Raw genomic sequence first — 71085 nt, 5'->3', positions numbered from 1 at the left:
AGCTATCCACTGTTCAAATTATGAATCACATGTGATTTTGACTTTTTTGTTTGCTTCAAAATATCATACCATAAATGATTCACTCCCTCTTATGACGCTTGCATGTTTCACCAAAATCCTTGATGTGCAGTTTTCTTTTTAAGTAAATTTTATATACACTGACAGTATCTACACCACACATTTGTAAAATTTGAATTTTAAATTTAAATTCAAATTATGTATCATGTATCTATTGATGAAAATGTATACACTGTCAGTATATAGAAAATTAATTCTTTTATTTTTTCCCTTTATGCCTTGCATCTTCGCTTTCTTCCTCTTTGGCGGCATCCTCGGAGGGTAGAGTAGCAATAGCCATAACCTTTACACCAGATAAATGATTCCTCATTATTAGAGACAATTATTCCACAGTTCTTGAGAGTAAAGAGCTACGAGAACAAAGCCTAAATACAGCAGTTCCTAAAAGGTTTTGAGAAAGGTATATGTAATAATACACAGTTGTCTTTGTTGATTACTCTTTGAACCCAGTCCTCTAATAACATGTACCCTCTTCTCCAATAGTTTTCATCATCGGATAAAGAATACTGGATGATCCACCAACTTCCGAAGATCGAAACTAATATTTGAGGGTACAATTTGCTGATTGTCTAGTGAGATGCCTATAGTTTGATGATGATAAAATCGAGCCTAATATGCGAATAGGCTGGGCTAGCTTGGACCATGCCAAGATGATCTAGATATGGCGCAAAAGTCCTCCAATTTTCTGTCCTTTCTAATTTCTACCCTAATAATATTCCTATGATTTTCAAAAAAAAACCCCTAGGAAAAAGGCTTAGGTATCATCACTTTGAGGTTTACGAATATTAACTTGCCACTCTCAGACTCAAGAATCTAAAACTTCAAACTAATGAGCTTAAAAGCCTGGTTGACTCTTTGAAAAATTTCTAGCAAATTTGTAAAGATGACTGAAAGTTAGTCCTGGATCCATTTGGAAGCCAAATTTCTGGCTGATCTTTAGGTGACAGGATGGATGATTTTGAGAACCCTTTCTTCATTAAGGGTGTTAGCTTCTTGGGTCTAGTTTCTGTCAATATGTTTAGTATTCAAAGATGATTTTTCAGTATCAAGTTATCAATGTCATAGGCACATTAATTTGAAGGAGTAAATTAATTTTAGAATAAGCACAAACAAATTTACAATCTCTTTTGGATTTACCTAATGAATTACACATGTGGTGATCACCCCATGTTACAACATCCAATCTTTCACAAAAGACTTATTCACGAGATGAAATTTAACACACACCATTGGTTTTCCCACCACTTATATGTACTTTTTTTTGAATCCTGTCATGTTTATCTTGCTTCCAATGTATTGAAGTCGTTGGTAGATGCAACGAGCCCTCATGATCATGTCTAGACTCGTGATGCTGATCTTCATCACTTGACTTAACTTCTACGGTAAATGAAATCTTTGGAACAGCATCTGTTGTTTCATCGAGCTCTAGCAATGCACCATTTATATGTGAAACTAACTTCTCAACAAGTTGTCTTCCCAAATCCTCACGAACCACAACCCTGAGGACAGCCATGTGTTCAACATTTGCAGGCATGGTGTAAGCTGGAACAATCCATCCATGGTGTCTCAAGGCTTTTGATAATTCAAAGGCCAAGCTTTTGTTTGTGTCTTTGAATCCGAAGGCAACAAGTGGTAGTCCTCTTTCTTTTGAGATAATGTCAAAACGACCTGTTTGTTTTAGACCATCTACAAGAAGTTTCGCATTTTCCATGCAGTTTCTTATCACTCTTTTGTAGCCCTGCACCAATTTGTCAAAATGTGTGAAATTTTGAGTTCATGTTTTATCAACAGAATTTCAAGAAAGGATTTCATTTATTTATGTAATCAATATTTACTTTTGAGGGACTTAATGGGCACTTTAAAAAGTTGAGATACTATATAGCAAGATGTCATTTACCTTGTAATAATAAAGTATCAAATTCAAAATTATGATGATAATCCATCGCCTGATGTTTTTGGCAATACCATTTTTACAGAATTAAGACACAAATTTTGATGTTTCTCAAAACAAACAAAGGAAAATTTTCCTTGATTATCAAAAATGCAAAATTTTGCAGAGCTTATTCCAACTTAGCTCCTTTAGTTTTATGCATATAAGTGAGTTTGAGATAGGCACAGTTGGCCTTAGGTGCGGTTCGTGCAGTTATTTTATTTTATTTTTCATGATTTGGTGTGCATTCGCATAATTTTATTGTATTTCACGACCATTTAATAAAGTTATGCGAGTATAAATCAAATCAAAAAATACAATAAAGTTATGTAAATATATATATATCAAATCATAAAAAAAAGGTATAATAACCGCACCAATTGCATCTAAGGACAATTGTACTCATCTCAAACCTTATTATATAAGTAACCAATAAGGTGGAGTAACAAAAAATGTTCAGTGCCTAGTTTACCTCAAACCCCATGCGCAGGAATTGATAATATTGCGCCACAATCTGACTGGATCCTGCAAATCCCAAGTTATTCAGTTAGGAGAGGTTTACTAGATTTAAGAGTTGAAAGAAGAACCAAAACAATTGGTCGTTTAAAACCATATGTGTATAAGGTGGAAATAATGCATTAATTATGTGGTCGCTAGAATATTGACATCTCGAATAAATCTTTGTTAATCGCAGTCTACTTTTTTATTGATCGCGCACTTTCGTCATTTGTTTTATCATACAATCTAATACGTAAAAATGATATGATAAAAATGACAGTGAGAGTACGATTAGCATTTTTCCGTGCTTAATTATTGTGATTTATCTTTGACTCATCTATCTTAATCATGTCTCTCTAGTACGTACATGTACCTTTGGAGAAATTGAGGGTGAAGGTTGGTTGATCAGTTCCAAGATAATTTATGTGGAAAACAAGTTCTTCTGGCAAGTCCTCATTGCTCCTCCAAATAACCCAACCAATCCCAGCATAGACAAGGCCATACTTGTGTCCACTTACATTGATGCTTTTAACCAATGGCAGCCTAAAATCCCATTCCAATTCTGGGTATATAAATGGTGCCACAAACCCCCCACTAGCTGCATCTACATGAATTGGCGTATCCCATCTGCAAGAAAAGTCATCAGAAAAGGAAAAGAAATTTAAAAGAAAAATATTTTGTCAAACACATGCTAAGTTATAAGCAGCAAAATATATGGTTAATTATTTGTTACTACCCTGTCCTCTTGTTCTTTTCTGCTAAGAGATCATTCAAAAGCTTGACATCTTCAAATTCTCCTGTCAAGGTGGATCCAAGAATGGCTGCTACACAAATTGTATTTTCATCCACCATCTCTACTGCTTTCTTTGGATCCATCACATAATAACCTTCACTTAGTTTTACTTCTTTCAACTCCACCTCAAAGTATCTTGCAAATTTTTCCCAGCAAACCTGTCCAAAAGCATGATCTTATACACTAAAATACTAAAGAAAAATACATACTACTATATAAATATAATTGACATCCACAATAATTATTGAATTCCAATCAAAATGTCTACGGATGCTCGGTCGAAAAAATCGACTTTTAATAAATGGTATATGACAATAAAAAAAATTAGTGATATCTATCTGCAAATCCAATCAATGATATATTCAAAATATTCTTATAATTTGAAATATAAATGTGCTTGTGATAATTTTTTTACCAAAAAAAAAAAAAAACTCCCATTTTTTAGTCCAATCCAACCTATAATCTTCTGCTGAAAACATAATGAGATACTTGAATGATACCTGCACATTTGCTCCAGTAACAATATTAGGCTTATCAAAAGGCTTTCCTTCTGCTTTCCTTTTGTTCTGCCATTTTTTCTTGAACGCCAGTCCTGCCAACATAATTGCTTCTGATGACCCAACTGTTCCAACTCCAATTGCTTGTTTGTTTGAAGCCAACGGAGCATTTAGAAGGTTTGCAATTATGTTCACACACCGATTCTGCAAAACGTAGTTCATGCTGACTAAGAATTTGGAGAGATTCAAATTAATCCCACCCCTTCTGTACTAGGAAAAAAAATTAAGCAAAAAAGGAATTCGGAAAGAATAACAAAGTACAAAATTTAAATAAAAGAAAAAAAAATTGAATAGCAAATACACTCAATTGACCCAAAAAGGCTATATTTACTCTTTTCACAAAATCACTTAAAAAGGAATTTTGGTGTACCCTCAATAACATTTGCGCATAAATTTCACACAAAAATTCCAATTTAACTCTAATAATCCAAAAGAATAATTTAAAAATATTTTTGATTTTTTAAAAAATATATATATGTCTAACTTTGACAAAGAAAATATGGACCAACTTACATGTATCTATGGTGACCAACTTTGCAAGGCCCCAAAAAGAAATTCAAAAAAAAAAAAAAAAAAAAAAGAGGTGTGCCCATGACAAGTTTAGCTATTTTATGTGCTTCTATATACATATATCTTTTTGTTATCAACTTACATGCCATGTATAATATGATGAATAATTTACCTGTAGCTCTGTGGTAATTGGGTATTCGTCCATGTCTACATAGTTCTTGTTCATAGATTCTATCATTAACTTGTCACATTCTGGTTCCATCCAAGTTGTAACAAACGAGGCTAAATTAAGCCTTGGATTCCCATCTAATTGGAGCTCATCATGGATAATCTGATAAGCAACTTCTTTTGGAATAGTGTTTTCAGGCATTCTATACCTGAAAACAGATAAAACGTACGGCACTTTCATTAGTGCCAATGAAATAGCAACAACAACAATCATTTACTTTGTTCCTTACCAAAAAAAAAAATAAAAAGAAAAAATAAAAGAGAGAAGACAAAATTAAGCAAGAGCAAGTAATTCAAAATTAATAAATAAGTAACGCTCAACAAACAAAACTGGTACTAAATACTCTCAAGAGGTAAAATACAACCTTCCAATAGATGATATTAATGTAAAAAAAAAAAAAAACCCATAAAAATAGAGCAAAATACATATAACATAATTGTTGAAATAGAACCTTGGCATGGGATCTTGAACATATCTAGAGGCAAAGACCGAGCTAATTGCACTAGATGATATTTCTTCTGCTGTTTGAACAACTGATAGCACCATTTTGGACTTTTTTCTTTTCCCTCTAAAAGTTTGAGATGAACTGTTAAGAATTTGCAATGATCCCAATTATATGAAGATAAGGCCAGCAACCACATGATATTGCCAAAAAATTTGTTGTTTACTCTTTGCTTAATTTGTGGGCAATTGCTAAGCAATTGCTTCACCTTTCTGTTTGATGTGATGTTCATATTCTTTGCTTGAAGGTGCATGTAGCTTTGCTTGGCCACCACCAATTGAAGGTGATAATTCTTTTACTCAATCACAATCCAACTCAAACAGAAAAGGAGAAAGGGAAAAAGTCCATTTAATTTCTGGAAGTTGCTGATGCTTTTAAAACTTGATGATCAGATTAAACTAATTTAACTTTTTCATTCTAAATTTTTAATAAAGCTACTGATTGTTACTATGAGTAACTGATCAAGTAGCTGAAGTGAAACTTCTGATGAAGTCCTTTTGTATACATTCTTTTGAGAGAATTAATTGAGGTACTTAAGGACTTTATATCAACAATGTTCATCAAATAAATAGCTTTTCTTCTTCTTCTTCTTCTTCTTCTTTTTTCTTGTAATAAGTTCATCACCTAGACACGATAATATATATCAATACTAGCATATATTATAACTCGCATGATTACAATTAGCTTACAAACGGTGAGATAAACAGTGACATGTAGTTAGATTAAGCAAATAAATATGGGACTTTGAACCCAAACAAGAAAAAAAAAAAAAGCAGAAGAAAAATTCAAAATTCTCAGCATATGGTACAGAAAGCTTAAACACATAAGAACACTCTATGTTTATATTGTTATTTTTAAGAGTTTATATATATATATATATATATATATATATATATATATATATATATATATATATATACACTGTAACGATTTAATGTATATGAGGTAAAATGGTAATTGGAAAATGTGTTTACAAAAAATATAAAAATTTTTCTACAAAAAATTATAATCCAAACAAGGCCTGAGCTTTTAACACATAGATTCTATTTAAACAAAATGACGAGAAATTAATGGGTAAAAACCCATCTTCTAGCTTAGCAAAAAAAAGAATAAAAAACCCCACAATTGAGTTTTCCTTTTGTGTTCTATGCTTAAAGTATGCCTAAGGTTCTGTATAATTGACAAAGATTTGCTTGAACTTTCAAAAAGAATTTCATGCTTCTTTTAATTTCCCTAAAACCCTTTGCATTTTCCAAAGCTGCTATCCATTATTTTGGTAAAAGTTATTTGTTTTATTAAAGAGTAGTAATATACAATTCAAATTGTCAAATTCCACCAACAAAGCCTACATGAATCACGTGCAAGTTGATTTACCATCTATTGTGTTTCGGCTATGTAACGTGCAAAAATCAGATTTTGGGCTGTTTATCATTATTTTTCAAAGTTTGCTGTCATACTTTTTATTTTTATAATTAATCTGGTTACGAGTTTTTTCCAAAGTTACTATTCATAATGAATATTTTAATTATCAACTTACTAATACTACTCATTTGTTATTGTTTTGAAGTTGTTGGATTTTAATTCTTCGGCTCCATAAAAGTTTATGTGACTGTTCAATTTTCTTTTTCATGGTTGTGTGTTTATTTATCCCTGACTTCTTCAGATGAATTTCACTATCAAGCTATAGATACTAATTAAATAACACCCTGATTATTAAAGTCCAGTTTGTTGTGCTGGTTTTTCTATCTATGAAATGACGGATTCCTTTAATTATCTCTCATAATTTTTAGGGGGGTCTATTTGTAATTAGTGTCCTATTATATTTGTTCTTAGTCAATGTTTGAAAGCTACATCAATCTTTTCTTCTTGAATTTTCTGCAATAACAGATTCAGAAGTGATGATCATTGGCGGCATCCATTGAGCCCCTAACATACAATTTGGTTTGAAATTAACTGATCGAATCCTGGATTTTAATTAAATGACTGATCGAATTAGTTGCAAAAGTTGATTTGTCTAATTATGACTTTTAAACAACTAATACAACTATGTTCATTGTTTAAGCAAATAGAACATGACATAAGAAATATCCAAATCCATGCCAAGAAATTGTACATTCTTCTGGTCAAACATTCTATCTTTCCTGCTTCCTCTTGATTGATGGGCAAGGAAAAGCAATTACTTCATCCATGTCTGTCCGATTTGATTTGTCGGATGGCATGAAATATTCTTTGCTTAAAGGTGCAAGGAAAAGCAGATAGGCATTAAAGTTTCCGGTATGTATGTGTTTATTTAATTTAATTATGCATGGCCTGGAAACCATTTCAATGGATACCCAAAAAACCAACTAAAAAATGATAAAAATTAAATGAATTAAAATGAGCAACTTTTTGTTCTTTGTTATATTTCAAGAAGTTAGTCTTAATTGCAAGAATTGTACCTTAGATATATTGTATTATTATCCCATTATCTCTATGTTTATATATATATATATATATATATATATTCTTTTATTAGAGTAAAAAGGATACCAAGACACATCCAAATATAGTAGTAATAAGTTAGAAGTTTGATTACTTTGATACAAATTCTGACATGATATTTTTGTTTTTGTGGATAATGACAAACTGCTGTTAGTATTATTAAGGCACTTTATGGGTGGAAAAGATTCAAAAAGACTAAAATATTGTGAAGTGGTAAAGGATAGCCAATGGGGTGTTTTTTTTTTTATCTTCTCCTTTTTTTTATCAACTTAAATTTATACAAAACAAAAGTTTTTCAATCAAGTGATTCAATGATTTATAGTTGTGAAACAATTAGTGACAATGAAATTGAGCAAAATAAAAAGTTCATAAACATAGAAGCATGAGGTAAAACAAATCAAAAGAAGGAACGAAGGAACGAAGTTGCAACTTGTGACATATCATAATGGGGAGAAAATTTTGGAGAGAAGAAAACCTAATTAGTTCATGCACTTTAATCTTCAAGATATTGAAGAATTTGCCGTGCTAATGGATGACAAAAGTTAGCAATTATTCTTGTTATTATATTATAATTTGTCATACTAGACTTTTAACATTAATTTAAGAATTAATCCGGTGGTGGTTTAAATCAGACCCTCCATCTCAACGTGGCTTTTCTATTGCGGAAAAAAAATGTAGCCGCCAGCGTTCTATTGAGGAAAAATGGTGGCTTTTCCAAAGCGTTTTAGTCAAATTAAGGTTTTAGTAATTGTATTGAAATTAAGTTGTGGTAGTTTTATTATTTACAAATTAATATTTTATTAAAATTTTTTTTCTATTGTAAGACTTGTTTACTAGGTCATCTACAAATAGGAGTGTTATTATTATCATTAATTGAGAAGTGTGATATTTGATAGCTTTATTATTACGTGTAATTAATAATATATTATGGATTTATTCCTCTTTTTTTCACATGCATATACTTATACGTGTGTAAATTGGCTCCTTATTATGTATATTAACTTTATGAAATACTATATGTCCTATATATTTTTGGTGAAATTTTTTGAATTCTACATATATGATCCTTCCTTCAGTACAATTTCACCAAGCTCATTTATATTCATTTGAGAAGAAAGACATTTATTCTTTGTTTTTTTTTTTGTTTTATCAGCAACAATACATTTATATAATTTACTCTATTTTAATTTAAAGGAGAGGAGAACATAAAGAGGCTGTGACAGGACATTTATTCACTACCAAGTTTTTGGAAATTGTACCGTTTCACTCTCAAGGTTCCAAAGTTTCCGCTTCTTTCCCACCGTTCCTGTCTTTGCAGCTGTATTAATCATGACGCAATGATGTAACGCTTTTGCTATCTACTTGTCTTAAAGACGTGACTGACATCAGTGCCTTAACGAAATGGACATTAGTGCATATCTCGGGAGTTGTTTGTTGGTTTTGTTTTGTCTGCTGCTAGTATTTTTTTTTTTTTAATTATAACAAGTATATCTTGGAAGTTGGTTTGCTTGGACTTGAAAATTATATCAAAAGCTTCAATTAACTCAAATAAACTAAATCAATTGTTACCTTTTTTTTTTAATCATTGGATCTTGTAAGTCCCACAGACAACCAAGAGGGGGGGGTGAATTGGTTGATTAAAATCTTAACCAAGTTTATGCATTTTTTTTTTAATGAAAATTTACCTTCCTTTTTAGTAATGATCAACCAAGTAGATTAGAAGACAATAGCAATATTAATCAGAGAAGCAAGTACAGATAAGCAATGAAGATTTTATTAAACAGAAATATAAAATAGAGAAACAAACCAAGTGTCTACCAAGCTTTACCCAAACTTGAAGACCAAACACTAGGAAGAGCAACTTCTCTTTGATGAACGAAGATCAACTAGATGTACAATGGAGGGAGCTCTTCCTCCTTGCCCTAAGCCTCACTTAGTCAAGCTAGGAAGTTTTACAATCACTCAGAAAACCCTCAACAAAGCTACACTAAAGATCCTTTCAACCACAAAAGAAATGCTCAACAGAAATTCACACCACTTTAATACAAATCTGCTTTGGAGACTATTTTCTAGCTAAAATATCTCTTGAGAACTTGTAAACAAAGTGAGCAAAAGTTCCTACTTCGTTCAGACCAGTTTGATTTTAAAGGGATCCAGAAATGGGCTTCATCAATGCTTCCAACGGATAGAAGGCAGCTGAAGAGTCAACTAGCCGTTGGGGCTGTCGGACGTCCGACGATCGAATCATCGTCCGAACCAATCGTCCGATGATAGCCAAGTTGAGGTTCGGACGTCCGATAAGTTCTTTGTCGTCCGACAGCACAGCGTCCGACCTTGGGCCGAGAGCTAGCAAGTTATCTTGGAATTTTTCGGACGTCCGATGCGGTTGATTAGCGTCCGATGGCAAGCGTCCGATCCTTCCGGACGTCCGATGCTTCCATGTGAGCGTCCGACGGTGCTTCCTTCCTGATGTTCTTTATCTTTTCGGACGTCCGACAGTTTCCTTTCGGCCGTCCGACCTGATTGTCCTGTTTTTGCTTCTCATTTTGGTTGTTTTACATTTCATGACATATTTGAACCTGATTCTTGGATAGACAAAAAACACTTGTATTTGAGAAAGGTTAGACAAATATTTCAAAGTATCAAGAATAACAAACTCGACATACTTAAAAGACAATATCTTTGATCGAAAACAAAACAATGACTAAATTCATTCATATTATTCCAATCTTGTTTGCCACATCCAAAGCAACGTAGTCAGGAGATAAACGAACATATGCTTTCTTTGTTCCAACAGACCTGATCAAAGTGTTCACTTTCTTGGTCTGTGTAAACAAACTTTTGTGATCATCAAAACCAAGAATAACATTCTCCCCCTTTTTGATGATGACAAAACAAAAGTTTGAAATGAAATTGATGATTGAAATGAAAACTCCCCCTGTCTTAGTGAATCCTAAAATTTAAAAATTTTGAAAACCTCCCCCTCACTTGGCTGCTCATCCGAGTTAAACAATTAAACATTAAACAATTAAGCATATCAGCCAATCCAAATTTAAACAATCAATCCAACATATCCTAACATCACTAATCATCAATCACCAATCATCACTCAATCCAATCATTATACCATCTCCCCCTTTTTGTCATCCCAAAAGGGCAACAAATCACATCAACATCAACATCCCTTTTTGTCATCCACACAGTCACAAATTTACACAAGTTCACAAATCAACATCCTGGTGACACCATCCAACACATCCATCAAAACAGTACTTAAAATAGACAATCATATTCAATAGACAATCATACAATCCACAAATTCATTACATTCACACAAGCAGAATAGACAATCATTCATCAAAATATTTAGACATTCATCAAAATAGTACTTAAACATCCACCAGATCATACCAAAAGAAACTTAAAATATCCATTACAATACATATTCATTGTTGAATACCACAAACACATAAAAGAGACAAACAGAATGCAAATGTCCTAAATGATGAACTAAGTGGATCCAGGAGTCCTCCGAGAGAGCTGATATTGAGAGAGGTCTTCCTCATCAGTTTCTTCATCATCTTCAGTAGGTTCTTCAATTGGTGCCTTGCCTTTGTCTGATGTGGAAGGGCCATGAGGAGTCACAGGAGTTGATGGATTCGGGTCTGGAACTGATGAACCTGGATCAGTGGTTCGAGGTTCTTTGTCATGTGAGACTTCCTCAACCACAGGTGGAGGAAAAAGAAGGTTCTTTTTATCAAGAAAGGCAGCTTGTTGCTCAGAAGACATGGTGAGCATTAGGCCATGTTCTAGAAGAAGAACATGCTGTTTGAGTTCATGAAGAAGCTCAATTACCTCATTACTGGAAGAGGAAGATGCTTTAGTGGTAGACTTCCTAGGGTGAATGGGTGTGAGTGTGAAGAATCATGTACAGTCTTAGATCTTTGTTCACTAGATGATGCCCCCTTATATGCCCACAGATTATCTTTAAAAATAAGATTTTTCCTTTCAAAATATGCTCTGGTAAAAGCATAAGAAGATGCTTCTTTGGGACAAACACCTAGAATTGGAACTTTGTAAAATTCAAAAATCTTTTGAAGAAACTTCCCATAGGATAGTTTTCTTCGAGAGTCAGTAGCATAGCGAAGTAAAAACTTGCACATGACAAAGCCAAAATCAATCCGAATTTTTTCTCGAAAACAGTAAAAAAGATACAGCTCCATTTTGTTTGCATCAGTTCTATGGCCATCAGTGGGCACAAGCAAGTTTGAAATGATAGAAAAGGCAATCAAATTCACAGGAGCCAAATCATTTAACTTAGCATCAGCAGGTGAAGAAAAACTTCTTTTGAAATAAGTTAACATTTTTGTCCCATCAAAATGATTTGCAGCAGTAGGAAGCTCTTCATAAGAAAAGAAATTAGCAACCTTATCTTTGCACAAACGTTCAATGGTAGTCTTTAAAATGGAATTCACAGTATCAGAATCAAAGATTAGGTCTACCCCATTTACCCTAGACATGATCTCAGTTTGGTCAGTTCCTTTCCTAAGGTTAGCAAAAAATTGATGCAGCATATCAGGATAGTAGACATTGGGCATGGAAATGAGATGCGACCATTTCTGGAAATCAAATAGACTTAGAATGGATTCTAAACCTATGGAACGAAATTCAGAGGGGTTTACAGTTCTTTGAGGGATGACACCCTTCTGAGATATCCAGGCGTATTTGTCTTTCGCAGCATCATCAAAGAATGGAGGGAGAGGGACTGATTTAGGAGGCGGTTGAGAAGAGGTCCCCTGTCCAGATTCTGGTTGAGAAGTGGGTTGTGGAGTAGGTCGTGACATTTGACCCTTGATAGCTCCCCTTTTGAAGCGTTTGGATGTCCGTTTGACAGTAGGAAGATTCTCATCCTCATCCCTGAGTGGATGCTTGCGTCCGGCAGTAACTTTTCCTCCCCTTAGATTCACCATTGTTCTAAATGTGTGGAATGGAGGATGCAAATGATGCACACAACAGTAGGGAAGTGAATCGCACAGAGATTTTGGGACAAAAACACCTTGAACGAGATTTGACAGAGCGGTTATGCAAGAGTAGGGTTGTGAGGAAAATTTGGGGATTTGCGAAGTGTTACTCAGTTTGGTGAAATGATCAGGAGAAATGAAACGCAAACGATGGGGAAATGTTTTGGTTGAGTCAATTTGGGAATGGTAGCTACAGAATGGTACGAATTTGAGAGTGAGAGAAGAGAGGGTTTTCGTCCGAGAGGAGATAGAATAGGAAGAGACTGAAGCAAATAAGGAAGAAAGTTATTTTAAAAAAAATGAGCCGTTGCACTGTCGGACGGCCGAACGAAGTTGTGCGTCCGACAGCTGCGTCCGAACAGGTGCAATCTGGAAAATGGCTGAAGAACATCATCGGACGTCCGTTCATCCTCTTTCGGACGTCCGAAGGCAATGAAAAATTTATGATGATTTTTCGAACATTCCTAATTTTGATCTTAGATGAATGAATTGATCTAATGGCAAAGCTTTTGTAAAAATATCAGCAAATTGATCTTTAGAACTAACATAATTTACACAAATTTCACCTTTTTGAACAAGATCACGAATAAAGTGGTGCTTTATTTCAATATGCTTTGTCCTAGAATGCTGAATAGGATTTTTGGTCAAATTTATAGCACTAGTATTATCACAGAATACAGGCATGCAGTCATACAACAATCCATAGTCATTCAGGGTATGCTTCATCCATAAAAGTTGAGCACAACATGCACTAGCGGCAATATATTCTGCTTCGGTTGTAGACAATGAGATTGCATTTTGTTTCTTGCTAAACCAAGAGACTAAAGAATTTCCAAGAAAGTGACAAGATCCACTAGTACTCTTTCTATCTACACGACACCCTCCAAAATCAGCATCCGAATAACCATATAGTGCAAACTCACTGGATTTAGCATACCAAAGACCATAGTCTAATGTACCTTTCAAATACCTAAAAATTCTTTTTACAGCATTCAAATGTGATTCTTTTGGACATGATTGAAATCTAGCACACAAGCAAACTGCAAACATAATATCAGGTCTACTTGCAGTTAAATAGAGTAAGCTTCCGATCATACCTCTATAATGCTTTTCATCCACATGATTACCTTCTTCATCTTTGTCAAGCTTTGTAGAAGTGCACATTGGAGTTCCAACTTGCTTTGAGTCCTCCATGCCAAACCTTTTCAGTAATTCCTTGGTATACTTTGCTTGATTGATAAAGATTCCCTCAAGAGTTTGATGTATTTGAAGTCCAAGGAAGAAATTTAATTCTCCCATCATACTCATTTCAAATTCATTTTGCATAGTGGTGGAAAACTCCTTACATAGATACTCATTAGTAGCACCAAAGATAATATCATCAACATATATTTGCACAATGAGAAGGTCATTCAACACATGCTTAGTAAAAAGTGTGGTGTCCACAATACCTCTTTTGAAACCTTTTTCAATCAAGAACCCACTTAATCTTTCATACCAAGCTCTTGGAGCCTGTTTTAAACCATATAAAGCTTTAGAAAGTTTAAACACATGACTTGGAAATTTTGTATTTTCAAAACCTGGGGGTTGATCCACATACACTTCTTGATCAATAAAACCATATAAAAAGGCACTTTTAACATCCATTTGAAACAATTTGAAACCTTTGAAGCAAGCAAAAGCAAGAAGCATTCTAATAGATTCTAATCTTGCTACGGGAGCAAATGTTTCATCAAAATCTATTCCTTCTTCTTGTGCATATCCTTTAGCAACTAATCTGGCTTTATTTCTTACAACAACACCTTTATCATCCAACTTATTTCTAAAAATCCACTTTGTGCCAATGATAGGTTGATTTTGAGGTCTATCAACAAGTGTCCAAACTTCATTTCTCTCAAATTGATTAAGTTCCTCTTGCATAGCCAAAATCCAATTTTCATCCTTTAAAGCATCATTGATATTTTTGGGTTCAAAAAGAGAAACTAAAGCAAAATTATCAATCAATTTTCTAGATGAGGAACGAGTGTTTACCTTCTCGGATGGATCACCAATTATAAGCTCTTTTGGATGATTTTGGTTGAATTTCCAAGCCTTGGGAAGATCTTTGAGTGGATCATCATTTTTGTCTTCATCTTCCTCTTCTTGATCATTATGAACTTCATTTTCCATTTCAGTTGCTGCTGGTTCAGAACTTCCTTCATTTCCAATTGATAGCTTTTCCATTCCTTCTCGAACACCTACATCATCATCCTCACACAAACTTTTGGAATTATCATCATTGGCTTCATCAAATGTTATATGTATAGCTTCTTCAATCACAAGTGTCCTTCTATTAAAAACTCTATATCCTCTTTTATTCTCACAATACCCCAAAAATATTCCTTCATCAGATTTTTTGTCAAACTTACCAAGATGTTCCTTTAGATTCAAAATAAAACATTTACAACCAAATACTTTGAAATAACCAACCGTAGGTTTCTTATCAAAAATCAGCTCATAAGGTGTTTTCTTTAAAATAGGTCTCAAGAGTATTCTATTCATCACATAACATGCAGTGTTTACCGCTTCCGCCCAAAGATATTTAGGCAACCTACATTCATTCAACATAGTTCTAGCAGCCTCTTGGAGAGTCCTGTTTTTCCTTTCTACAACACCATTTTGCTGTGGAGTCCTTGCAATAGAAAACTCATGTGTTATACCATTATGATCACAAAATTCTGGAAAACCACAATACTTGAATTCCGTCCCATTATCACTTCTAATCCTAACAATTTCTAACCCAAGCAGATTTTGCACTTTAGCAAACATTGAAGTAAAATTCTTGAAGGCATCATCTTTATGAGCAAGAAATATCACCCAAGTGTATCTGGAATAATCATCAACAATTACAAAATAATATTTTTTACCTCCCAAGCTAGTGATTTGAGTGGGACCAAATAAATCAAGATGCAAGAGTTCCAAAGGTTTTGAAGTAGATACACACATTTTTGGTTTAAAAGAAATTTTAGTTTGCTTCCCAAATTGACATGCATCACATATTTTGTCATTATCAAAACTAATTTTTGGCAAGCCTCTAACCAACTCCTTTTTCGAAATTTCCTTTAGTAAATCCATGTTAAAATGACAAAGTCTTCTATGCCACAACCAAGAATCTTCATTTGAAGCTTTAAGACATTTTAAGCTAGAAGAATCAACTTTATCAAGAATCACAATATATATGTCATTAAACCTCTTACCTTTGAACACAACATTATATTTGGAATCAAGTACAATGCATTCATGCTTTTTAAATAACACATACAAGTCTTTATCACACAGTTGACTAACACTAAGCAAGTTATAACCTAAGTTATCAACCAAGAGCACATTATGAACAAAAGTTTCACCATCCTTACCAACATCACCTATTCCAATTGTCTTAACTTTCACATCATCACCAAATGTTACCTTTCCACTTGATTTTGATTTCAGCTTTATGAACAAGGAAGGATCACCGGTCATGTGCCTTGAGCAGCCGCTATCAATAAACCATTTTGACTTGTTTGATCCTTTATCCTGAAAAGATAACGTGTTTGGTACCCTTTTTAATTTTTGGGTCCATAATAGTTAGCATTGTATCTAACTAACCACATGCACTTCATCCCTTTGTTCAGATTTCTTTTCACATAGCAATTACTTTTCAAATGCCCTCTTTGACAACAAAAAACACACATAATGGAAGAGTTCTTAACATGTACTGGTTTGACATATCTTAATTCACCTCTTCTATATGTTGTGAAACCATGTGCAATTTTGTTGTATGCAAATGTTCTTTGAAAAGTAGTAGGATGTGTAGATAACATGTTCCTTTTGTTAAACTCCTGCTTTCTTGCTTTCAAATTCTCATCCAAGCTGTCCATCCTTTTTTTCAAATCACCATGTCTTTCCTTCAGCATTTCACAAATATTTGTCTTTCTATCAAGCTCATCTTGAACATTACATCCAGCTCTTACTAGACTTTCATTGTCGGTCTTTAGTTTTTTATTTTGTTAAAAAAGACTTGCATTTTCTTGAATGAGAAAAGCCATTTTCTGTTTTAACTGCTTGTTTTTATCATAGGATTCCTTCAAGGCATTATGCAGTTTTTCAACAAAAGATTCAAGATCATCATCTTCATCATTATCACTTTCAGATTGAGAGTGTGTGGAGGTTACCTCATTATTTCCAATAGCCATGAAAGCCATTTGAGCAGATTCTTCTTCTTCTTCAACTTCCCCTTCGGAGTTGCATTCATTCCAAATAATCTGAAAATTGTTGAATCTTGGCTTTCGATCAGCTTTTCCATCTTTCATCTTCTTCATGGGGCATTCGTTTGCATAATGTCCAATCTGTCCACATTCGAAGCATTTGTCCAACTGTTTTTTGTTGAAATCTTGTTTACCTTTATACTTTGCGATAGATGGCTGATTCTGGAATTGATTGCTAGGTCCTCCCCTTCTAAACTTTCTTTTATTCAGGATTCTTTTGAAGCCTCTGGTGATGAGAGCAAGATCATTATCATCACCATCCGAGTCTTCATCATCCAGATGAGCAGAATCATCTTCACCTTGAGTAGTCTTTAGAGCAATGTTTCTCTTTGCTCTAGCATCCTCTTCCTCCTGCACTTTAGATTTCAGTTTCAACTCATAAGTGGTTAGTGAGTTAATGATAGATTCAATAGGCACAGAACTTAAATCCTTGGCCTCCTCTATTGCTGTCACTTTATTTTCCCATTCTTTGCCCAAGGCATTGAGAATTTTCCTGTTCTTCTCTCCCAAGGTGTACTCTTTGCCCAACGCCTCGAGATCTTTGATCAAGTCAGTGAACTTGCAATACATTTTGTCAATATCCTCAAGAGGTTCAATTTTAAATGATTCATATTTCGTGACCAAGATGGCCTTTTTCTGTTCTTTCACATTGTCACCACCCTCATGGATTTCTCTTAGTTTATCCCACATTTCTTTAGCCGATTTGCAGCCTTTTACTCTGATTGATTCATTTGAATCTAGGGCACTATAAATAACATTCATGGCCTTGGCATTCAATGTGAGGTTAGTCCTATCTTGAGCATTCATTTCAACTCTTGTTTTTGGCCGAAGCAACCCTGTATCTGCATCAAGAAAGTTAGCTTCATGCGGTCCTTCACTCACAATAAACCATAGTTCAATATCGATAGATTGCAAAAAGATAATCATTCGTTCTTTCCAGCTAACATAGTTAGAGCCACTGAACATGGGAGGCCTAGTAACAGATTGCCCCTCAACAAACATAGCATGACTGGTTGTCATCTTTACTCCAAGCCGTTAGAGCTTAATCTCAAGGAGACCAAGCTCTGATACCAATTGTAAGTCCCACAGACAACCAAGAGGGGGGGTGAATTGGTTGATTAAAATCTTAACCAAGTTTATGCATTTTTTTTAATGAAAATTTACCTTCCTTTTTAGTAATGATCAACCAAGTAGATTAGAAGACAATAGCAATATTAATCAGAGAAGCAAGTACAGATAAGCAATGAAGATTTTATTAAACAGAAATATAAAATAGAGAAACAAACCAAGTGTCTACCAAGTTTTACCCAAACTTGAAGACCAAACACTAGGAAGAGCAACTTCTCTTTGATGAACGAAGATCAACTAGATGTACAATGGAGGGAGCTCTTCCTCCTTGCCCTAAGCCTCACTTAGTCAAGCTAGGAAGTTTTACAATCACTCAGAAAACCCTCAACAAAACTACACTAAAGATCCTTTCAACCACAAAAGAAATGCTCAACAGAAATTCACACCACTTTAATACAAATCTGCTTTGGAGACTATTTTCTAGCTAAAATATCTCTTGAGAACTTGTAAACAAAGTGAGCAAAAGTTCCTACTTCGTTCAGACCAGTTTGATTTTAAAGGGATCCAGAAATGGGCTTCATCAATGCTTCCAACGGATAGAAGGCAGCTGAAGAGTCAACTAGCCGTTGGGGCTGTCGGACGTCCGACGATCGAATCATCGTCCGAACCAATCGTCCGATGATAGCCAAGTTGAGGTTCGGACGTCCGATAAGTTCTTTGTCGTCCGACAGCACAGCGTCCGACCTTGGGCCGAGAGCTAGCAAGTTATCTTGGAATTTTTCGGACGTCCGATGCGGTTGATTAGCGTCCGATCCTTCCGGACGTCCGATGCTTCCATGTGAGCGTCCGACGGTGCTTCCTTCCTGATGTTCTTTATCTTTTCGGACGTCCGACAGTTTCCTTTCGGCCGTCCGACCTGATTGTCCTGTTTTTGCTTCTCATTTTGGTTGTTTTACATTTCATGACATATTTGAACCTGATTCTTGGATAGACAAAAAACACTTGTATTTGAGGAAGATTAGACAAATATTTCAAAGTACCAAGAATAACAAACTCGACATACTTAAAAGACAATATCTTTGATCGAAAACAAAACAATGACTAAATTCATTCATATTATTCCAATCTTGTTTGCCACATCCAAAGCAACGTAGTCAGGAGATAAACGAACATATGCTTTCTTTGTTCCAACAGACCTGATCAAAGTGTTCACTTTCTTGGTCTGTGTAAACAAACTTTTGTGATCATCAAAACCAAGAATAACAGATCTTGATCCAATGACCAAGCAGTGCCCTTTTGCAATTCTTTTGTGCACTAAATTAGGGGTTCAAACCGTGTATAATGCATCACAAAAGAAGCACAGTATTTCTCTTTTTTAAAAAATTCAAAATACAGTACATAAGTCTCCTTATTCTCCCCGTTAGAATAGAAATGGGAGAAGAAGAAGGAATAAATTAGATGATTGCTGTTGCATGAAAAAAAAGAGAGAAGAAATTGTTGCCTTTTTTTTTGGTGTTGCTTTAGGATAATGAAAGCAGGAATTTCTCGACAAGGAATTGGAGGCTATTGTATTAGCGGACAAGGGGCACGGACGGTTTTAGCCATTTTCAACAGCGCGTAACTTTGATTGCACACGGCGTAACTTTAATTGCACAACGTGCAACCGTCCCCAATGGTTTTGGCAATTTTCAACAGCGCGTGACTTTATTTGCATAACGTGTAATTTTAATACAAAATTTTGTGCGATTATTTTGATGACCGCTCCTACCCCGTTTCCTGTATTAGCTTGCCATTTCCACTAGATATTTTCACCTCCCAAATATATAGGGAGTAATAACTTAGAAGTTTAAATTATTATTGACTTCAGTGCCAATAGTTATGGACCCATACTGCCCTAAACACCTTTATTCAAAACCAATGACTATAAAAAGAAAGATATTCCAGATGAAATTCATGGTGTAAAAGCATATTTTGGAAATTATTCCCTTTCACTTTCAAAGTTCCAAAGCTTGCCTGCTTCCGCTTCTTTCTCACCTTTCCCGTCTTTGCGGCTACATTAGTCATCACGCAATGCTGTAACGCTTTTCCATCTACTTGTCTTAGAGTCGTGACATCGGTTGCCTTGACGAAATGAACTTGAATGAATATCGCGGTAAGTTGTTGGCTTCTCGTAGTTCGTACTCATTTAAATAAAGGCAAAAATTTGCGTAGAGTTCATCTTGTAGATTTAGTGGTCTAAATTTTATCACATGTTCAACACTTGAATTCATAAGATATGTGACAAATTTTGAGCAACTACGTTTAGATAAATGGGTCTACCCAAGTGTTTGCCTTTAATAAATATGTCGGAATTTGGTTAGTTTGCTAGTTTCTACCCTTTTGTTTTATCCTAATGGACATATCTTGGGAGGGTTTTTTTTTTTTTTTTTTTTTTTTTTTTTTTTTTTTTTTTGGGCTGCACACTTTGGCAGTTGGTTTGCTCAGGTTTGGAAATTGTTCCAAAACCTTCAATTAACTTCCCAAAAAAAAAAAAATAGGGTAATACATAACAAATTTTAATTTAGTTGGTAACACGCCTCACATGTAATTAATTGTAAGTTTCGGGGTCAAAAGTAAGTAAGGTTCCATTACTGATTCGCTTTTAAAATAAAAATAAAAAATACTTTAAAAAAAATAAAAACTAATGGATGCCACTACTGGTTTTCTTTTGAAATAAAAGTTTTTTTTTTCTTTTGATAATGTCTTTTGAAACTAATATATGCCTTTCTGTGTTGCTAGGTCTAAGTTGTATAACCATGCAGAAAAAGAGAGACAAGGGATGAGGCTATTGGTTGTCATCTCTAGTAGATATTTCCACCTACCAACATTTTTGCTTGATAGTAACTTAAACTAGTGGAAAGACAAGAATGTGTTTGCAATTTAGAAAAAAATTTATTACTTATAGTTTATCGGTTATTAATTTCTCAGAAATTAGAGATCTTAAATTTTAATCCTCAAGTCTGCTCTTCGTTTTTTAAATCCAGCCCCTCCATTGCTAAAAAAGTTTTTTTTTTTAAAAAAAGCCCAGCTGCTTGAACGCGACTTAAATTTGGTCATAAGTTGAAGTTAAAAATCTTAATTAAACTAACAAAAAAATTTGGTAAAACTCAAGAAAAATTTATAATTACACATTTGAAAAACTCAAGAAAAATTTATACAATTGCAGTAAATTTAGATAGGAGATTATTTGAAATAATATTTTGAAAACAGTGTAACACTTTCTTTTTACGTGATATGTTAATAAATGATTGAAAAGATTAAAAAAAAGTTACTAAAAAAATATGTTTATTATATAATCAAATAAAATTCAGCAGATAAACCACCATCCAAAGTTCCCAAATCCACGTACATTTATAATCCCAAAGAAGAAAAACAAACTACTACTATAATTGTTTAAATGGGTCCCGCTTTACTCAAGAGCCCCAATTCCCAAGTCCCCAATGATTTTTCGATAGGGAAAGACAAGTAGATTCTAATTTCCGATTAAAACGACTCTGTTTATCCAGGATTCTCCTGTCTCCCTTCCTTCCCTTCTTATTTCTCCTTCAGATTCTCTCTGCACAGAACCTGTAATAAAAAGTGTATCAATCAATCATCAAAATCTTTCCTGAATTTGTCTTCTTCAATGGGTACTCAAGAAGATGAGAGGCTGCTCTTGGAAGAGGGACTTGTTCAGGTTTTGCTCCTCTCCATCTGTCCACATGTACATACATTATTGCTTTATAATTGAGAAGAAAAGGGCTGTCTTGGAATAAGTCAGCTGATTGTAATTTCAGTTGTAATTCATGCATGGTCGATTTCTTGGCCACAAATAGTGTCTGGGTTCGATTTGGATTGCTCCAATTCGCACTGTGATTGCAATTTTAGATTTGTGCTGTGGAATTTTCAGATTTTTTCCCTCTTTCCTGGAATGTTTTAGGTTGTATAAAGAATGGATTTTGAAGAGTTTTTTAAGTATTAAGGAATTGAGGTTGAGCAGATGAAGCAATAGCTTTAGCTTTCACGCAAGTTCCTGTCTCTTTTTTTTTTTTTCTTTTTTTCTTTTTGGGATAATTTTTGAACTACTTTTGCTTGACTTTGCATTTGGGAAAAGAATATGGTTTTGGATAACAGTATTTGGGATTTGGTACAGCTATATGACGGACAAAATAAAATTTCGGACTTAAACTTTTCAATTTATTTAAAATAATTGTGGAAAAAGATTGATCGTATATGATTTATTCTAGTTAAAGGAATTTTCTGTCTCTTAGTTTGATAAGGCTTCTAAATCATGAAGAAGTGGTAACCTGGAAAAGAAGCTGTAAGTCAATTATAGGATTGTTACTTGTATCAGTAAAATCCCAACAGCTACATCTTCTAGGGCTGCAAAATACTTAGTGGATGATTAACTATTTTTGGTGAATAGCTGAGTTTAATATGTTTGGTGAGTGTGGATGATCATACAACTTGCAGTGATGCAAAATTTGACAAAGTTCGGTGAATGACATTTTGATTAGTACCCTTTAGATAAGTAGCTTGAAATGCCTCATTAGTGATGCTGCTGCTCTAGGGATATAGACCTTTAGAGGAGCTGTCTTTGCTCTTCTAAGTCATGAGATTTAGAACTAGTTTATCTACTTCAAGATATAATTGCGCATGCTGTTACTGTATGTGAATTTGCACACGCTTCATAACTTCCTGTTCTTGGGCATCGTTCCTTGTGGGCTTCTAGTAGATGTTAAAACTTGTTTATGTTTTTGGGCAAAATATTTGATCTATGTCTGTTTTATTTGGTGCTCTGTGTTTAAAGTTCCCGACTGAACTACTGAATGTGACTTTTTTGTGGCTAATTATATAGCAATTTAATCTAATCTTCATATGACTTCTGCAAAGTGTTGTTTACTTACGGTGCTTGGCTGATAAACTTTGGTCTTGCATAAGCTTTATCTCTGGATGTCTTTTGGACATTCTTGATTACGACCTTTTACTTGTTAAGCTTCAGTTGGTTGTAAAATTATCTAATGCTTTCATATTTTTTAACCTTTGGCCATCAATGCTCTGACTTGAGTGTCTAACCTGCATACAAAATGTTAGTTGGACATCTGAAACATTCTTTCTGTTATTATGTGCATGTGCTAATCCACAATCAGTGATATTTTAGAGGGTTTCAGCTAATCATGTGCTGTAATATCATAGAATTTTCTTGTTATGAGGAATATATTGTTTTAATGAGAATTATATGAGAAATATATGCAGGTAGGAACAGATAGACTAACTTTATCATCAGAAGTGTGCCTCTCTATCTGTATCTCATGGGAGTTGATGTGCAAAAAATCTTACTTTGAACTTGTATTACCATATGTATTGGTCTTCTCCCTTTTCAGAATGAAAGCAATGGACTATATACTCGAGATGGTTCAGTAGACATCAATGGAAAACCTGTTCTAAAAAGCAACACAGGAAACTGGAGAGCATGTCCATTCATTCTTGGTAGTTCTTCGCTCTTCTCTCATCTTTTTTTCGTATTTTTTGACTGTCAAACATTCTAAGTCAACAAGTGAAATGGTAACAGGTACTGAATGTTGTGAACGCTTGGCCTACTATGGGATTTCTACTAATCTTGTTACTTATCTCACCAAAAAGATGCATGAAGGAAATGTTTCAGCCGCAACAAATGTCACAACTTGGCAGGGCACTTGCTATTTAACTCCGCTTATTGGGGCAGTAGTAGCAGATGCATATTGGGGAAGATACTGGACAATTGCTACCTTCTCCACTATTTATTTCATTGTAACATTCTTTAAGTTCATTTCATTTCCTTCTCCTGCTTTTATAAAGGGTTGGATATAGTACATGTTCGAGATCATTATTGATAATTGCTTTCATCATTGCTTCTTATCCATATTGCCAAGGTTTTACGATTTTACGAAGGATGTTTGGACTTCTACAAAATATGTATTTACTTTAATTAGGTGTTTTACGTGCATTGTTCAAATTGTTGGGAATTATCCACTTTCAGAACCTCACTACATCACTGAAGTCAACAGTTCTTGGTCAAATAGGATAAGGTGGTTGGAGAAACTGTCATAAGTTCTTGAAATAGTGATGGAAATTCAAGAGAATAATTAATCGCTTTATGGAATCTGAATCCAAGCAAGAGTAGGAGATAAGTTGAAAAGAAATTCCTAAGGAAGAAAAATTGTAGCAGTAGTTTATTTCATCTACATGGAAATTCAGGAGAATAATTAATTGCTTTATGGAATCTGAATCCAAGCAAGAGTAGGAGAAGAAAAGAAATTCCTAAGGAAGAAAAATTGCAGCAGTAGTTTATTTCATCAACTCCAGTAAGGGATTCTTATCTTTGTCCACTTTTATGACTTCCCAATGATTATCACTTTGTCCTTCAGTCTGCAATAAATCATGCCTACAATTTACATAGTGCTCAGCACTTTTTTTTAAGTGGGATTTCCTTGGTCCTGTTGCATCATATCTAGCATTTCCATATTATTTGGCATAGCAGTCATTTGATTTAGCCATGCCATAGATAGTAACTGGGCTCTTTTATTGGCTTTTTGCTCATCATGTTCTTTACTGGTGCAGCAAGCTTTATGTGCTTTAAGCTTGGTGTGTTTTTCATTTACTTTATTGATTGCTCATACTATCTTTCTGTAATCGTTATCTACAGGGAATGTGCACATTGTCTCTCTCAGCGTCAGTTCCTGCCTTTCGGCCTGCTGAATGTGTGGATTCTGTATGCCCTTCAGCTACTCCTGCTCAGCATGCCATATTTTTTATTGGCCTATATTTGATAGCACTTGGAACTGGTGGGATCAAACCATGTGTTTCATCATTTGGTGCTGATCAATTTGATGATACAGATCCAAAGGAGAGGGCCAAGAAGGGGTCCTTTTTTAATTGGTTTTATTTCTCAATCAACATAGGGGCTTTTGTTTCAAGTAGCTTGATTGTCTGGATTCAAGATAATGCTGGGTGGGGCCTTGGTTTTGGCATTCCTGCTGTGTTTATGGCCATTGCTATTGTGAGTTTCTTTTCTGGCACTCCTCTTTATAGGTTTCAGAAACCTGGAGGAAGCCCAATCACAAGGATGTGCCAGGTTTTGGTGGCTTCATGTCGTAAGTGGAGTTTGCCTGTTCCGGAGGATAGTAATCTTCTGTATGAGACACAAGATGAATTCTCGGCAATTGAAGGAAGTAGAAAGCTGTTTCACACTGATGAATTAAAGTGAGATTCCAAATCATAACCCTTCTTGTTCAATCAGATTTAAGTTATCTTGTTACTTCCTTGTTTACATCGCTGACTGTGTTTTGGCAAGTTTTTTTATGCTACATTTACATTGACTGTTTTGTTGTACTTTCTATTTTTTTCTTTTGGGGTGGGGAGAGAGGGGGGGGGGGGGGAGTTTGGTAATGCCAGTGAAATATTCTACATGGAGTCCTCTTGTTGCATTCACTTTTTCACTTAGTAATCTGGTGTTGCAAGTGACTCAATTCACCTCCTCTTCCCTAGGCTTGCATCTTTAGATTCTTAAAACGATTGTGTAGATTTTCTTGGATTACATTGCTCAAATCAAGTAAATTGCACCAAACACCGTTGTTATTGCATTTTGAATTGTGGATAGTTGTTTACAACATAGACTGTTTTATTCCAACTCAGAGAAAAATTAAAGACACCATTGAGAAAAGATTTAGCAATTTGGTGGTCCATGGAAATGCGCTATTTGAGAGATTTGCAAAATTATGCTACATTAATAAACATTTTCCTGGTCAATGCAAGTTCAGTTGTTCTACATTGACCAACTTAGTTTCTCACTAGAGATCTGTCAAAAAGTGGAGTAGAATTTGATCCCATTTTCTTTGCTTTCCAATGGGTCTATCTTCATCATGTGCTATTTGTTCTGCAGATGCCTTGATAAAGCTGCTGTAATATCAGAAGCTGAGATCAAAACTGGTGATTTGTCCAATCCTTGGAAGGTTTGCACAGTTACTCAGGTTGAGGAACTGAAGATCTTAATCCGGATGTTTCCCATCTGGGCAACAGGAATAGTGTTTTCTGCTGTTTATGCTCAAATGTCAACCATGTTTGTGGAGCAGGGGACGATGATGGATACTTCGATCGGTTCCTTTACAATTCCTGCAGCTTCTCTTTCAACATTTGATGTTATCAGTGTTATCTTTTGGGTTCCAGTCTATGACAGGATCCTGGTCCCCATTGCTAGAAAGTTTACTGGCAAGCAAAAGGGATTTACAGTACTGCAACGGATGGGAATTGGTCTTTTTGTTTCTGTTTTCTGCATGGTTGCTGCCGCTGTGGTGGAGATTAAGCGACTGCAACTCGCAAGAGACCTTGGACTTGTTGATGAAGCTGTTGCAGTCCCACTTAATATCTTTTGGCAAGTACCTCAATATTTCTTATTGGGGGCTGCTGAAGTTTTTTTCTTCATTGGTCAGCTTGAGTTCTTCTATGACCAATCGCCAGATGCCATGCGAAGTTTGTGCGCAGCCTTGTCACTTCTGACAACTTGTTTGGGAAATTACTTGAGCGCTCTCATTCTGACCGTAGTTACAACCATAACCACTAGAGGAGGAAAGTTTGGATGGATTCCAGATAACTTGAATGAGGGCCATCTTGATTATTTCTTCTGGCTCTTGGCTGGTCTAAGCTTCTTGAACATGGTCATCTATATCTTTTGTGCCAAAGCATACAAGTCAAAGAAAGCTACTTAAGGAATCTGGAAGGTGATCCACATTGCCAATTCTGTAAAAAGGTTTCCACGGATGGATTCGGTTCGTGGTTTTACTCTTAATCGCCACGTTGTTCCAGTATTGCTATAACAAGAACATAAAGGACCTTTTGTACCATATACTAGAAGAACAATTTGCTCAAACTAGGTAATTATACTCTTCTTGATGTATCCAGACAAAACAAGTCAAATGGCTTTTATTGGTGTACTGTCTATTTACTTCTGCATTGGCTGTAATGGGATTTGTGGTTGGTGGTGGTTATTATGTTTGAAATTGGTCTAGCAAACTTTGAATAGACTTGGTCATGATCATGTTGAAGGATCTGGAGTTCTGCACTTGTTTCTCTACCATGAGCTCTGGCACTTATGATCTCTATATATGAAGCGTTAGCACCAGTTTGGCAAGTGAAAACAGACTCCCATTTAAAAGCCTGATCAAACTTCCTTCACATCAGTAGTTAGAGCAAGGACTAGGCGCTAGGCAAGTAATATTAATGAAAGACCTTGAAGCTGTTTGCTTCGAGCAGAGTAGATCCTGAAGCTGAATGTCATTGAGACTACTCAAATTTGATGGCTCCACTAAAACCAAAAAAATAAAAAATAAAAAATAAAACTATTACTACAATGCAGAATGTTCTTTACTACGACAATTTTTTGAGGTGAAGGGATGCTATTGATTAATGAATAAGCTACTAAATTTTTTGGAGTCACAAAAACGGTAGGTGTAATCTTCTTTCCAAAAGAAAAAAAAAGAAAGAAAGAAAGAAAAAAGCAAAAGCAGCAGCAGCAGCTATATACTCTAGGACTGATAAACATGAATAGGAGAAAGCTCGTGAGAAGTAAAATTCGCAACGAACGAGAATGGGTAAGAAATTACATGCAACCAGATGGTTTATAATGAAGTTCTTGGAACTTTAGTATAGGAGTCAAATCCAAATGAAACACAGGTTTAATTTAATAAAATATAAGACAAAGCCCCTTAAGATTACTAGCATTAATCATTTTCCCAGTGTTTTTTTCACTCCATTTTTATTAGCTTTTTTGCATAAGTTATAAAAAAGAAAAAGTTTTTGACAAGTTTTTAAGAAGGTTATAGTATAATACCCTCTTTCTTTCTAGTGTAAGTAGTGGAAGGATTTGCGGCAGGGACAGTCATCAGTATGACCGTCCCTACACGGTTAAGGGTCAAGATTTGCCCTCAAAATTTTGTGCGGCTGAGATTACACCATGTAACTCGATTTTCGCGCCAAATATGAGACCCACCACTATCTGTTGTGAAAATACATCCTGTAAAAAAAAAGTTACACGATGTACAAAGAAAGTTACGGCCAGTTGATAATGACCAAAATTGGCAGGGACGGTTGCAGGTGCAACAGTCCGTGCCCCGAGTCCGTAGTGGAAGTGTTTGAATCCGAAACCTCTCGCTTACACTCCCTCTCCTAAATCACCTAATCCGTCCCTTCCTTTTTTTGAACAATATAGTACCCCGTTGAGAAGCAGTATCATGATTCTTTTCTTTTTATCTATTAAACATTTACTGGGCTGGTTGTTTTTCATGTAAGCCACAAGGCATTCTTCATTGCACTTCTTTCTGGAGAATGAACAAACTCACTCACTCACAAAGACAGACCACACACATTCTTGAAGGAGAAAAGAGGAGCAGATACTTGGAAGTGGTTCGAACTTATGAGGCCATTGAGTCCTTGATTTTGTTTGCCTATCCGCTCAGAAATTTCTTGTTCTACAACCTCACAATTTTCACATTCAAAGTTTTCTTTGTTCCTTCTCGAACAAAAGGAACCTATGCTAGAGAATTGGGAATTCGGTAATTTGCTCAAATACACCCAGCGAAAATACTGGCTTGAAAACTAAACAAGGAAAGAAAAAGTAACTAGTAATAATCCTCAAACAGCCTGTAGAACCAGCTGGATCAACAAGAGTCTAGCACAAACAGACACATGCACTGAAACCTAACCGACCAGTTTTAGTGAGATACCCACCTCAAGAATTGTAAATACCTGTTTCACAATTCAACAAGGACAGGCTAACGCTCCACAATATTATCATTCTCGGTTGAAGTAAAGAGCACTTTATCTAATGCAAGCTCAAAAATGAAAACAACGTAAAAACAGGATACCAAAATCGAAAGACTCCCACAAACACGTCTCTTTTGCAAACCAACATTCAAAGCAACTAAAACAACGTAACAGGGCTCTGGGCAACAGGTTACAGGATCACTGATCCAAAAATACCATTTTCTACTATTGCCACAAACACTAGACATGCCAAAGTCAATGTCAACAGGTCCACAATTGTTGACATTTACCACAACGCAACATCATCATCATCATAGACAATATAATAGCTGTCCATTATTCACCGCAAACACTTTAATAGTAGCCATAGAACTAATAGTAGCCATGTTCTATGGAAAATACTGCAGACTTGACGCAATCCCACACCATACATCCTACATAGAACTACTAAATGTAAGTTTCTCTCTCAAGAAAGTACATGGAATATGCTTCCAAAACCAACTGCCCAAGGAGCAAGCTCCTCCAATGCTTCTTGAGTATCTTTAGTACTTAATTCTTCCAGCAAGCAAGTTGATTATCAAACAGTGCAACCTTCGTATCACCTCCCAGTAGAAACGTGGGAGGGACTGGTAAATTCTTTTCACCTGATACTTCATATCTGTCCATTAATCAAAACATGCAAAACACATTAAGCTAACTAATGTTCAAAACAGCAAAGATTAGCATCAACAACAATTAGTAATGTTAATAGTATCTGCAAAAGATGGAACATGAGTGATAGGAAAAAGAAATGCCAATTGACCTTTATATAACTCCTTGAAATCTTTCAGGCACTAGCACCATATCCGGATGAACCTGCGCGAGCCCTTGCGCACTGGTGCAGGCTTGGTGCTGCCTCCCTGCACCAGCATTTAAGAAGTTAATTGATTGCTATTCAGAATCATCGTAAACTTCTCCTTCATCAGACAGCTCATCAAAAGCTCGAACATCAAGCTGGTATCGCAAGATCCCTCCAATTCCTCCAAAACCTCTACAAAACTGAGATCCCTCTTGTGACTTGTTGGTGACGAACTCCAGAGTGCAGCCAAACCGTTTATACTCGTTAGCAAACCACTCAAGCAAGGAGAGCTTATCCTCAACCTCCAGGTCAGAATTACTAGCTGGGTCCCTAAAGTTGTTCTGATCAGCCTCTTGCTCCTTATTAAAGTGCTTAACAAGAACTTCACCTGTGGAAATATTCTTTAGAGTATATCTAATCACATCCAGGTTTTCCCACACAATGAGAGTCTCAACAGCACCCATCTCAAGAACTTTTAATGTGTCATCCACACCAAACACGTACTTCCCAGTATCCTGACTTATCTCCTCAAAATATTTGCCTATCAAACGCTTCTCCTGGATAAACTTGACATTGGATAAGATTTCAGATGACAACTCAATTGCCTGATTAAAACCATTTTCACCGCCATAAGAGACGTCCACCACATTCAAAATTTTTGCCTGAAGACGGGGATCAAACATGTCAGACTGACTAAGTTCGGTCTTAAAGTCGGCTGATCCAGCAAGAATTAGTCCTGAGACATTGGGTTGACTTGTTGACGGATTTATATAGAACTGAGTAGCAAGTTCTGCAGTCTTCCTGACATAGTTATGGCGCTTCTCCATTCGAAGACGAGCAAACCGGAGAGCTGACTGCCCTCCTCTTCCATGCTTCTTGGGGAGGTCAACGCTAAACTTGTGAAGGACCTCCCTTGTATTGCCACTCAAAGTTCCAAAGAGTGTCCCATTACCATCCATAACAATGAAGCCAAACTTGTCATCAGATTCTAGAAGTTCATTCAGCGCTTCTGTATGGAACTTGTTGTCACAGAGATACAAAGACGCATTGATAGGTCTAAAAGGCTCAAAATCAATGGTGACCTTCTTCTCCTTCCCATCATCAGTCACGATAGTTCCAGTGTAAAGCACAAGCCCATTGGGTGGTACTTTATTGTAAAGCTTTAGTCTTTGCTGAGCAGATGTAATCGCAGCCAGAACAGATTGTCGGTTCACCCTACTTTTAATGTTAGATGCAGTTCCGAATTCATCTCCAAGCATCTTAGTGACTCGTGATATTTGATCACGTGGAGGCATAATAAGAGAAATCATGCTCGTTCCATTACCTCGAGCTGCCTCAAGTGCTTTTATGAGTTTCTTAATCTTCCATATCTCAATATTCTTATCAGTTTCATGAGCATCAGCCATTGCAGATTGAATCAGTAAGCTGCAAATACAACAAAAAACATACATCAGAACAGGATATTTCTCACTTGATTAAGTATCAAAACAAAACAGAAATCAGCTATATGAAATGGTATTTGAAGAGTTTCTTTACGATATGAAAAGAAGCCATCCCATAGGTCACATCTGAAGTCTGAAATGCAATCATGCTCTGAACACCATAGAATCTCATGTCTCAAACAGTGAAAAGGATAAGAAGCAAGAGGTTCACTTTTATATTTTTTGTCTGTCATAATTGGCAAGAAAAGCTACGAGGAATTTGTGAAAAAAAAAAAAGAGAAGGGATTGAATGATTTAACAACTTCCCCCTCAGAGATTCTGGATGGTCCAAAATTTCCTCACAGATGTTGAGGAGCAAAATCAAAAGACATAAATCCAAAATCTTTTTATTTTTTTCTTGAACGCACGACGGGGAAAGAACTCAATAAAGCATCTCCTCCTTTCCTTCTCCCGCAAAACTTCAAAATGTTCACTTTTTATTTCTTTCCTAATATCCTAAACTAAGCTAGGCCAATCAACCTAAACAAACACGATTGCCCACAAGCATATACAAAATCTTACTTAAAAAAAAAAGAGACAGAAAAAGAACAAGACATATAACTCCAAATTTTCCTGGCAAACAATTTAACGCTTGATTTACGAAGATAGAGAACCTATCCAAACAAATTCGCATACAAAACATACACAAATCAACAAATAAGCAACAATCAAGCTCTAAAATCGTCAACAAAATGCCCAATAAAATTATCTGCAGAAAACCGACAAATCATCGGCGTGTCATGATAAAATTTGTAGATCTAGAACTACACCAGTCAAACGATTATCAACAGGACAAAAGACGGAAAAAATTGAACAAATCAAACGAAAAAATCTCATAATTCAGGTAGGAAAACACAGAGACAACTGGGGCAAAAATTAGGGCTTGAGAGATACCTCCGTAGAGAGAACAGAAAGCTTGAGATGTACGCGGCAGCAGAAGGCTTGTTTGTGGAAATGTACCCAAAATGCGGAGCTCTATATATACACAGGGAAAGGTCGGTTTGAAAATATGAGCTGGGAAAATAATTAGTATTGAGATTATAATGAAATAATGGGAAATAATTTTGAGAATAAAAAGTGTGAACCACAAAAAAAAAAAAAGGAAAGTCAAATCAAATAGAACTTCCTAGCCTAGCCCACTGGTGATTGGGTTTTTTGTTGGGTAATTGAATTTTCTAAGTCCACACATCATAGATATACATTGTTGAAATGGGACTGGCCAAGAAAGATAAATTTTGGAATGAAGGAGGAAAAACTTCCCATTTTATCCAAGAGAAAAATTAATGGCTTTTTACTTTGTGAAAAGTTTTTAAGTGTGGGATCGGTGTAGTAGAGTGCCTAGTTCTTTAGAACGTGCAAGTGGAAAGTTGGATTGGTGCTGTAAGAAAAATTAATTGTATATATGCCAAATTCAATGCTTGAGGTATTTCAACACTTGACTTGATAAGTATTCTATGAAAGAGTGTAAACGAGGCGAATTGATTTCAAGTAGTGTCATGTTCAAGCTCGACTTGATATAGCACTGTTCGAAATCAGATCGAGTTCGATTCGTTGAGGTTTCCGATATGCTCAAGTTCGACTTGTTTGGACAAACTTGAGACTAATCGAGCAAACTTGAGCCTAATTGAACCCAAGCTCGAACTTAGTGTATTGAGCTCGATTAGAATTTTCTTGCAACGTTTTTTTCTTATTTACCTTCCAAAAATGAAAATTTCCAACAACAAGGGTGACTAACTGCAAGCAATCCAAGAACTTAAACAGAATATTATGAAAGAAAAAAAAAAACAAAGAAAACATGATTGCTAGTAGGGCACCCAGCAAACCAATACCAAAAGCTACAGAGTCATCAACATATTCAATATTTCAATTTGACAAGTAAAACATCTCATAACTAGGCTGTCAGCCCGTCTACATTCTAGTAGCAATACCCATCGTACACGAAAAGCAACCAATTACAAAAGAGTTGTCCTAGAAGTTAATCTTTTTGTCCCAGCAGCAGTCACAATTCATGACCAAATCAGAACACAAAAAGCAGACTTTTCCCTAACAGTTCTAAACATCCGAAGACTGTATTAGCCATTCTTTTAGACCTTTCCTTCCTTAAGACAACTTTAAAAGTTGTGAATGAGTAAATAAATGCAAGAAAATAGGGATGAGCACAAGCGCATTACAAATCAAATGGTATTGAAATATCCACAAGAAATAAAAACTAGACCTAGAGCACATGAAGGTTGCATCAATAGGGAATAGGAATCGCAATTTCTTTGGGATTTTTCATATTCTGCCAAAAAAAAGAAAAAAAGAAAAAAGAACGTGTAAATACATCATTAATGAACAACATAGTTCAACATTGAATAACTTGTTTAAATAAAAGGTGAAACTTGCTTTTGCTTTCTTTTTTATTCCACACATATTTCTACATCAATCAACCCCGCATATCAAGGCTTGAATAGTTTTTGGAGATAGCAGAAGCCGTGATAAGCATCTATGACTCTTGTCCCGAGACTAAATGTGGCCTCTAAAGAAGGGAAGAGGGGCAGCGACGGTAACTGTCCCTGTCAGTTAATGACCAAAATTTGGGCAACAAAATTTGTCAGTAAGGTCCAGATTTTAACATGCGTAAGAACTATAAATGTTGTACTAATGTTATTCGCTGTTATTCTAATGTTACATCGTATATAAATGATATTACATCGTATGTAAAATATACACAAGCTTTCGAAACGATTGCACTGACAACCGTTCCAGTCCCGGGTCCCTAAAAAAGCTACTGTACTTATAGAAATGGACAAGGGGCACAAACGGTTGCAGGTGCAACCGTTTGTGCCAGTTGTATTCATTTTTCACTGCGCGTAACTTCCATTTCACACGATGTAACTTACTTTGCACACGATGTAATTTTACAACACTTTTTTGTAGACCTCACACATGACGTGAAAATCGAGTTACATGCTGTAATTTGAGCCGCACAAATTTTTGAGACCACATCGTGACCGTGAACTTTCAGGAACCGTTCCCGCCCCATTTCCTATAGAAATCGCCAAAATGTCAGCAGCCATTTAGGACAGAATAGGATATGTCATCCTATTTCGCTTTCACTAGATCAGGCAATCAAATTCTTTTGATTTTGGTCCAGCCTTATGGTGAGACACTGAGACTTGTCCAAGTAGTCCACTGCTTCTAACTTTTGAGCCTCAATTGGTTCAACTTCCTTCAAATAATCATTGAAGTCAGCCCATCTACACGAGGATGCCTCCGGTCCATCTTGGTTACCAAAACTTCCAGCTTGTGCTTCATGTACTCGCCGTCTTTATTGGGAGCCACATCTTCTTTATATAGATCAAATACCGTCATTTTAACACTTGCCACAGTCTTTTGGGCTTCATGAGCAGGATATGTCCTAGGAAAGCTGAACTCTATAGCTGCCATTTTTTGCCTCAGGTCAAGATTAGCCACGATTGATAGCACCGTGTTGCACTGTCCCCGGTATTTATCTAACTTCAATTTCATCTTAATATAAGTCTCCTGGGTGGTCGTCAAAAGTTGCCGACTTTTGACGATTGATCGGGGTTATAGGTTTGTTTAACGAATCTCTTGAGGTTTCTCAAGAAGGTGAAAGAAATTTCATCTTAATATAAATTATCAATACCTAATATAATTTTTAATACTAATAATACAAATTATCAATACTCGTGATACGAATCATTAATGCATTAGGAGTGTGGGTTTACGTTGTAGGCTGTAGAGATGCGGATTTAGGCTGTGACTTTGTTTAGGGATAGACTAAATCCACATCTCTATAGTAACAAATGCTCGTGTTTTGGTAAATTTGGATCTGCTTTTCCAATTCTGCTTATATTTGTAAACTCAACTGCTTACATACAACATGCAATTTTTATCAAAACTTTTGGTCAATGGAGCACTTTCGCCGTATGTTCAAAATTGGTGCTTTTAGAGTAATTTTTATAGTTAAAAAAAATAAAAAATTAACTTTAACAACTTTATTATAAATTTTGAACTAAATTGAGAGGTAAACATATTTTAAGAATCCAGGATTTGTACATTATCAAATAGGAAAAATAGTTATGCACTCAAACAATATGATTAAGGATTTGAGTACTTTGTTGTAAAGCTCTATCTATTGATTAAGTAATTTTTTATAAGCCACCTCAATCCTATCAATGACCTTATGCAAGTGTCAGGAAAGGTATTTAAACTCGCAAACTTCAAAAAAAGTTTTGTTTTCTTTCTAATTTTTCATTTTTCGTTTTTTCCTTTTTCTTTTTTTGTTCCGTATTTGACATCTACTTTTGTGTTTTTCGGAAGGCTGCCAAGGCGCTAGGGGAGGAAGTTAAAACTCTTTTTACGTTACTGAAGATAAAGTCCTTTTGAATTCAGTTTTGTCATTGTTAGAATAGATAATCTGCTGAAAAAACTAAGTTTGATTGCAAAGGGTCTTTCATGTATTTGATGAAATGCTTTATCCATCCTTAATTTGTGTTCATCACATGCAACATCCACGAGTCAGCTGTTTTTGTTAAGCAATTCTTGTTTATAGTCGTAACGAGTCCTACCACAAATCACACTGGTTTGGATAACTTTCGAGATCAGAATGGCAGTTGAAATTTCCTATGTGAATGAAACATATAGTTACAACACTCGATAAAGGTAGCATGTAACTAGGTTAAGTTGCTCTGAGAGTCCATTTGTTTTGGAAACTGGTCTTAAAATTGCTCAACTCCATTTGCTTGGGTATTTCCAAATTTTATGCTGCCTTCCACATTCTGCTTTTTTCGTATAAATAGGTTAAATTGCTGATAAATAGTTAATTAGTTATAGGGGAGTTTTACAGTACCTTTTAGGTATCGTACCTATGAGTATCAATTTCATCGTTGGATATGTGAAACGAGATATCAGCTCTCAGATGATTTTAGGAGTTTAAATTATTGAATGATGTAAAAAAAGTTTATTGGATTACAATTATAAATATAATATCCAAAAGGGCTAATAAAATTTTCTTGAATTATATAATTCTTGACAAGTAGCAAGTACATCGGGTGTGCCTCAATAGCTAGTCATATATAATATCCAAAGAATTTATAGATGGGCCATTCTAACAGTGGTTGTTTGCTGTTCCTAGGCTCTTTCCTGGATGTAATTCTAACAAGGTCTCATTTTTTTTTTTGCTGTTATTTTGTTTGAGGGTTTTGTTCTGAACTCTGTGATCATGCAATTCTTGGGAAACTAGGATTCTGCCAAATCATGGGCATTGTTTTGATGCAGTATTCAATGAACAGAGCATGTCATGGCAAACGTGTTAGGGCCTGTTCTAGTTGCATTTTTTGGCTCCTTCTTCAGATTTCGGTTTTCAAGGATTTCTTTTATCAATGCTGTGATTAACTCTTGGCTGATTATCAATGCTGTGATTAACTCATGGGCATTGTTTTGATGCAGTATTCACTGAATAGAGCATGTCATGGCAAACGTGTTAGGGCCTGTTCTAATTGCACTTTTTGGCTCCTTCTTCAGCTTTCGGTTTTCAAGGGTCTCTTTTATCAATGCTGTGATTAACTCTTGGCTGATATCGTCTTGTGCATGAGACATGCCCTTTTTTAGTTGCTTCAAGCCTCTACGTCCATATAATCCCTCCAGTCATTGAAAATGATTAATCTGGCATTTGCTTATACCTTGGCTATACTCTTGTAGTTGCATGCCCAAGGTTTGGCTAATCAAAATTCTGCTGTTTCTGCTGCTCATGTTGTTGAATTGGCTACCAGTTTCTGGCACATCTTAGGTACTAAAATAAAAGAAAACGTAACGAAATATTATCTCATTAAGCAAAAAGATTAACTTGAGAACAACTATGTATTATGAGATCATCAAGTTAACATGTACAAAGAAGAGGATCAAGAGATTTACTCAAAACTATCGAGCATCTAACATCGTGACGGTGAGTTGATTGCTAGAACTATCTGCTTTCGTGCTTGATAAACTCTTCTCAGGTTCAAAAAACAAATTTCTTTGAGTGAAATAGCCAGGCTCTTTAGGGAAAGGTAATGCTCTATCACTAGCCAACATCAAAACCACGGATGACATGCTTGGCCTGTCGTCTGGAAATTGTTGTACACATAGTAGTCCTACATGAATTGATCTAAGAACTTCGGACAGATAACAAGATTTACTCAAATGGTCATCGACCAACTCCTGAAATCTGCCGTCTTTGTAGAGTAACCATGCCTGAAAGTTCACGAGGGAATTGCAGAAATTAGAACTACTGATGAAGCAGAATGTGAAATGAATATATGACAGGAAATGGAATGAGAGGAAACCTACATGCCCAAGAAGATTATGATTGTGAGATGCATGGGTAAATCCTCTATTCTTCCTCCCAGTTACAATCTCCAGTACCAAAACCCCAAAGCTATATACATCTGATTTTGTTGAATAGTATCCATCCACTACATACTCTGGAGGCATGTAGCCACTAAGATAGGATAATAAGAGTTAGAATTAACTCAGTACTCTATAGCAAAATCATGAAATCAAGGGTCAAGGGATCCGTACTATGTTCCAACAACTCTTTTTGTGTTCGCCTCGTTCTCATTTGCAAAAATTCTGGCCATGCCAAAGTCTGATATTTTTGGTTTCATGTCAATATCTAACAAAACATTGCCAGCCTTAAGGTCTCTATGGATGATTCTCAATCTGGAGTCTCGATGAAGATAAAGAAGTCCGCGAGCAATCCCATTAATAATCTGGAAGCGTTTTGGCCAATCAAGCAATCTGCTCCGATCATGATCTGCACAAACTTTGCACCTCAGTATCCGCTAGTGCATATAAGCAGATTAGTTAGGAAGAAAAGTTTATCAACATTAGCAGGTCAATAGCCACACTATTAGGTATGAAGTTTTTTCAGCTTTGCAACAACCAAAGATTTGCCCCTGATGAATATCATTTGGCTGCAGACAAGCATAGAATTTTTACCAAGGAGTAACCTTGGCGAAAGCACAGCAAAATGAAAACTCCAGTCAATTTAAGATGTCCGTACCAAGAAAATACAGAAGAACTAAAAACAATGCAAGATGTAGATATAAACATCTATTTAATAGTATATGGTTTTGAGAGACCCAACCAAAAATAAAGGCGTCCAAGCTTCTGTTAGGCATGTATTCATAAATCAATATCCTCTCTTTTGCTTGTATACAGCACCCTAGAAGCTTCACAAGATTTCTGTGCTTGAGGTTTGCAATGAGTTTAACCTCATTCTTGAACTCATCAAGTCCTTGCATGGAGTATTCAGAAAGCCGCTTCACTGCGATTTCCTGTCCCCCAACAAGTATACCCTGAAAATTACCGTATGTCATACATCAACTGCAATCTGTGATATTCAGTTTCTCTTGTATGTGTTTCGATAATTTCAGCTTTTTTTTGTTTTATCTTTCTTTCTTTTCCTTTCTTTTTTATTTAATCAAATGCATCAAAATTGTTGGAATACTGCTATTTATTGAAAAATGAGTATGCTTGCTCAAACAGATTGTTTGGCTTATCCTAGATTAAGATTTATTTCTTATCCTAAACAGTGCAATAAGAAAGATGTCTCTCTCTCTCTTTGTTTTTGTCTATTTTCCCGAACAATAGTTCATTGACTAGAATATCAAACTCAGAACTAGATCCTGTTGTTCTAAACTTCAAAACATTTATGGCCTACCTCAGGAAGCAGAAGCCAAGAATAGACGTTTACCTTGTATACAGGACCAAATCCACCTGCTCCAAGCTTATTATCACTTGAGAAGTAATTGGTAGCCTGCACAATGGTTTGCCAATCAAACAATGGCAGGTCGACATCTTCCTTGTCATATTCTCTAGAAGGATATCGCTCTGATGAGCCTCCTATTTGCACTATTGGATTCATCATGGCAAGATTAGAAAATGTAAAGTATTTAAGCAAGCTGTATATTGCATTACAGATAGAGAAGAAAATGTTATAGAAATGTCTGGAAATTCACATGCATTAGTAGTGTATTCTATTAAGCGAAAGCATGCATAAAATTCACTACATCACTATATGAAATGCTTACCTTCGCCAGATAGCTGTTCAGTTTGTGTCCACTGCTGCTTCTTCTTTTTCTTTTTAAAGTACAAGATAAGGCTAAGCACCAACAGTAGAACTGCTGCCGGCAAGACCAAGCTGATTACGATTATTTTTCCTTTATTGGATCCAGAGCCTATTTGGCCAGTAAAAAAATTCATGTAACTTTGAAGATCTTTTTGATCAAACACATTCAGATACTAAACAGAAAAAGATGCTTCATTCAGTAGAGCTAATGTCAAGAAAATCATCTTTCTCGTAGATTGAAACAACTAATTAGATATTGACGTAATGCACATTGAGGAGCTCAGGAAGTTGCTCATTTTAAGATACTTACATTTACTTCAAACATCTTATATAAAAGATGACAGAGCCTAGAACAGAAGCAAGAAATGGAGTATGTGTTGTTTAGGCCTAAAGTTCTTGAAATTTCAGCATTTGCATCTTATTTAGCAATTCTGTTGTATGAGCAATGACTATTAATGAAATGAAAATAATAACTGATTCATGACAAAATAGTTAGGAGATTCATTCTTCAACTTAACTGCAAGCAAAAGCATGAAGTCTATCGTACCTAACTCAGAGGAGGCCATCCTAATGTAGATATATTGATCGCTATCGCTGAGCTTTTTGATATCTATCAGATTATCAAACCAAAGCAAGCAGACACTACCCGTGCCTGTTGTGTCTGAATTCGAATAAGCTGTACAGGAACAGTTTTTCATGCAAAGTTTCTCACATTCCTTGAGAGACATACTTTGATTATACCTGGAATGTCTTGTATCTGGCAACTTGATGCCTGAATACCTTAGAAATCCATCTCCTTTTTGACAATCTAAAGGAACTCTTCTCTTGCAGCCACTAGACCAGTCGGTTGTTTGCCAGTCAACTGGGGATACTGGCACAAATTTATCCAGACACCTACAGAATGGAGAACTAGCAATGCTACAGATACCATAGGCGTTACAAAGCCCATAAGCATCACAAGAATCAGCTGGTGCATCGAGGTAATCAGTCCAATCCTGATTCCGAGAATTATAATTCAACCTTTGAAGCACCCCGTTGCTATTCAAAGTAAGTATTGAGTAGACAGAGCTGTTATAAAGATCAAACCTGTAATATATTTCCTGTGGAGTATTGACAAACTCATACGTATATAGAGGGTTTGAATTTAGGCCTGGCGAGCCAATAAACTGCGTCCCGTCCCATGTTCCAGAACGAAATTGTGGAATTGAGTCATTCATCAAGAATAATTGTGGGAAGCCATTAGGATCCATTTGATATGTGAAATAGCCCCTTGAAGGATCAGTGTCACTCTTTGAAGATTGAAGGTACCTATTGATGCGTTTCACCAAGTCAAGCCCCAACTTCATTCCTGGCAAAAGAGTGTCGGTAGGATGATCAAAACTCTGCCACAGGTAATTCTCTGGATTGGCATCAGCTGCATCTTTAACAACAAGGTTTCCTGAATCAAGAAGTTGTGCCACAGGCTTCTGCACCAACCTGGTGGTACTTGTTGACCATATGGCTGTGCCTTCTCCATTGAAAATTGTGAGTTTTGCTTGATCAGTCATCTTCAGGAGGCCATTTGTGCCATTGACTGGAACATCTCTATTAGCAATCCACACCACAACAACTGGGGAAACTTGCTTATACCATATTCCCACGTATCGATTGTTGGAACTAGTATCTGGGCTGTAAAATCCCAGTTCAAAAGTTCCACCGGATGAGATGATTGTTTTTCCATCTGCAAGCGTCTCATTTAGAGCTAAAGTATCTGTAGCATCAGATAGTACTATAAAATGAGGCAACAAAAAACAGAAGCAACAAATTCTGCGGAAGCTTTTCATTGATGTCTTCTTGCTTCTAGTTAAGCAGCTATCAAGGTCTTAATAATAATAATCCTTTTGCATACGATTCAAATGTGTACAGAATTGGACGGCCGAAAAGGCGGAGTTTCCCTACCAAAAGCGTGGCCCCCCCCCCCCCCCCCCCCCCCCCCGGTCCATTTCTTCATTTTGCTATTATTTCTAGAACTCCTCTCTCTTCTTCTCCCAAACATCCTGATTGAGACATTTTTGGTATGAAGACAATCTAAAATACTACTCTCATCGGTTGCAATTATTTAGTCATATTTTGAAAATTAAATTTTTTAAAAATAGTAATTTGATTGTGATATTTATGTTTTTTTTTCTAATTTTATCCTCACAAATTTAAAATTTAAATTTGAATGATAATATGCATTTGATTAGAAAGAAGTGTTATATTAAAAAAAAGATTAAAAAGTATTTTGAATTTTTTTGGAAAAATTACATTTTACCCCCTGTAGTTTAGCATTTTTTACATAATCCCCCTATGATTTCAAAAATTATACATAACCCTCTCATGGTTTGGATTAAAGTGTCAAAGTGACGGAAATAATTATTCATAACGGAACTTCTAAAAATGTGAAAATTACCCTTATAAATACATGACACACTAATCCAGCATAATTTTTATATTTTACCATATAACTTCCTTATAATTTAATACTTTACCATATAACCCCCTTATGGTTTTCAAAATATACACATAACCCCCATTGGTTAATAAATAATTTTCAACTTTACATAAAAATATTTTTGACATTTTAGATGACTCCGTTACGAATGATTATTCCCGTCACTTTGACACTTTAATCCAAATTATGAGGGAGTTATATATAACTTTTGAAATCATAGGGGGGTTATGCAAAAAATGCTAAATCACATGGGGATAAAGTGAAATTTGCCCTTTTTTTAACATGATAAATATTTTAAAACATCTTTAAATAAAAAAATATGACATTTTCGGAGAGAGAGTGGATTACGTGAGTTGGTGGCCGATGATCAAATATATTATCCTTGTAAATTGGTATGTGTACGATGATATGACAAAGTAAATATTTTAGATGCCAAAAAGAAAGCCTTTATACAAGAAAGACAACATGGGAGGCAGGTCAAGAATTTCGCAGATTCCCCATGTAAACGTCACTAGCACAAGAAAGATTATTGTACGCTTGAGGACATTTCCTGCTCTCTATTAAAACTAATTTATTCAAAATTCAAAATAAGTTTTTTTTTTTTTTTTGTCTACACAGGAGTATTCGGGTTAATCTTTACGGGATCCGACTAATCCTTCGGGTCCGGGAGAGGAGGCTCCACTCCACTCCGAGCACGTTAACAACGGGACTCGAATCCTGAACAAGTCAGAAAGGTCGTCATACCCTAAGGAGGGAGAACGAACAGTTCGAGCCAAATAAGTTCATGATAGGTGACAGTAATAACTTTCCACGAAAGTGGTACAATTCAGGGATTGAACGACAATTTTCAAGACTTCAACGGCGAATCCACCTGCATCATTTAAGATGTGTTGCTTATGGGCCATTAATTCTCAAGGCACCAAAATTGACCGATCAGATAAAATCTTATACACATGTGCTTATTATGTATCTTATTATGACATTAAACAGTTAAAATCGTGTATAATGCATATCTCATTATTTAGATTAGGGTATAATGAATAAATCCCCAGACTGGGCTTTTTTTTACTCGAGGCTAGCCATGGATTAGCCCCTAGACTGGGGTGAGAGAGCCGTCAATGCTGAATTTTCTTTTGTGGATTGGTTTGAAACCAATAAAGGTGTAAAAAAGTTAGTCACCAGGTCTCTATCGCCCATCTGGAAGTGGGGTCTATTTGGTCCTCTAGTCTAATGCAATGTTTTAAAAACCGGACCGTTAATTGAACCGGTGAAGTGAAAGGGTCGAGGTTCAATCGGTCGGACCGGTTCAACCTCGGTTCAATGAATTTTTTAAAAAATAATTTATATAAATATATATATGTACAAAATAAGACATGTAATGGACTAATTTAATATTTTATATGATGAAAAGTTTACTATTTTTTAATAACTTGGATTTTTAAAAATAAATTTTTTAAATTATAAGTTAAAACAAATAAATTTCATCTCAATTTCAATTACATCTAAATCCAATCCCAAAATATCACAATATTTTGAAATTATACAAAATTCATGTCTCTGAGAATTTAGATATTATGAATTTAAATTTTAATTTACGTTTTGGGATTTAGAGATTGCAATTTAAAAAAGAAAATTTGGAGTTCGAAGGAAATCAAGAAAATCGAAAATAGAAATGTAAACTTGATAAGAAACAAAAAAAATAAGATAAAAGTGAGTGGTTGTGGCATTAAATAATTTGGGTTAAAAAAAATTCTTTTTTAACTTTTTTCAATTTAATGGACAAAAACAAAATTAAAAGATGGAAGAAAACATCAATAATTTAAAAATAAAGAGTTTTGATTAAAAAGAGAGTGACAAAAGAAAAGAGGATAGAGAGAGAGAGAGTTGAAAATTAAAAAGAAAGAGCCATGAGGGGATGAGATTTTGTAAGAAAAATGGAAAAAAGAAATATGAGTGTTTGCTTTATATAAATAAGTTATCAAAAAAAAACTAATAAGATGTAATGGTGCAATGGTTAATACATTGGTCTTTTATTACAAAGGTCTTGGGTTCGAATCTTGATTGCTGCATTTTGCAAAACTTAAAAAAAAAAAAAAAAAAAAAAGAGGGAAAGCTGAAAACCGGAAAACCGCCGGTTCAATCCGGTTCGGCGGTTTTCACGGTTCAACCGGTCTTTGACCGGTTTTCTAGCAAAGTCAACAATGCCATTGAACCGGACCGGTGCCATGGCCGGTTTGCGGTTCAACCGGTCGAACCGGCCGGTCCGGTCCGGTTTTCAAAACATTGGTCTAATGGAGCCCGACAAATTTGACCCTTAATACCAACGACTAGACCAGCATTAGGACTAATGAGTCTTGATTACTAGGATTTTATTTTTAAGAGTTTACTTGCCATTCTTCTCCGTTTACTCTTGCTTAGGCATCCCTTAAACGGATGTTAATGCTGGCCAATTAGACAGCCGTTAGAAGCCAATCAAAACAAGTAGTATCTCTTTTCGTTGTCAACTGGTGCACGGAAAATTTCAAAAGAAAGTGATATTCACTTGACAGATATGAGGTGATTTGTGCTTTGAACGTAATTCACAATATTCTGGAATGTGCTGATTTCAGCATCACGGGAATAAATACTTGCTGTCAACCCATTAGATTTAGTAGTTATATGTCCTGTCTCTTGAGGATAAGAGCAGAAGATGATTCCCTGGATGCCCCGTCCAATGATGGCAAAAAAAGCAAGAGATTTCTATCTGAAAATGAACTGAAAATAAGTAAAGAATTTGACCAGATGGTACATCAAAGCCAGTGTTGAAAGAGGAAATCTTTTATTTCTAAGTTTGACAGAAATCGTTCAGCACCAATTGACGAACAATGCTTATTGGTGAATTGCGAGATGAGCTCTACTTAACCCAAAAGACATCCTCTGTATTACTTAATAATAACCAATATTAAATGTCTATGATTGCAGATGATCACGAAATTGATAATAATTTTTTTTTATGTTTATCTTGAGGCACAAGAAATTGAAAAAATTTCCTAGGGGTATGAAATTTAAAAACATTTGGATGTTGATTTTTGCTTTGTCTTTTTCAATTTTAAATTTCTTTTGATTTTTTTTTCTCAATTACCTGCCTTGCTGCATTTTCCAATTGGAGTGCAATACCTAAAACTGACTCATTTGTCAAATGCAACAGAATTTGGTCAAGAAGCATTTTAGCTTCTAATTTTTTGGTATCTCCATAACTTGAAATTTTAATTCATTTGTCGTGCACATGTCGAATTTTGGCACTTAAGATGGACCACAATTTTGTGTGTGTATTCAAGTTTTGGGCTTTTAATTACTGAATTATGAAAATTTGGTATTTAATGGTCTGTGTTGGTCAGAATTCATCAGTTTTTCAAAAATTAGTTTTTTAAATACTATAAAAGTTTTTAAAAAGTACTCTAAAAAGTAGTCTAAATTTTTTTAATGTTTGAAAAAATCTCAAAATATATTCTAAAAACACTTTTTAAATTAAATATCCCAAAATATTTTCTAAAAAATCCCAAAATATACTCTAAAAATTCTGCTACAGTAAAATTTTTCAAAAACACCTCCAAAAGCAGTTAATGCAAACGGAGCCTATAATAGCTTCCAGGGTTTCACATGATATTTACCAATTAGTAAAAGAAAAAAGAGTAAGAAAATATCCATATTAGTGTAACAATACATAATAAAATATACATAATATTTGACTTCATTCGCAGAAATATTAACTAAGTAACGAGATAGTATATATGTATGTATCCATGTACATACGTATTCTATGTGTGTGAAGGAGAGCAATAATTTATTATTGTCTTATTTTGCATCTGTCAAATGATAAATATCCATTTTGCACCATTCAGATCAAAAGATACAAGAAAGATGATAAAACACACTAATTAGATCACAAGTAGCAAGCATAACATGTACTTAAAAAATCTGTATACATGGCAACATCAAGAATAGGTTGTAATCCAATTATTGGGGTGGCTGTTTGTTGTAATTTTTTGAGTCTAAGATGCGATTCTAACGAGCTCTCATTTTATGCTGAAACCGTATACTTTTGTTTGAGGGTTCTGTTTTAAGACCTTATTCATGGGATTGGAGATTATTTGGTGGCTGTTCGTCTGTTTGGGTTGAAAATTATTTGACAACTTTTGCCGGAATAATCTTGAAACATTTTTTTTAATGTGATGTATGTAACAAAAATAGTGGTTGACAAAAATATAAAGGTTACTGAAAAACAAGTTTGTAATCCAAAAAAAAAAAAAGGCATATTGAAACAAAAAATTCTTCTGATAAGAATATGAGATCAACTTAACATGTACAAAGAAGAGGATCAATGGATCACTCTGTTGTCAAAATAGCCAAAAGCAATGTTAACTAAACTAATAAAATGTAGCTTGAGTCGTATTTAATAACACTATCCTAAGAAACTATTTCGTGAGATTGAAATGTTTCCCAGCATAGTAATGGTAAAGGGAAATGTTATGAAATTGCCCAACTCAACTTTCCTCTCTCGTGTGCAAACTCACATTAGTTACCAACTTAACACAAGTTTAATAACAGACTACGCATTATAAATGATGAGAAGTCCCTTTAGTTTTTCGACGTGGGACAAGATCTTTTGAAATATCCCTTTTATTTACAACATACTCAACTATCGAGCATCCAACAATGTGATGGTGAGTTGATTCCCGCTTGAGAAAATCTTATCAGTTTTAAAAAAGCAATTTCTTTCAGTGAAATAGCCAGGCTCCTTAGGGAAAGGTAATGCTCCATCACCAACAAGCATCAAAACCACAGATGACATGCTTGGCCTGTCGTCCGGATATTGTTGTACACATAGTAGTCCTACATGAATTGATCTAATAACTTCAGACAGGAAACAAGATTGACTGAAATGGTCATCGATCAACTCCTGAAATCTGCCATCTTTGAAGAGTAACCACGCCTGAGAATTCAGGAGGAAATTGTGGTAATCAGTGCTGCTCATGAGAAAAATAATGTAATGAATGCTGCAGGAAATGGAATGCTAGGAAACCTACATGCCCAAGAAGACTATGATAGTGATCAGGATGAGTAAATCCTCTGTTTTTCTTCCCAGTTACAATCTCCAGTACGAAAACACCAAAGCTGAAAACATCTGATTTTGTCGAGAAAACTCCATTGACTGCATACTCCGGAGACATGTAGCCACTAAGACAGAATAAAAAGAGCAAGAATTAACTCAGTATCCTATGGAGAAAATATTCAAAGGTCAAGGATCCTTACTATGTTCCAACAACTCTTTTTGTGCGTGCTTCAGTCTCAGTTCCTCCAAAAATTCTGGCCATTCCAAAGTCCGATATTTTTGGTTTCATTTCGCTATCTAACAAAATATTTCCAGCCTTAAGATCTCTATGGATGATTGTCAATCGCGAGTCCTGATGAAGATAAAGAAGTCCGCGAGCAATCCCAATGATAATCTGGAAGCGTTTTGGCCAATCAAGCAATCTGCTCCGATCATTATCTGCACAAACCCAACTTAGTATCTATGCCCGAATGTAAGTAGATTAATTTTGAAAAAGAGGAAAGTTCATTTAACATGAGCAGGTCAATGACCATGCTTTTTGAAGCTTTTTCAGCTTTGTCACTTGAGCATATCATTTGACTGCAAACACATATAGCATTTTTACCAACACTGTTGATTAACTTTTTAGTGAAAGCACAAGTAAGATGAAAATCCTATTCAATTTAAGACGTTTGTACCAGAAAACAAAAATGAAATGCAGGCTATAGACATAAATGTCTCATTAATTCACGTATGATTTTGTTAGAACCAACCGAAAAGGAAGAAGTCCAAGCTCTTATTAGGCATGAATTCATAGATCAACATTTTCTCTTCTCCTTCGATACAGTACCCTAGAAGCTTCACAAGATTTCTGTGCTGAAGTTCTGCAATGCATTTAACCTCATTTTTGAACTCATCAAGTCCTTGTATAGAGTATTCAGAAAGCCGCTTTACTGCAATTTCTTGGCCTTCCTCAAGTGTACCCTGAAAAATGGCTGTTTGTTATTGATCAATTTCAAGCTGGGAATATCCAGCTTCTCGTGTGTGTTTCCACAAATCCGGTGTTTTTTCTTTCTTTCCTTTTCTTTTCTGTTCTTCTGAATCAGATGGATGAAAAATGTCATAATCCTATTAATTATTTAGTGGTGGTGAACATTTTATTTCAAGAGTATGAATAAGAGAAAATACCTCCTATAACAAATAATCCTTGACTAGCTAAAAGCCTTGACAGACCTAAATTACAAATAATCCTCTGCTAATTCTGATTGTTTGGCTTATCAGAGTCAAAACTAGGTCTAGTTCTTTTGAATTTTAAAACCATCAATAAGGAGTTTACCATGCAAGTAGCAATGGTCTACCAAAAGAAGCAGAAAGCAAGTAATCTTTACCTTGTAAACAGGACCAAATCCACCCTCTCCAAGCTTATTATCTATTGAGAAGTTATTAGTAGCCTGCTCAATGGTTTTCAAATCAAACAATGGCAGGTCAAGGTCCTCCTTGTCACTTTCTGTATTAAGGCGCTGCTCTGATCTGCTTTCCATTTTCCCTACCAAATCAAATATGGGAAGATAAAAAGAAGTAAGAATTTAAGCAAAAGTGTATATCTGGTTACAGATAGAGGACAAACTTTGAGAGGAATATCTGCTTACCTTTGCTAGGTAGCTGTTCAGCAAGTTTCCTCTGCCTTCTCTTTTTCTTTTGAGCACACAGGATAAGGCTAAGGACCAGCAGTAGAAAAGCTCCTACTAAAGGCAAGCTGATTCCGAGTATTTTTGCTTTATTTGCTCCAGAGGCTATTTGGCAAGAAAACATGATGATATCAATGCGGTTTTAATCTTGTTATTCAAACATAGTCAGATGTTAGAAACAAAAAGAAGTTTAATCCACTCTGTTAACAACATCAACTCTGTTATTCAATCCACCACTATTTAGATATTCAAGTGATGCATATTCAAAGCTCCAAGGATGTTGCTCATTTGAAGATACTTATATCCAAGGAGTATGTGCTCAGGCCTAATGCTCTTGAGGTCACGAGCTTATGCAGCATTTGCATCTCATTTAGCAATGTTTGTATGGGCAATGACAATTTAAGAAATGTTCTTGATTAAAACTAGAGCAGATGGATAAAAAGTTGGCAATTCATTCTTCAAATCACTGCACGTAAAAGCATGAAGCATGAAGTCTGCTTCTGCAATTCCTCATCTTATTCAAGAACTTCTTATATGACTTATGACCAAGCCTATGAGGCTAGAATTGGCGCAGAAGTGGAGTGTGTGTTCAGGCCCAAAGCTCTTGATCTAACGAAATAGCATTTGCATCTTATTTAGCAATGTTTGTAGGAGCAATGAGAATGTTAAAAATGATGTTAATAGCTAGTGAACATGATAAAAACTTGGAGATTCATTCTCCAACTTCCTGCAAGTAAGTAAAAGCATGAAGTCTAATGCGGCAATTTTATCATAATATAAGTGATAGCATCATACGTATCTCAGAGGCAGCCATCCTTATGTAGATGTCTTGACCACCATTGACCCTGGTCATATCGATCAAATCACCAAACCAAAGCACGCAGCCACTGCCTTTGCCTGTTATGTCCGTATTCGCATAAGCTGTGCAGGAACAGTTTTTCAAGCAAATTGCCTCGCATTCCTTGAGAGTCATACTCCGATTATACCATGACCATCGCGTATCTGGCAACTTAATGCCTGAATACTTTATAAATCCATCTCCTTTTTGACAATCTAAAGGAACTCTACGCTGACAGCCATTAGACCAGTCTGTTGCTTGCCATTCACTGGGGGATTTTGGCACAAATTTATCCAAACAGCTACAGATTGGAGAACTAGCAGTGCTGCAGATACTGTAGTTGTTACAAAGCCCGTAAATATCACAAGTATCAGCCGGTGCATTAAGGTAAACAGCCCAATCCTGAGACTTGTAATTCCAAGTGAACCTCTGAATAATCCCATCAGTACTCACGATAAGCCTAGAGTAGACAGAGGTGTTAATAAGATCATATCTGTAGTATACTTCCTGAGGATTATTTACGAACTCATAAGTATACACCGGATTTGGTTGAAGGCCTGGCGAACCCCAGCTAAGCCTCAGACCATTCCATGGTCCAGTACGAAACCGTGGAGTTGAACCATTCATCAAGAATTTTTGTGGGAAGCCATCAGGATCCACTCTAAATATGAAATTACCTCTTGAAGGATCAACGTTGCTCTTTATAGACTGAATGTAAACTTCGGTGCCTTTCACGAAATTTTCTCCTAACTTCATTCCTGGTAAAAGGGTGTCAGTAGGATGCTCAAAACTCTGCCACAGGTAATTCTCTGGATTATCATCAGCTGCATCTTTAACAACAAGATTTCCTGAATCAAGAAGCTGAGCTACAGGATTCTTCACCGACCCTGTGGCATTGGATGACCATATGGCTGTACCTTTCCCATTGAATAGTGCGAGATTAGCTTGATCAGTCACCTTCAGAAGGCCATTTGTGTCATTGATTGGAACGTCTCTATTAGCAATCCATACCACAGTTAACTTGGAAACTTTTTTGTACCATAATCCCAAGTATGTTCTGTTGGAATTAACATCTGGTTTAAAAAATCCCAGTTCAAAAGCTCCACCTGATGAGATGATCGTTTTGCCATCTGCAAGTGGCTGATTTGTGGTTATGGTATCTGTAGAATCAGATACTATAAGGGTAGGCAACAGAAAACAGAAGCAACAGAATCTGTATAAGCTTTTCATTGATGTCCGTTGCTTCCAATTAAGGATTAAAATATTATCTAGTTCTAAATTTGCAATAAATCTTGTTACTTATACTTCAGATTTGTACGGAAATGGCTGGCTGAAAAAGGCAAGAAGCAAAGCTCCAAACCTGCTTTCCAGCTAAGTGGCCCCCCACGTCCAATTTTCTATTTTACGATTGGTCTTCGTGTAATTAATTCAAAGAATCGTCTCTTTCTTCTCTTTCACATTTCTTATTAGACTAGTAATAGTTCACGTACTTTGCACGTGATTGTAATATCTTAAAATATATTAGTTTTTAGATACTAAAAACTTTTTATGAAATTTTGATCATCAACATCGTAATATAGTATTTTTATGTTATTTATTTTTTTAAGCTAGTTACTTTTAAAATTTTTATTAAATGAAAAGAGACAGAAAACATTCCAATGTAGTTGACATATCCCTTAGAATTGAATTTGAAATCATGAACGAAACACTTTTTGATTTATAACTTGAACTCTAACATATCAAATATTGATAATATCATGTTTTACCAAAAGTATTATATATTCATGACTCTATTGCATATTAGTCACAATCATCAAAATTTTTTATAAACAAAGAATATAATTAAGTTAGAAAAATAAGCATACATGTAATTTGAATTCTTTGTATTATGTTAATTCTATTTTTGTCAATAATGGAGTATAAATGATCCACCACATAAAGGTTTTTTGGTTTGTACATTCTAACAATTAAAATTTTATAGATAGAGATAGTTGGAGTTTTTCTATTTTCTTTTTCTTTTATTCATGTTTTTAGGACAATCCAATGCGAAGCAAGAGCAACAAGTCTACTTTTTTCATATGAGGACAATATTTTTGATTTTAATATTAGTTTTTTTGATGATCATGAAATTGGAATGAGAATTGTGGCTAATTAATAATTTTAATATTAATTTTTTGTATATTGCAGTGTTTTAGTTTTTAATTGCAAACTTTTAATCCATAACCGCCATCATTATTATTAATTATTGGAGTGCATTAAATCTGTCTAATTACAATTCTCACCATAAATGAAATTTACTTAATTTTAAAGCTTTCATTTCATAATCGCTTCCATTATTCACTAATATTGCAATACAATAAATATATGTAATCATTAGAAAAATAAGGGTATTTTGGATATCACCAAAAACAATTTCGATATCATTTTCATTTTATCATTTTTTATTTTATATTTACTCTTATTATAATCCTTATTTTATCATTGGAGATGGTTTCTGACTTGATGGATGGATTTGGTTTGCTCAAACCAATACAAATGAAGCATTACTATATTATTGTCAATAACAATGTTTGTCTTCCCCTGGACATCAGCGATTTGGATTTGTCTTTGGTATTATTTGAATTGTATTCTAACTTTTTAATTCATTTGCTATTTACTTTATGTCATTTTATAAATAGTTTTCAATTTTATTTCAGTTTTTCTTGTTTTGATCAGTTGCTAGTAATGATAATAGTGGTTTGTATGGCGCTATTTTAGATTTCTTTTTTCTAGTTTAATACTGCTATTTCAGTTATAAAGGTGTCATCATATTTCGTATATTGAAATTTCATTGGGTGCAATATGAAAAATTCTTCATATTGTTAAAAGTGCATAATTGCAAAATTTACTTGTGATATTTGTGTGAAGATATATAGATGAATAAGGGTTTTCCTGTCATTGTATGTTTCTCCATTTCTAGAGAGTATCTATTTTTTGAAATTGAATTTTTTTAATAATTTCAACTAATGACTAATGAGAAATTTTCCATGCTTCAATTAAGAAATTTTGATACGTATAATAATAAGAGATAGAGTCCAAGGGTAGGTAAATAGTTTTTAATGAGGAATTTTTAATTATAATTACCAATACCATTAAAATGTAATCAATTGGAGTGTTTTATTTCTTTTAATTAGTGCCACATTAAAATGCAATAATTCTAATTAAAAGACATGAGGGTAATTTAGGAATAACAAAAACTAAGATAAAAAAGTGCTTACACTTGCACTACCCAATACCAACATTCATACTTTTTATATAGTAATGATAATGATTATTGTCAATAACAATGTTTGTCTTCCCCTGGACATCAGCGATTTGGATTTGTCTTTGGTATTATTTGAATTGTATTCTAACTTTTTAATTCATTTGCTATTTACTTTATGTCATTTTATAAATAGTTTTCAATTTTATTTCAGTTTTTCTTGTTTTGATCAGTTGCTAGTAATGATAATAGTGGTTTGTATGGCGCTATTTTAGATTTCTTTTTTCTAGTTTAATACTGCTATTTCAGTTATAAAGGTGTCATCATATTTCGTATATTGAAATTTCATTGGGTGCAATATGAAAAATTCTTCATATTGTTAAAAGTGCATAATTGCAAAATTTACTTGTGATATTTGTGTGAAGATATATAGATGAATAAGGGTTTTCCTGTCATTGTATGTTTCTCCATTTCTAGAGAGTATCTATTTTTTGAAATTGAATTTTTTTAATAATTTCAACTAATGACTAATGAGAAATTTTCCATGCTTCAATTAAGAAATTTTGATACGTATAATAATAGGAGATGGAGTCCAAGGGTAGGTAAATAGTTTTTAATGAGGAATTTTTAATTATAATTACCAATACCATTAAAATGTAATCAATTGGAGTATTTTTTTTCTTTTAATTAGTGCCACATTAAAATGCAATAATTCTAATTAAAAGACATGAGGGTAATTTAGGAATAACAAAAACTAAGATAAAAAAGTGCTTACACTTGCACTACCCAATACCAACATTCATACTTTTAATATAGTATATATAGTATAATATAATAGTAATGATAATGATAATGATTATTGTCAATAACAATGTTTGTCTTCCCTTGGACATCAGCAATTTGGATATTGTTTTTGGTATTATTTGAATTGTATTCTAGCTTTTTAATTCATTTGCAATTTACTTTATGTCATTTTATAAATAGTTTTCAATTTTATTTCAGTTTTTCTTGTTTTGATCAGTTGCTATTAATGATAATAGTGGTTTGTATGGTGCTATTTTAGATTTCTTTTTTCTAGTTTAATACTGCTATTTCAGTTATAAAGGTGTCATCATATTTTGTATATTGAAATTTCATAATGTGCAACATGAAAAATTCTTCATATTGGTAAAGTGCATAATTGTAAAATTTACTTGTGATATTTGTGTGAAGATATACAGATGAATAAGGATTTTCTTGTCATTGTATGTTTCTCCATTTCTCGAGAGTATCTATTTTTTGAAATTGAATTTTTTTAATAATCTCAACTAATGACTAATGAGAAATTTTTCATGCTTCAATTAAGAAATTTTGATACGTATAATAATAGGAGATGGAGTCCAAGGGTAGGCAAATAGTTTTTAATAAGGAATTTTTAATTATAATTATCAATACCATTAAAATGTAATCAATTGGAGTGTTTTATTTCTTTTAATTAGTGCCACATTAAAATGCAATAATTCTAATTAAAAGACATGAGGGTAATTTAGGAATAACAAAAACTAAGATAAAAAAGTGCTTACACTTGCACTACCCAATAACAACATTCATACTTTTTATATAGTAATGATATATGTTAATGAGAAAACATCGCGAGACTAATTGGCGTCCGAGGATCATATATTCACTATGCTTGTAAAGATGGTACTTATTCGAAATAATTGATTAAAACTTCGAGAAAAAATCACAGTTTTGATTCCAAATATATGGGATATGAGTGCTTTTAGCCCCTAAAATTTGGATGAAAACCAATGTAGTTTGAGGAAATGGCCAATTTAGTCCCTAAACTTTTTTTCCCATTGATTTTGTCTTTATATATTATTTGTAACCAATTTGATCTTTAAATTTATATTTCGGTTCCAATCAAAGAATTCAGCGGCGGAGCCACTGCATAATTCTCTTCAAACTCCTAATTGAGCAATCTAAAAGGGGTATTTTAGGAATTTCGATGATGGGGCGGTAACAAAAATTAACCGACAGATAAGTTTTGTGAGAAATACCCAAAACCCAAAACAAAAACAAAAAATTTTTCAAAACTGCCAAGTGGTGCTGGTGGGGTTATGCGGTTTTTGTACCTTGGAGGAAATGATTTCTAAGGTGTTTTACCAACTTATCTGTCTGATTTGTGTCCAAGCTTGGTGGAGTTGGTGTTGTCCTGCAATAATTTGTCAGGTAATGTCCCTGAGAGCTTTGGTGCATGCTTTATTTTGGAACTATTTGGTATCTCAAACGACAAAATTTTCTGGTGAATTACCCGTTGATAGCCTTGTGAAGATGAGTAACTTGAAGAATTTGTCCTTGTTATTCAATAATTTCATTGGTTCTTTGTTTGAATCTTTGTCCAAGATGGTCAGTTTGGAGACTTTGGATATGAGTTCTAACAATCTCTCTAGGGTGATTTCGTCTAGGATTTGTCAGGACTCCAGGAACAATTTGAAAGTGTTGTATCTTCAAAATAATTTGCTCACTGGTTCAATACCAGAGAGTCTGAGTAATTGTTCCAAGTTGGAATCCCTTGATCTCAGTTGTAACTACTTGACTGTGACAATCCCATCTAGCTTGAGATCATATCTCAGCTTCATGTTCAGATTGCTTCGTTAAATCAGCTTTATGGAGAAATCCCACAAGAGCCAATGTACTTGCAAAGGTTAGAGAATCTGATTCTTGATTTCAATGATCTGAATGGATCAACCCCTGCTAATCTTAGCAATTGTACGAATTTGAATTGGATTTCACTCTCAAATAACTAGTTGAGTGGTCAAATCTTGTGATTTTTTTTAAGCTTGGAAACAACTCGTTATCTCGGAATATTCCTACAGAATTAGAGGATTGTCGTAGCTTGCTTTGGTTGGATCTTAATACCAATTTTCTTAATGGGACTATCCCTCCTAGTCTATCCAAACAAACTGGCAATATTGCTACTGCACGGCTTACAGGGAAGTGGTATGTGTACTGTTAGAAATTATTTACAGTTGTTAGTTAATCATATTTGTTTATTTTGTTCTCCCTAATTAGTGGAGTTAGTAGAATTAGTGGAGTTAGTAGAGTAGTTAGTGGAATTAGTGAAGTAACTAGTGGAGTTATTGGGATAGTTAATGAAGTTGTTTTGAACTCTATAAATAGAGTAATTTCATATTATGAGTTAAGTCAGTTTTACAAAGAAATAAAGTCTTGTCCTTTGTTTTTCTTATTATTTTTCTCAATAATTGTAACAGTGGCATCAGAGCTAGATTCGTGAGTGAAAACAAAAGTGAGTTGTGAGAATTATATTGGTAAATTACGATGACCACCGACAATTTTGTGCAGCCAGCAATTCCTCGCTTTGATGGTCACTATGATCATTGAAGCTTGCTAATGGAGAACTTCTTAAGATTCAAGGAGTATTGGCAAGTTGTCGAATCTGGACTAGTAGAGCCAATAACCGGAGTAGTATTGTCAAAGGTGAAGAAAACGGAGATGAAAGCATTGAAACTGAAAGATCTTAAAGTCCAAAATTACCTTTTTCAAATTGATCGAGCCATTTTGGAGACAATTCTTAGCAAATATACCTAGGACTCCATGAAGAAGAAGTATCAAGGAAATGCGAAGGCAAAGCGGGTGCAACTTCAAGCTCTTCAGACCGAATTTTAGACTTTACGCATGAAGTCACGCAAGTCGGTTACAGATTATTTCACAAGAACAATGGCAATCGCTAATAAGATAAGAATCCATGGAGAGAATTTGGAGGACGTCACCATTGTCAAGAAGATTCTTCAATCGATGACAACAAAATTTTAATTTTGTTGTACGCTGTAAAGAGGAATCGAAAGATATTGATACACTTTCAAGTAATGAGTTGTAGAGTTGTTTGTTGTTTATGAGCAAAAAAATTAACCAATAAGAGAAAGAGAAGTAAACATTGAAAGCTTCAACAAAAAGTCACTCAACATGGAGAAAAGGTAGAGGTAGAGGAAACAATGATCGTGGCAACCAACAACAATAATACCAGCACCAAGAAAATCAAATTTAAAGAAGAAGAAGAGGACGAGGAGGCCATCTATCAACAACTCAAAGGTCAAAGTTAGCAGATAAGTCCACTATTGAATGCTACAAATGTCATAGGTATGGCCATTATTAGTCCGAATGTTGAACTAATTTGAATAGACAAAATGGAGAAAGAACTAGTTTTGCAAAAAATGAAAAAGAAGTGTCTCTTTTGATGGTGTATCGCATGAGTTAGAAATTTAACAAAACATGTAGTACTTAGACACCGGTTGCAGCAATCACATGTGCGGAGATAAAAATGCATTCTCTGAGTTGGACAAGTCATTCCGTAATGCTGTCGTCAAGTTTAATGGTAATTCTACAATTTTCATTATGGGAAAAGGAAGGGTAACTATCCAAACTAAAGGAAATTCTTCTACTCACACTATCACCGATGTCTTTTTTGTTCCAAATTTAAAGATAAATTTATATAGTATGGGTCAGTTGCTAGAAAAAAGGAACAAGAATTCTATAAAAAAAAATGGTGTATCTCGAGTTCGAGATGCAAAGTTGGGTATAATTGCTCAAGTTAAGATGACGGCAAATCGTATGTTTCCACTCTATTTACATAACTCGACTTATTCATATTGCTCAACAAAATCAAAATATGTAGCATGGTTATGGCATTTTCGTTATGGACACCTGAATTTTGATGGATTAAAGATTTTGTAACAGAAAAATGTGGTGGCTGGCCTACCTCAAATCACAATTCCTTCAGAAGTTTGTGAAGAGTGTGTTGTTGGCAAACAATATCAGATAGCTTTCCAAAAGAAAAATCGTGGAAAGCAAAGGACATATTGGAACTGGTTTACTCTGATTTATGCAGACCCATAAATCCGCCATCTAATGATAAAAAATATTATTTTACGACGTTTATTGATGATTATAGTCAAAAAATTTGGATCTATTTTTTGTAGAAAAAATCTGAAACATTTTTAGTTTTCAAAAATTTCACGACTCTTGTCGAAAAGGAAGCATGCAAGTCCATAACATTTTTTCGCAGTGATCGTGGTGAAAAATATAACTCATAAGAATTTATAAATTTTTGTGAGGTGCATAGAATTTAGAAGCAGCTTATAACAATTTATACGCCACAATAGAATGGTGTTTCAAAGAGGAAGAATCATACAATATTAAACATGGTGAGGAGCATTTTGACAAAAAGTGGTGTTTCAAAAGGTTTTTGGCCTGAAATTGTCAATTGGATCATTCATATATTGAACAGAAGTCCCACACTTGCTGTTAAAAATATGATGCTTGACGAAGTATGAAGCGGATGGAAACCAACAGTGGATCACTTCAAAATTTTTGGATGCATTGCCTATGCTCATATTTCAGAGCAAAAGAAGACAAAGTTAGATAATAAGGGAGAGAAATGCATTTTTCTTGGTATTAGTGATCAGTCAAAATTCTGTACGATTTATAATCCTATCACTAAGAAATTTGTCATCAGTTGGGATGTACTTTTGATGAGAAAAATTTTTGACCATAGAGCAGCAATGTTTTTAAACAACAAATATTTGTTGATTTTGATGGAGTTGAAGAAAATAGGCAGCAGTTGACAGAACAAATTCCACCAATGATCCAAATGATATACCAAGTTCCCAAACAGTAGCAGAAGATGAAGGATGACCTCAACGTATTAGAAAAAGACCTGCATGGATGATTGATTATGAGGTAACTGAAATTGACCAATCTAAGGACTCACTTACATATTTTGCTCTATTTTTCGGTTGTGATCCGACAGTTTTTGAAGAGGCTATCAAAGATTTAAAGTGGCAGAAAGCAATGGATGAAGAAATTGCAACTATTGAATGACATAACACATTGGAGTTGACTGATCTTCCAGAAGGATAAAAATCTATAGGTGTCAAGTGGATGTACAAGACGAAATTAAAGGAGAATGGAGAAGTTGACAAGTACAAGGCACGTTTGGTAGCTAAAGGCTATAAGCAAGAATTTTGGATAGATTATGCAGAAGTTTTTGCTCCAATCGCAAGGCATGATATGATCAGAATAATGATTGCATTGGCAATACAAAATTCATGGCCTATATTCTAATTGGATGTGAAATCAGCATTTTTACATGGTGATCAATAGGAGCAGGTATTTATTGATCAACCTCCTGATTATGTGAAGGTTGGAAGTGAACATAAGTTGTACAAACTCAAGAAAGCATTATACTGGTTAAAACAAGCTCCACGTGTTTGGTATAGTCATATAGATGCTTATTTTTCTAATGAGAGATATAAAAAATGTTTATATGAGCATACACTTTTTATAAAGATTGAAGATGGAGATAAATTGCTCATTGTTGACTTATATGTTGACGATCTTATTTTTACTAAAAATAATAGTGCCATATTTGCGAAATTCAAGAAATCTATTATGGCTAAATTTGATATGTCTGATCTCGGAAAGATGCATTATTTTTTGGCCATTGAAGCGGTACAATCTGCTATCAAAATTTTTGTTTCTCAAAGAAAATATGTGCAAGAAATTCTGAACAGGTTTCAAATAAAGAATTGTAATTCTGTTAGTACGCCAGTTAAAATAGGTTTAAAACTTATCAAAGAACCTGAAGGAAAGAGGGTTGATAGTACCCTTTACAAGCAAATTATGGGAAGCCTGATATATTTGACAACAATTAGGCCTGATATTATGCATGCTATAAGTCTTATTAGTAGATACATGAAAAGTCCAAGCGAGACACATCTTCTAACTGCCAAGAGAATTTTTCGATACTTGCAGGAAACCATTGAATATGGATTGTTCTACAAGAATGGTGGAAAATCAGATTTGTTTGATTTTACTAACAGTGACTATGTAGGTGATTCTGATGATAGAAAGAGTACATCCGCCTATGTATTCATGATGGATTCAGCAGCTATTTCATAGTGTTTAAAGAAGCAACCAATTGTTACTTTATCAACAACTGAATCGTAGCTGCAACGGCTTGTGCCTGTCAAGCAATTTGACTAAGGAATATTCTTGAAGAGTTGCATTTTTAGTAAGAAGGAGTTACTATAATTTATTGTAACAATAGTTCTACCATCAAACTCTCTAAAAATCCAGTTCTACATGGAAGAACCAAGTACATAGATGTAAGATTTCACTTTCTAAGGGAGCTCACAAGAGATGAAATAATTGATTTTCTCTACTACAAAAGTAAAGATCAAATTACTGACATAATGACCAAGCCATTGAAGTTATCCATGTTTCAGAAACTAAGGAAGTTGCTTGGAGTTTGTGCAATTGATAAGTCCTATTAAACTGAATATTTGAAAAACTTTCAGTTCAAGAAGGAGATTGTTAGAAATTATTTATTGTTGTTAGTTAATCATATTTATTTGTTTTATTCTACCAAATTAGTGGAGTTAGTGGAGTAGTTATGGAATTAGTGGAGTAACTAGTGGAATTATTGGGATAGTTAGTGGAGTTAGTGGGATAGTTAATGGAGTTGTTTTGAACTCTATAAATAGAGCAATTTCATGTTATGAGTTAAGTTAGTTTTACAAAGAAATAAATTCTTGTCCTTTGCTTCTTATATTATGTTTCTCAATAATTGTAACATGTATGTCAAGAATGATGGAAGCAAGCAGTGCCATAGAGCAGGGAATTTGCAAGCAGTGCCATAGAGCATGGAAGCAACCCCACCAGCACCATTTGGGAGCCTTGGAAAATTTTTGTTTTTGTTTTGGGTTTTGGATATTTTTCGCAAGACTTATCTATTGGTTAATTTTTGTTACATCCCCAATATTGAAGTCCTTAAAATACCCCTTTTGGATTGCTCAATTAGGAGCTTGAAGGAAATTGTGCGGTGGCTCCGCCGTTGAGTTCCTTGATTGGAACCAAAATATAAATTTAAGGATTAAATTGGTTACAAATAATATATAAAGATGAAATTGATGGGAAAAAATGTTTAGGGACTAAATTGGCCATTTTCCCATGTAGTTTCAAATGTTTAACTTTCTATGGACATTTACTCCTATTGACTTATTTTTACTAATTACTATTGAAACAAGTGATATATCAGCAACTAATTATTAAAGAAAATTTTAAACATCCATAAAATATTGCTAGCCATAAACTATAGTCAAAGATGACTAATTTCTCATGTGCTAGTCATATGAGAATTAGTCTTTAACCTAATTTGTTTGGTCAATCGAATTTTTATATTTTTCGTCTAAAGACTAATTAGTCACGTGATCAACATGTGAGTAACTAGCACATGACCAGATTCTGGTAGCAATTGGTAAAAATCAATCATTTGGACTAAATGTGCTTAGAGATTGAAATATTTGGGAGTACATTTGTTTTTTTTCCAAATTTTAGGAAGTAGAAGTGCTTATAGCTCATACATTTGGGACCAAAATTGCAATTTTTTCAAACCTTTACAAGTCAAACTTACTTTTTCTTACAAGTGGACATGTTGCTGGTTTGTCAAAATTTCATTCATCCCTTATAAGGTCGCAAAATTCCCAAAATTATGATGAAATTCAAATATTCTACAAAAAGAGTAGTTTTAGTTGCATATTTTGGATGAGAGGCTTCTCAAATTTGACAAATGGAAACTCTATAAGCTCGCATTTAGTAAATACAAGATTTAAAATACTTTAGTTACTAATTAATGTCCGTTTGTCTCGAAAGAGTCTCATTCCATGAAAACTTGCGTTTTGTGAACGCAAGCACCCTCTAGATGAGAATATTCAACAAAAGCACTCCTTTTGTAGAATGATTTTGAATTTCATCATACTCTTAGAGATTTCTCCAATAAAGTCACTAACACAAGAAAAATAGTTAAAATTTGGGGCCCCTAGCGGGTAATTCACTGATTGGCTCTATGGATCTTTATCTAAAGGTCACCGTTTCAATTCCCGTCTAGCTACCTTGCGGTGCATCCTTGGGGCGGGATCTGCACCACTATAGGGTGACTAATTTGACGTAAGGCAGGATACCTTTGTGTCGACAAAAAAAAAGAGTAAAGAAGTTAATATTTGGGTATGTATCTGTCTACAACTAGACAAGAGAGGCACCATGTAGGCTTGAGTATATAAAAGTAAATGAATAATGTAGACATCATATCGGTGCATTTGATAAAACTAAAATTTAAAAATTAAGAAACCTGAAATCTGAATCCATTAGATTAATGAATTGTTAAATACTATATCCGATACATTTGAATATATATCATATTAAGTGATAAGTGAATAATTTGTCACTTATTGTTTGGAATAAGTTTTTGTCTAAAAAATTCAGTATCATTTAATTAATTCAGATGATCTATTTTTTTGTTATCAAATGTATCTGAATATATTAAAATATAAACCTATTAAATTTAAGTGCTAAATTGACTTATCAAACAGAACCTATGCCTTGCTAATCAAGATTAAGGCTTAGGTTATGATTAGGTATACTAACGAGTGGATATTGGCACTCGTTAGAAAAATCCTCTATCAATTTGTGCATGGAATATTTGTAAAGTACTATTATGGAGATGTGAGGTGACTTGCTCTGAGCATCATTTAATATTACACACTGCTGATTTGTACAAAGACTTGGGACTCCTTGGTCATGGTTCAAGACTGATTGACTTGTTCTGTTGCGTCACGGTTTCCACAAATCCTCTACAATAATGAATCGCAATGTCGTGTCTTTCTTTTTCAAATGTGATGTTTTTCAAAGTTGGTAGGGATGAGAAAACGATATGATAGCTCACAACAAAGTTAAAGAGTACTAGGCTCCTCCAATCTTGTGACCGATTTTGGTTCCAATGCCACTTTGCCCCCGAATTAACAATCCATAGTAACCTTTTCTTAAAATGACGTAAGTATCCTTAAGTTGATAATTATAGATTACCCCCATGAACTATGAATTTAGTTGTATTTTGTCCCCTGTTCTCCTCCCCTTCCCTTCTCCCCACACTTTTCAAGAATGTTATAATCATGTCTAAGAATGAAATTTCTCTTGATTATTGATATATTTTATTCATGTTTAACAGTTTGAGGATGAAATTACTCTTGATATTTTATATATTTTATTCATGTCTAACCGTTTAAGGATGAAATTACTCTTGATATGTTATGTATTTTATTTTTCATTTTTAATCTTTTGTTTCTTCTCTCTCTCTCTCTCTCTCTCTCTCTTATTTTCCTTATTTATTTTTACATTTTCCTTGCCACTACTAAGGAATATATTATTGTAAATAATTGATAAATAACACACTTGATTTTTGCATATGTTTCATACTATAATGTTTACTTTTTCTCATTCTATTATTTTGTTGTAAGTTGCTCATCTGGTATTACTAATTAATAACTATACAAACTATGATGTTGATATGTTGTAGGTGGTGATTAACTTGTGACTTGTGTCACAAAGCATATATAATCGAGAAACTAAAAATGTTTAGATACAAATTAACCATTGACACTGTGATTAATCAATTACCAATAGGGATAACAAGGGCGACTTGGGATAAAAGGAAAAAATAGAGAGGAAAGAAATAGAAAAGGAAAAAAAAAAAGAGACAAAATGATTAAAATAGCAGCTTATAAAATCTTACCGGGGGGGGGGGGGGGGGGGGGGGGGGGGGGGAAAGTGCAGCTAGGGTCATAAATCATGGTGGGTAAACTACAAGTTGACGTAGTCCTATGGTTGAAAATCAGGGTTACAATCGAACTTCAGGCCTTGTGTAACGCTCAGTCATGATTTTGATTGTATAAGGGGACAAAATGCTTAAAAAGTACCGCTAGGGGGCAAGTGGTTTTGAGCCAAGCCTGAGGAAATTTACCCCAATTAACCCTAAGCGAATCAAGTCACTTGTTTTCCATTAAAAAATAAAGTGATAATTTCAGAAATCACCCTTAAGGTTTTTGATAAATTCACCTAGTTCTCTTTAGATTTCAAAAATTACATATATCTCCTTTAAGTTTACTGTTTTAGAAACTAAAGCTATTCAATAGTTAAAATTTTGAATGAATAACCCAAAATGCCCCCATGAAATTGTGAAACTCATTTTACCTTTTTATAAAATTCTTACAAAATGTCTATGGAACATATATAAATTTTCAAATCCACTTTCAACCCACATCTTTACTATTTTAACCTTTTGGGCAAAATACACTTTATTCCCCTGTAATTTAGCATTTTTCACAAAATCTCTCATATGGTTTCAAAAACTATACATAATCCTTTTATGATTTGGATTAAAGTGTCAAAATGATGGAATTTGCAATCCATAACGGAGTCAACTAAAATATCAAAAGTACCTCTATATAAAATTGAAAATTATTTATTAACCACGGAGGTTATGTATATATTTTAAAAATCATAAGGAGGTTATATGGTAAAATATAAAATCATATGGGGTTAGAATGTCATGCATATTATGTCTATATATTTTGGTCATTTCAACCATTTTAAATTTTAAACAAGGGTAATTTCGATATTTTCATGGATTTTGTTACAAATGATCATTTCCGTTATTTTGACACTTTAATCCAAATTATGAGAGAATTATATATAACTTTTAAAACTATAGAGGGGTTATGTAAAAAATTGCTAAATCATGGGGGGTATAGTGTATTTTGCCCTAATTTATATTCCCACATCTCAAATTAGTACAATTATCACCATAATCACCACCACCATTAGTCCCTAAATCCTAAAACCTCAAGTAAGTAAAAAAGAAAAAAATCAGAACCGTTAAACCCAAAAAATTTCACCAACTGCGTTAATATAACGTGGATAAAATACGAAAAAAACCCTCTATGGTTAAACTAATATACAGAAAAGTCTCTTATGGTTTCAAATCATATATTTCAACCCTTCATGGTTTGAACTAATTTGAAATAGCAACATAAATCATCAAAATTAACGAAGGGGGACGAAATGACACAATTACCCTAATATATATAAGTAATAAAAGACCTTCTAATAACCATCCTATTAAACAAACTTATGAAAAACCCCCTGTGGTTAAGCCAACTTATGGAAAAATCCCTTGTGGTTACATGTTACTTTTATTTATTTATTTTGTGCATAGCAATAAGGTAAGTTATATTTGGAATTTTTTATTCATTTATTTTATGTATAGACATAAGGTGAGTTATATTTGGGAGTTTTGGGTTATTTTTGAACATGTTATAAGTTCTAAGGGGTTTAATAGGTATATTAGTTAAAACTTTAAATTAAAAAATTATTTTCGTATCAAGCAATCTCAAACTCGTTAGTTTAAATGATTTTTGTCAATTTTCACATTAGTTCTAACCACAAGATATTGGATTGTATGATTTGAAATTATAAGAGACTTTTTATGTATGTTTGCTTAACCACAAGGGGTTTTTCTGTATTATAATTCTAAGGGTATAATAGGTATATCAATTGAAAATTTGTTTACTTCCATTATAAATACTTGCAAAAGAAGCGTGTGTATTTCAAATCCATTAATTTAGACGATTTCCGTCGCTTTTTTTAAATTAGTTCAAACCATGAGGTACTGGAGTGTATGTTTTGAAACTATAACGGGTTTTTCTATATTTTACCCATATAAAATCGTATCCCCTCAAATGTTGGAGTACCAACACCATCCCCATCCTTTTTAAACCTTCAATTGACATCTTCTTCTATTTATTTTTAGATCCTCCAAACAAAGTTAAAATTAATCTATAATATGTTAAAATTATCTTCGGTGCATAATTGGTTATTCCATGAATAGATCTTTTTTTGATTCCATTAAATGTCTAGTTATATGATACATTCACATGCACCAAATTTGGAGCAGAATGTTTAATTGCATAAAAAAATATTAATATGTTAAGGTTATTACGGTCATTTTATAGAACTAAGAGAGGCAAGTGCAATATTGAAAATCTCAATAATACAATGTGAAATTGTCAAAAACCTCTGAGGGAGGTTTCTGAAATTGTCGCAAAAATGAAAGTGCTGATTTCAGCACCATACAATAACAGTTGCTGTCAACGTCTATGGCTGTGCTGACTTCATTAGTAGACTTATAGTTAGTTTGGGAGATGGGATTTGATAGGAAAAGAAAAGAAAGTGGGGGGAAGGAATATTTTTCTTTCATTTGTGAGTTTACTCTCAACAAAATCTAAAGGATTTGGCCTGATTTGGAGTGATTCATTATGCGACTACAATTGGAAAAGTTTTCCACCCACTCATGGCTTTGATTGGGACAGAATGTCGAACAAAGCCTGCGAGATGTGTTTCTTATGGGCCATTAATTCTCAAGGCACCAAAATTGACCGATCAGATAAAATCTTATATGCATGTGCTTATTATGTACCTTATTATGACAATAAACAGTTAAAACCGCGTATAATGCATATCTCAATATTTAGATTAGGGTATAATCAATGAATCCAAGGCTTTTTTCTTAAGGCTAACCATGAATTAACCCCTAGATTGGGGTGACAGCCGTCAATGCTGAATTTTCTTTTGTAGACTGGTTTGAAATCAATAATAAATGTGTTAAAAAGTGGGTCGTGAGGTCTCTATCAGCCATCTGGAAGTGGGGTTCTATTTGGTCCTCAATGACCTTCATTATAGACCATCGAAAATTCTAAGGATTGGTACCACTTCATTGGTAAAGTGGTTTGATGTGGTACGGATGTGATAGGAGCAAGACACGAAGGTTGTTTTTGGTGTGGGTTACAAGACTATCGGAACTTAAATGAGTGTTGTGATGGTGGGCTCCAGATTGAAATGATCCAAGACAATTTGTCAGGCACATGGGTTCACCTCCACTTATGGGTTCACTCATCGTTAACCCATATAAAAAGACCCAAGACATTATTAATATTGTTTTCTAATTTATAAACAATGGACATAATGAAGAAAATGCAAAGTTAGATACATAACTGAAAAGAAATGAGAAAAAATAAATAATATATGTATGTGCAAAATTAGATAAATTTTGATTCATTTAATTACATAAATTGACAAAAGAGTATATGATTTAAATATTTGGAAGAAATTTTGGAATAATATGTACAATTAATTAAACAATAATAGGAATTAATAATTGTAAAGGAGTAAACGAATGGTTAATTAATTAGTTGAGATGGGATATTTGTAGGAGAAGTAATATGTTGTTTTATTATATGAGAAGTAATTAATATGATTCTTTTATTATATTTGCCGGTAGAACATAAAGAAATGTTTAAAAAATGCATTTGTAATGGTATTAGTCCAAATTAATGAGAATGAATTGATGACATAATTACCGGAGTGCAAATAGGTGAAATTTAATTGGACCATACTTGTCACTTTTAAATTTTCAACATTATTATCATAATCACTTAATTATACTTTTTTGTTTGATTAACATATTGTCTATGTATTGTCATCCAATAGCACAACTAACTTTCATCGATAACCAACCATAAACATTATAATTACCAAATTCATTAAAATAATATTAAAAAAGCTTTTAAAAGATCAAAGTTTTTTGTTTATTAAAATTTGATACCAATTTCTTCCATGTAAAAAGTGATTGTTTTAAATTACACATAGATTGAGTGTGCTCTCTATCACTAGCAATACTAATGGTATTTGTACTAATGTATACATGCTTGAAATCAAATATTTGTATTGATTAGACTATGTAGTGATACAGTTAAGAATATTTTTAATAGGTGTAAATACAAAAATATAATTTCTCATTGTCTATTCTAAAAGTAGGACAACGAGCAATCTTCACATTAAAAGTATTCCGTATACTTTCATGGATAATATAATACAAGATGACATGCCCGAATTTACTAATGAATGAATAATTTTCTTTCAAATAACTTAAAAAACTTTTACAGTTGGTCCTCTCGAACTTGAACAGATCTTTAGGCAAAAGGAGATAAAAATTTATGAAACATAAGTCTATTGTTGGTTGTTTTATCTTGAAATTTAAATCTATCCAAATCTCATCCCTAATTTTCCTTATTGTATCTAAATGTTTTGGACATGAATTCTCATGTTGCAATAAATTATGAAGAGTTAATAATGCTTTAAGTGCTTCTTGTTGTGTAATAGGCTCCAAAGTTACTATATCATCTCTAACTTTCGTCATTAGCATGATTTTTAGTAATGCCAACAATAATCTCTTTTAAACTGGAGACCTCTTCTCATTTTCATCAACTGGATAATCCAATAAGTAATTTACATATTTAGACTTTTAACATCTTTTTATTACTAGAATAATTCATATGTATAAAAATAAAATAAAAATTTAGTCGATTGAACGAATGTTTATTTGAATTGTAAGCACACTCAATAAATTAATAAATTAATTAATTTTAAATTAATAGAATTTGTAGAACTCTGAGATTGTTAATTTATAAAGGATTTATTGTAATTTGTATTAAGAAAACTATGTAGCATTCATTAAATTGAGAAATTAGTACTTTCATTCAGTAACTTCAAGGCTAATTAACCCTGCAGCTATAATTATTGCTAGTTATGACTACATAAAAAGAAGAAGAATAAAGTATCATACCCAATAATGCTGCACAAATATAGTATTGATGTATACATGCTTAAATTTAAGAACTGGTCTTAGTTAGACTATCATGACACAGTTAGGAACAATTTTTAGTAGGGACGAATACAAGATTATTACTTTGCATGTTGGAAAATTAGAAATGAATAGATAATTTATATTTCTTTTATGATTTTAAAAAGTATTGCAAATATATGATAAAATTAACAGAACAAGATATTGTAAGGAAATGATCATGTATAAGGGCTCACTTTTCAATTTCTAATGTATTGCTGCTTATCACGTGACTTCATCCTATAGTATCAGGTATAGTTGCAAAGAAAAGGACCAAATATAATTGCAAAGAAAATCAAATATTGTGTAAGAATTGCAAAAGTGTTAACAATAATTGGTAAGAATAATTACAAATTCATGGATTCAATTTGTAGTTTTGCGAAGTAGAAAGAAAGAACTCTTTTCATGATTCATGATCTAATTGCTTGAGTATACAGTAAAAAAGGGTTAAAAATATTTGAAAAACCTTATTAATCTTGTTTTCAGATTTAAGAATTATAAATCATAAGAATTGTGAAAGTGTTAAGAATAATTGGTACGAATAATTACAAAGAGAAACAAATATTGTTTTTGGATTCGTTTTGTAGTTGTGTGAAATAGAAAGAAGGAAAAATGACCTGTTTCATCCCTCACATTTCGTAAAAAAATTCTTTTCATCCCTCACATTTAAAATGAAACAAATTGGTCCTTCACATTTAAAAACCCAAGCTTTTACATCCTAGAAATCAACTCTCAGTTGTGAATCAAACCATCTAACAACCCGATTACAAATTTTAGGGGTAGAATTGGTAGATCACTCTCAAAAATATATTTCTAAAAAATAAATTAAACAATTAAAAAATCTTAATTAAAACCCATTTGCTTCTTCAAAAGAACCAAATAGTGCCAAAACTCTTAAGCCATAAACCCTTAGAGCAACAAAACCAAGGAATACCGTTGATGTGTTGTCAACTATAGTTCTTATTAATCTAGAACGTATTAAAGTGTTAAATCCTTGTAGATGGAAGGCAACGAAGGGAAAGAAACAGGGTGGCAGGCACCAGACTATGGTAAGTTTTTATGTTAATCTGCAAAAATTTTGTTGATTTACGTTAAATAGGTTGTGGTGCAATAAAATACAGCAATTATTGAATGATTGTGTGGTAATCTTGATTGTGGTGTATATTTAAATGAAGAACAAGAAACTAGGGTTTTCTAATATGTTGTTGTGGTCATAAATGAATGATTTTTTTTATCTATATGCAATGGAACATTTAGGGAGTAAAAAAATCCAATTTTTGTTTTGATGTTGATAATTTATTGAAGATGAGACAAATTAGAGTTATAAATTGATGGTTATAGCATGTGAACATGTTCACCTATTGAGGTCCCAAGTTTTTAATGGCCTCAATAATTATTGGCAGGAACAAACACCAATTTTTTTTCTATTAGGGTCCATCATGGAGGTAAGCTTGAAGTTGCGCATGAGAGAGCATACGTAGGGGGTTTGGTTGCAGTTTATCACTACTGTAACTCAGAGAGATGGTCTTTGTGTTCCTAATAGGATGTTAATTGTTAGCAATTTTATTGTTAATTTTTCCTTTTTTCCATACCAAATATTATTTTAATTGTTAACATATATTTATATTTGGCATCTGGACTCAATTTCAGAAAGTGGAGCAGAAAAGAGAGATCTTCTGACAACAAATACTCCACACGTGGGAAGTTTCTAAAGAAAATACAAGCTAGGTTCCACGGGTGTATTTGTACTGGAATTGATGATTATAGTGGACTCCTCCGTTTTGATAATTGCAGAAGAATTGATGATTGTGCTGGAATTAATTAGGATGATGTTTTCTTTCATTATCTAACGGGGACCACGTAGAAAGTTTGTCCTTATTGTGGGAGATATACTCATTAGCCAAGATGTTGGCTTTGATGATTGTAGCTATTCCATTTGCATTTGCTTCCTACGTAACTAGTTCTCTTATAAAACTAGTGCAGAGGACATTAGATGAGTTTTGCTCTCTACGAGGGAGAATAGAGCAGTTCTTCCTTTCCTTGTTTGTAGTGTGCAACTTTGGTTCAAAGAGTCTACGGAGACTCAAGTTTCTTTCTAAATTCTTAGTTAGTTATTTATGTCTTTGATTCCAACTAAATTACGTGGGAATTTCTTTATGAGGCGTGGCTAATTTTCTCCTTTAGCCAACGATCAACGCGAAGACGCAGTCCCAAATATCTGTGAGATCTAATTAGTTTTTACGTGTTCCTTAATTTGTTAATATTTGCATGTTTTCTATTTCAATTTTAATGGGATTATTTTGTTAATTGGATATCAAGGGCCCGATGTGCAATTTGACTTTTTAATCTCTTGTCAAATTAATCAATTAAATCCGTAATTGTTTAATTAGTTAATATTAGTGGCAACTAGTGTTTTCTTATACTAGGGGAACATGCAATCTAATTAAATAACCCTCATAGTGTGTTATTAATTTGGGTTAAGCTTTTCTAGTTTTTAAGGCAATTAGGAAATTAATTCCTACGGTCGTACCTAGGAGTATTTCCTGGTTAGGGGTAATCAACAGTCGTACCTTAGTTATCAATAAATTAAGGAAAAACTGGTCATTAGAGATTATCGGCGACTATAACTAGCCTGTTAATAAAATTAAGTGAACCCCTGTGCATCAATGATCGGATGAATGGACTGTGTCTGCGTAGTTGTATCCTTGGCTAGAATTTATTTATCATTTATTTAATTGCTATTTACAATTGTATTAATTAATTATTTATTTTTGATTAAATTATATAATTATTTTTAGTTAAATTGTTAAATTATTTATTTTTAATTTCATTTTGATAAAAATCCCCCGTGTCTCGAATTTAAAAAGAATCAAATTTTTTCCAGTCCCTGTGGATTCGACCCTGCTTACTACTATACACAGAATTTTATTTTTCTTAAGC

General features: G+C 34.1%; 6 protein-coding genes and 1 long non-coding RNA gene across 9 annotated transcripts; 3 read left to right on the top strand and 4 right to left on the bottom strand.

Moving 5' to 3' along the window:
- Nucleotides 1-1142: 1142 nt before the first annotated feature.
- Nucleotides 1143-5248, bottom strand: LOC113715683 (glutamate decarboxylase). Its single transcript, XM_027239969.2, has 7 exons — nucleotides 5047-5248; nucleotides 4539-4743; nucleotides 3800-4000; nucleotides 3243-3457; nucleotides 2880-3133; nucleotides 2481-2533; nucleotides 1143-1816 (listed from the first exon to the last, which is right to left on the bottom strand). Exons 1-7 carry the CDS (start codon nucleotides 5139-5141, stop codon nucleotides 1295-1297), a joined length of 1545 nt encoding a protein of 514 aa, XP_027095770.1. The 5' UTR covers nucleotides 5142-5248; the 3' UTR covers nucleotides 1143-1294.
- A 16143-nt stretch (nucleotides 5249-21391) lies between these two features.
- On the top strand, nucleotides 21392-27051 carry LOC113716710 (protein NRT1/ PTR FAMILY 8.3-like). Its single transcript, XM_027241109.2, has 5 exons — nucleotides 21392-21668; nucleotides 23356-23461; nucleotides 23544-23761; nucleotides 24657-25213; nucleotides 25893-27051. Exons 1-5 carry the CDS (start codon nucleotides 21618-21620, stop codon nucleotides 26713-26715), a joined length of 1755 nt encoding a protein of 584 aa, XP_027096910.1. The 5' UTR covers nucleotides 21392-21617; the 3' UTR covers nucleotides 26716-27051.
- Nucleotides 27052-28880: 1829 nt separating this feature from the next.
- Nucleotides 28881-32111, bottom strand: LOC113716811 (eukaryotic peptide chain release factor subunit 1-2). The gene is made up of 3 exons (XM_072070336.1): nucleotides 31982-32111; nucleotides 29571-31031; nucleotides 28881-29426 (listed from the first exon to the last, which is right to left on the bottom strand). The coding sequence occupies exon 2, from the start codon at nucleotides 31010-31012 to the stop codon at nucleotides 29699-29701; it is 1314 nt and encodes a 437-aa protein (XP_071926437.1). The 5' UTR covers nucleotides 31013-31031; nucleotides 31982-32111; the 3' UTR covers nucleotides 28881-29426; nucleotides 29571-29698.
- A 2123-nt stretch (nucleotides 32112-34234) lies between these two features.
- On the top strand, nucleotides 34235-41025 carry LOC140016761 (uncharacterized). Of its 2 annotated transcripts, none has more exons than XR_011822966.1 (3): nucleotides 34235-34573; nucleotides 38801-38924; nucleotides 40035-41025. It is a non-coding gene; the product is annotated as an uncharacterized lncRNA (long non-coding RNA). The 2 variants fall into 2 exon arrangements; XR_011822967.1 differs by adding an exon at nucleotides 35414-38442 and having other exon boundaries at nucleotides 38801-41025.
- Nucleotides 36093-41026, bottom strand: LOC113717205 (G-type lectin S-receptor-like serine/threonine-protein kinase At4g27290). 2 transcript variants are annotated; one of them, XM_027241912.2, is made up of 8 exons: nucleotides 39751-41026; nucleotides 39166-39312; nucleotides 38829-38986; nucleotides 38220-38430; nucleotides 37652-37886; nucleotides 37421-37571; nucleotides 37007-37324; nucleotides 36093-36884 (listed from the first exon to the last, which is right to left on the bottom strand). In XM_027241912.2, exons 1-7 carry the CDS (start codon nucleotides 41024-41026, stop codon nucleotides 37013-37015), a joined length of 2490 nt encoding a protein of 829 aa, XP_027097713.1. In that variant the 3' UTR covers nucleotides 36093-36884; nucleotides 37007-37012. The 2 variants fall into 2 exon arrangements, with proteins under 2 accessions (XP_027097713.1, XP_027097712.1); XM_027241911.2 differs by lacking the exon at nucleotides 36093-36884 and having other exon boundaries at nucleotides 36921-37324.
- Nucleotides 41027-46073: 5047 nt separating this feature from the next.
- On the bottom strand, nucleotides 46074-50549 carry LOC113715706 (G-type lectin S-receptor-like serine/threonine-protein kinase At4g27290). The gene is made up of 7 exons (XM_027239992.2): nucleotides 49231-50549; nucleotides 48397-48540; nucleotides 48136-48293; nucleotides 47521-47731; nucleotides 46969-47206; nucleotides 46743-46893; nucleotides 46074-46648 (listed from the first exon to the last, which is right to left on the bottom strand). The coding sequence occupies exons 1-7, from the start codon at nucleotides 50501-50503 to the stop codon at nucleotides 46355-46357; spliced, it is 2469 nt and encodes an 822-aa protein (XP_027095793.1). The 5' UTR covers nucleotides 50504-50549; the 3' UTR covers nucleotides 46074-46354.
- An 8415-nt stretch (nucleotides 50550-58964) lies between these two features.
- On the top strand, nucleotides 58965-59474 carry LOC140016554 (uncharacterized mitochondrial protein AtMg00810-like). Its single transcript, XM_072070099.1, has one exon. The coding sequence runs from the start codon at nucleotides 58965-58967 to the stop codon at nucleotides 59472-59474; it is 510 nt and encodes a 169-aa protein (XP_071926200.1).
- The last annotated feature ends 11611 nt before the right edge of the window (nucleotides 59475-71085 follow it).

Source organism: Coffea arabica, chromosome 11c, assembly GCF_036785885.1.
Source record: "Coffea arabica cultivar ET-39 chromosome 11c, Coffea Arabica ET-39 HiFi, whole genome shotgun sequence".
Taxonomy (NCBI): domain Eukaryota; kingdom Viridiplantae; phylum Streptophyta; class Magnoliopsida; order Gentianales; family Rubiaceae; genus Coffea; species Coffea arabica.
This window is presented reverse-complemented; position numbering and strand designations above follow the sequence as displayed.

What these genes read in the sequence shown, in the direction of transcription:
- LOC113715683 (XM_027239969.2), bottom strand. Translation starts at nt 5,141, where the DNA reads ATGGTGCTATCAGTTGTTCAAACAGCAGAAGAAATATCATCTAGTGCA. An exon ending in GTTCAAGATCCCATGCCAAG is followed by an intron (nt 4,744 to 5,046) that starts GTTCTATTTCAA and finishes ATCTGTTTTCAG; the next exon opens with GTATAGAATGCCTGAAAACA. An exon ending in CACCCTCAATTTCTCCAAAG is followed by an intron (nt 2,534 to 2,879) that starts GTACATGTACGT and finishes TGGGATTTGCAG; the next exon opens with GATCCAGTCAGATTGTGGCG.
- LOC113716710 (XM_027241109.2), top strand. Translation starts at nt 21,618, where the DNA reads ATGGGTACTCAAGAAGATGAGAGGCTGCTCTTGGAAGAGGGACTTGTT. An exon ending in AGCATGTCCATTCATTCTTG is followed by an intron (nt 23,462 to 23,543) that starts GTAGTTCTTCGC and finishes AAATGGTAACAG; the next exon opens with GTACTGAATGTTGTGAACGC. An exon ending in TTTCACACTGATGAATTAAA is followed by an intron (nt 25,214 to 25,892) that starts GTGAGATTCCAA and finishes TTTGTTCTGCAG; the next exon opens with ATGCCTTGATAAAGCTGCTG.
- LOC113716811 (XM_072070336.1), bottom strand. Translation starts at nt 31,012, where the DNA reads ATGGCTGATGCTCATGAAACTGATAAGAATATTGAGATATGGAAGATT.
- LOC113717205 (XM_027241912.2), bottom strand. Translation starts at nt 41,026, where the DNA reads ATGAAAAGCTTCCGCAGAATTTGTTGCTTCTGTTTTTTGTTGCCTCAT. An exon ending in GATTTGGTCCTGTATACAAG is followed by an intron (nt 38,431 to 38,828) that starts GTAAACGTCTAT and finishes GGTAATTTTCAG; the next exon opens with GGTATACTTGTTGGGGGACA. An exon ending in ATCATAATCTTCTTGGGCAT is followed by an intron (nt 37,325 to 37,420) that starts GTAGGTTTCCTC and finishes GTGAACTTTCAG; the next exon opens with GCATGGTTACTCTACAAAGA.
- LOC113715706 (XM_027239992.2), bottom strand. Translation starts at nt 50,503, where the DNA reads ATGAAAAGCTTATACAGATTCTGTTGCTTCTGTTTTCTGTTGCCTACC. An exon ending in AAAAGAGTTGTTGGAACATA is followed by an intron (nt 46,894 to 46,968) that starts GTAAGGATCCTT and finishes ATTCTGTCTTAG; the next exon opens with TGGCTACATGTCTCCGGAGT. An exon ending in ATCATAGTCTTCTTGGGCAT is followed by an intron (nt 46,649 to 46,742) that starts GTAGGTTTCCTA and finishes CTGAATTCTCAG; the next exon opens with GCGTGGTTACTCTTCAAAGA.
- LOC140016554 (XM_072070099.1), top strand. Translation starts at nt 58,965, where the DNA reads ATGGCTAAATTTGATATGTCTGATCTCGGAAAGATGCATTATTTTTTG.